Here is a 72,089-nt window from a genome sequence, read left to right as displayed (position 1 = left end):
GTGCTCACCACTCGCTCAGAGAACACAGTTTTCAGAAGAAAAAAGGGAATTGCTGGCTATTATCTGCGTTCTTTGCTGGCTCCAGCGCGGCGGATCCGATGGTCATTCGTTCGGTTGTCATTTTCATAAATGTGGGCTTTCTCACACGAATTCTATGGTCCGTCTCCCGTTTCTTTTGCCTTTTCACCCCCAGAACCAGTGCTTTGAAGATGAGGCCGTCCACTGAATGAACACTATGGCTGTGAGCAGAAGCCAGCTCCCAAACCGAACCCCCCCCCCCCCTTCTTCTGTGGAGTCTCTGAGCACCCGGGAGGCCGAGGGCATCATTAATAATGTCTGGAAGGGGCTCAGAGGGGACGGGCACTGACTGCGCACAACGTGGCGGCCTCTTCCTCAAGCAGCATCCTCTTCCTCGCTTTCCCGTGAAACGTCAGGCACCGCCTCCAGCTAGGCTCTCCCACGCTCCACGCCTCGAGAAGCAGGAAGCGAAGGTTGGGGGGACACGCCCTCTCCCGGCCCTCATCGGATTTGCCCCCCAACCTTCCGCCCCTCGCCGCGAGCGTCTTCCGCTTCGCCGTTTAAAAAAGATAACCGCCGGCGTCTTTGGCAGCGACAACAAATTTGACCGCTCAACTTCCACGCTCAATTTAGCAACGCCAGTCCGCCGAGCCCTCCCATCCATCACCGGCTCCTGCTCGTGCCCCTCTCCTCATAAAGGTGTCCTTTAAGCAAACCCATGGAAATGACAAGGCTGGGAAAGAAAAGCTGCAATCGAGGCTACAAACCATTAATTTCCCACGAGTTTGCCAGCACCGCGCTCCGAGGAGTGGATTGACCTTTCGGTTTTTTGCAAGGTAACCAGAGCGGGGGAGGGGGGGGGCTTAGGGAGGGTGGGCAGACAAATGAGATGGGGAGGTGGGCAGTGTGTGGGGAGGAAGAGAGAGGAAAAAAAGGAAAAGCCGTTCTCTTAGAAACCAGGGAGTCCTGCAAAAAAAAAAAAAAAAAATGCTTATACCTGAAACAGGTCTGCAAGTCACATGGCAGCCTTCCCTCCTAAACTTGTGGGGGGTGGAACTGGGGAATTTGACGGCCTAGGCTTGTGCATGCTTGTACTGAAATACGGTTTTCTTCTTCTAAAGAAGACCTGAAGGTCTTATTTACTACATTCACTGCTATACAATAAACAAATTATAGACCAGCTGTGCTGATTCGAAAGATATTTGTACGGTAAGTGTTAAACTACTGGCGACATTCAGTCTGCTCCGATACTGTGAAACGTAATTTTTCATTGCTGAATAAACTGCATAAATTACGATATGTTTTATGCACCTTTCCGCCTCGAAAGCGTAGTTTCAGTTGTGACGGTTGCTTAGTGTTAATATAAATCCTAATGATCGAGGTTTATGTCTGGTATAGATATGCACTTCCTGTTACACCGTAAAAGGACCTATTTGTGGCAGTATGTCTTTAGTTGGGTAAATGTCACGTTGCAGAAATAATCTTTTTGCTCATTACTGCACTGCATTTTATCTGATGAAACTTTAAAGGGAGATGACAGGTTATTTAGTGAGAGACATCAATCACAAAGGAAGAAAACAAGGTCTTCAGGAAACGCGGAGATAAATAATGGATTGCTAATCTAAGCGCGCCTAGCAACCGGATGGCCATGCCCCCCCCCCCTCCCCACAAAGCCCCCCACCCCCAGGTAAGACTCCACAGAAAGAAAAAAAAAACACTTTGTAACGACCATCTTCTTGCATTTAAAGTGTTCATTAAGCCTCAAGATTAAGGTGTGCACTTTATGTACAAGAAAATAATAACAATACCTTTTCGATATTATCTCTAAACGTGAAAGCTGGAGGGACAACAATGTCCACTCGATTGATATTCAAGCACACTTTAATAATTTCAGGCCCGTAAATGGCCTCACCACTGGCTAAAATGTAAATCACCTTGTTGCTTAGGCAAGAAACACGGTTTCCGAAAGACCAATGGCAAATCCATCCTGTAGTTGCCGCTATAGCAAGTTAGTTGCTTCCGGGATACTCATTTCGACTGACAAATTGAATAGTAGTAGCAGATAATGTATTTGTTTTTCTTTGATTCTTTGTGTATAGTAGTTCCACAGTGCCCGTAGTCCATGGTACACTTCAGCAACAGGATGGGATGCTAACAAAACCAGACTCAGACATGGCTTCGGGCTCCGTTTCAATTTGTGAGTTTCAGGGTGAAATGCACAGGAGTACAGGCGTCACCACGGCTACCAGATGTTCAGACTCACCCCCCCTCCTCCCCCCTCCCCCGGTGATTGGAGGAGGGGGTCCTCACTAAGACCCAGGCGGAGAAAGCAACCCATGAGTGGGAGGCTAACTGCATAAAAAAAATAAAAGCTCCTGAAACGCATGGTAATGAGGCCATCGACTACACGGAGAGCCTGCTTAATTGGGTCTGTGGGCATCGAGCGCCCCCGCCCCCCCCCCCCCACCCTCGCCTGCCCCTGATCGATGTGGCAGTGTACTGCCATGGGCAGCTGTGTAGCCCCAGGCCAGTGCACGCGGTGACCCTTTCATGTGAGAGCTCCCAGTGCGTGGAGGCAAAGGCGGGCGGGGTTGGGGTTGGGGTTGGGGCGGGGGGGGGGTCAAGCGGCCCGGGCCACATCCTCCTGCCTCGCCGCCGTCATTTGGCGCGTTTACGGCCCGTCTGGGTCGACCGGCCTAACCCCCCCCCTCCCCCTCGCCGCGGTTCGCCGGGTCCGAGTCGATACGGCGCCCCCGGGCCGGTCACCAACGCTGAATTCATAACGCCGTTGCCCGGGGAAACGAAAGCTGCTTCCGTTTCGGTTCGTCCGTCGCGACCGAACGCGGTCGGAATCCGAAGTGGTTGGTGCCGCGGGCGTCAGCCACCGACGCGACCGCGCGGCTGAGTTTTGGTGAACACGACACAGCGCTCGGTCGACGAGATAAAAAGGTCAGCAGAAGCGGGAAGGGAACGGGACGGACTGAGCCGTGCTTGTTCCAGGTCTGCTGAGTCGTGCGTCTCTGGGTCGCCGGGATGTCGCTGAACTCCGCTCAACGTTTTCGTAGCATTTTCTGCTCGGAGCGCTTGCTCTGAAATTCAAATGAGTGACGAAGCAGTTCCAGGATCAAGCCTGATCGCCAGTGAGTCAGCACTAAGTAGTGGCCATCATGCATAGACGGGATGGTGGGGGGGTGGGGGGGGGTAGTGCTGCTGGCTTTTAAACAAAGTCTCTCATCCGTTTTAAAGTAATTATCGTCCAATAAAAATCCAGCTAGTAATGAGAGCCTCAGCCAAAAAAAAAAAAAAAACTCAAAATTGGCATAACACTTGTCATATCATCTTACAAATGGTGCTGCGTCTTCTCAAGACACCTGCAGACCTAACCACCTGTATCGTCTTCCACCGCTGACCGACTAACACAATTTGACCTCTACCCAAAAGGATAAGCTTAGATTTTCTCAATTTTGCTAACTGGGACATTGCCTTGTCAAAGGCCTGTTTTAATTTATTAATATTCCACACCAGGGATTTCACACTCACCTGACCTGAAATGGCTCTACTTTGCATTACTCCCAAAGAAAAGTGTTCCCTTGACACGCATAGACAATCTATAACGGTGGCAATAGAACTATTTTAAATTATGTATTTCTTTCTGTCATTAAGGAGCTCCGGTAAGAAAATCTAATGTACTGCTAGCTATATATTGTCAATATGTACTTATGATTCTTTAAAAAAGTTAAATATTATATTATTATTATATTCATACAATTAGAAAATTCAGTTCACATGTGGATACAAATAAATGCATTCTTATAATGGTCAGTTTTACATCATTTATTTTTAACCATGGTGGTCTTGCTTTTGCCAAATGTCCCTTTGACAAGTCAGTTTGACATGTGACATTGTAAGCAGCCAACAGGAAATGAAGCATGGGACAGTCAGTGTGGCCATATATGGGCATATTTTTCTGAGACTGCCAGAGCTAGACTGACTTGTGTTATCTTATCAACCATTTTGTCTGAGGCCAGACGTTTGCATGAAATCAAGGCATGAAAGTGCCAGACATATCCGAGCATTAGAAGTTCTTAGAACAGAGGACATATCTGAATATCTGCAGATAAATTAAGCTCTGGTTATCTAAAGTATAATCTTTAGTATTTAAGTTTTCATTTCAGGTATCGCACACCAAAGATACACTTTCATCTATAATCCTGTTCTATCTGGCCCAGTTCTGTAAACCCTTTTCTCTTCTTATTAAAATATTTTTTTCAGTGAAATATTTGTACTGAGCATTATTACTTCTACTTTTTACTAATTGTCTGAACTGCAACCATGCATTTGGGAACATGTTATGTCCAGTACTCTAACATAAATGCAAGCCCCACATTCTTACTCTGTAACTCTGAGAAAACTCTAGTTTGACAGTTATTGATACCAATGTAAAATGCTTTAACTGTTTAGAGAGTAGGTTTTTTTTCCCCCCTCAGAATTCTAAGCCAGTGTTCTAGAACCCCATTGCTTTCAGTTACCAGTAGTGATTATTACATCAGCATTAGAATTTTCACTTGAGAATATTCCAATCATGCATTTGTGATCTCACACCTTGTTAAAGGGGTTAAGCTCATTCCCACAGCGTACGGTGGATTCCTGGGTTTCATCACGGCAGCGCTTCTCCCAAGGACACGGCCAAGGACTCGCCGCCTGGACTTTAAAGCGAGAGGCGAGATCCGTGAGCCTCGCTGGTGAATGCTTCACGCGTCACGCCTGCGTGATCGCGCGGAAATAGACCGAGTGAAACAAAAGCAATCAGTGTTTTCCAGATGATGTCACATCCTGTTTCCAGACGACTTTAGCCGGGCGGCAGGTATGGGAGGTGAGACCTCAGGGGGAAACGACTGTCATGTACCTGCGTGACCTACATGAAAAATCACCTGAAGGATGAACCGTGAGCTTCTCTTAGCCTCTGACTGCACGCACCTTTCGACCTTTCCTGATCCTGGTGCAGAATTGGATATTTTAAAGTAAATGGTCGGGGATTAGACTGGACGTAGGAAAGATGATCATCTCAGAACCGCTCTGAAGGGTAACAAGAAAAACACCCTACTGTCAACTGGAATATAAATACATATTTATACTCTTTAAGGCCACAGGGCAATTCTATGCATTTTTTTCTTACCCCCCAGTGTCAATATTTAAAGATTGGTCAACAAGGTGACAACTCCCATATTGTGTCTGAAAAATAATACAGAAACATATTTGAGCAAGAAAGAGAGAGAGAGAGAGAGAGTAGTGCATACTAATCGTTGTTTGTTTATTGCCCACCTGTAGTAGTGCTGTTCAATAATAAACACAGAATCTCCTTGATTCTCCATAAATAGGATGCTAGCCTCCACACGGGTTTTTTGCTTTCATCTCCTCTTGCTGAGCTGCCTACCCACATCCTCGTCTTGATTGTGCTCGCAAATGTACATTAAATAGGCAAGAAACGCATTTAGATTTCATTCTGCTTAAAGCAAGCCGTGGAATCGCAGCGGATTTAAAAGGCATAATGAAATGTGTTTTCTTTCAATGCGCGATGGGTTTTCCACCGGTGTACACAATCACTCTGTTTGATTCCGCTCAAAGATTGAGTCATAAAAACACATGAAAAAACCCGCCTCACGTAGACAGTTTCTTCATTTAAATTAAATTTACGACACAACCGGTAGAATGAACAGTCTGCGTCCACAGTGGGAGGCCGTTTCTCTGCTGCTTGGTGAAATTCCAAGAGCCGAGAAGTGATTAATGGATTTCAGCTGTACTGTATCAACAGAGTGGCGCACAGTAGGAAGGGAAAAAAAAAAAAAAAAAAACATAACGTTTGCTGGGGTAAAAAAAAGTACTTAAAAAAACATTACATAATATTTGCATTCAGATGTGCTGTATGTACTGACTCAATTTAAAGGCAGCAGCCCGTGTGATTCTCAGAGCCTGACTATGTAAGAAATTCAGGGCGTAGACCTCGCGGCACCCCGTCACCGCCCTCGAAATGATCGGGAGCGAGCCGGACGCGGAGAGAGGTGTCCTGAAATGAGCTGGCGCGCATTCAATGGCGAATCTGCCGCAGACACAGAGGATGATTCATTGTGTGTCCTCTCCGTCGTACCGCTCCACAGGTGCCGCTGACCCACTTTCGCCGCCCGGATCCCCCGGACCGTTTCCCTCCAGGTATAAATTAGAGGCTCGCTGTAGCGCGCTCCTATACATAAAACATACAAGTTCAGCATATTTTTTTTTTTATTTTTTTTTGTGTGTGGTCAGAAGCGTAGGGATACGTTGTAGCGATTGGGCGTAGGGATACGTTGGAGCGATTGGTTTCCGCCGGTAGGTGAGTTTAAGGGCCTTTGTGATGACTCAGCGTATCAACGCTGCACCTGCTGTGACAAAGCAGATCTCCGTTTCTGGACCATTAGCCGAGTAGTCATGCGTGTTTTTGATTGATGCGGCCACGTCGTCATTATGTAAGATGTCCAGGGCCTGTTCCCCAATTGTAATGCCAGTGCTTCGAAAGGCTCCCCCCGCCCCCCACCCAGTCCCCCTCCCCCCATGCCAAGCTAGCTGGCTAGCTAGAATCTCTGTTTTGGTTGAATTCAATTCTGTAAAGTCAGAGCATCAGATAATGCATACAGATTACAGGCTGATTAGCAGTCGACAACCACTTTTATAACCTCCTACATACAGCTGAGAATGCCCAGCTCCATCTGTGGTTTTCCTGGATGAATCAAACAAGTGTAATATGAGCACACACACACACACACACACACACACAGATGCACACGCACAGTCACAAATGCACAAACACGCACACACACACCAGCACATAAACAAACACACACAAAAACATTGACACCTGCACATACACACACACAAACATTGACACCTGCTCATACACACCAGCACATAAACAAACACGCACAAAAACATTGACACCCGTACACACACACACAAACATTGACACCTGTACACACACACGTACACACACACACACACTGAACGCCGGGGGGGGGGGGTCTGGCGGCAGAGAGTGTGCCAGTGAGCCCATGAGGAGGGCCCCGCTGAGCTCGGGGTAATTAAGTTCCACATTACATTTCTATTGATCCCCGCATCTCTCGCCCAATAAATAATGCAGGGGGGGCCCCGCGCTCTAATTGCTGGTATTCATTAGCCTCTCCCCGCGAAATCCAGTGGGCTCTCGCTGACCTTTCTGGAGGCGTCTCTCCATCTCTCCCTTCTGCCTCCCCCCGCCCAGCTGAACGGATAGCAATTAAAGGGTTGGAAGTGGATTTATGGAGGACGCAGGCTGAGGAAACTGAGGCCTGGTTAGACCCCCCCCCCCGCACACCACCCCACATGCTCTCAATACTAATTGTTACGACCCCACCCCCCCTCCCCTCCAACACCCCATGTCACACGCTGGGTTTCCATGGAGGCTTCGCACCAATTTAGGGGGGGTTTACAAGAGGTTTGCAGGGATGCAGTCTTTGAAAAAATATATATTATGATAATTTGGTATTTCAAGCAACATTTTTATAATCGGAAACGCCAGAAAACACAAAAATACAAATCCAGGACATCTGGCGACCTCTGACCTCAGGGTTAAATGGATCCAGCACCCCCGTCGCAGAGGACGGTAGTTAAGAGCGCAGATCCATCCGCATGCCTGCTCTGCATGCGCACCTCGGCCCGCCGGATGACGAATGGCTGCGTTTGGAACGCGGCGCGATTCGCGACACACGTCTGGTTGGAATGCAGAAACGTGACAATGCAGCGAACATTCCGACCGAGCTGCGGCTCGTGCATCATTCCCCGCTCGGTCACTGACAACCGGGGGGGGGGGTTCTGCTGGCTGGAGGGGCCCCAAAACGTCTCCATTATCGCACCCCACGGACACGCTGCCTCATCAGTCTGCATTTTTTTTTTTTTTTTTGACTCTGATCTGGATTTGTGCAGATGGAGCAGATGTTTCATAATCCCCCCCAAAAAAAAGAACCACCCCGTAGCAGACATGTTTTTTAAAACCCTGTAAATAATGCGTGTCTGTAAAACGTTTATTTGGACGCCATTATTAGCAGTGAGAATGGCTAAATCTGAACTTCATGAGAATGTCAACAATGTTGCTGTCATGACAGTTTTTGAAACGTGCGTCACTGTTCTAGCCTCTAGGTTATTTCTTGTAAGGCATGCTGTCTGTTACCAAAAAATAAGAAAATAATTTCAGTGATGTCTCATTTTAAGGGTTTGCCAGTTCACGTCTTTTTGATATACAGCTATGGCGCTGTGTGCAGTCTGCCAGCATGAAAGCCGATTTCCCAGTGTTATAAAATATAATTGCTAAAACTGGAGAAAAATTCAAGGAACATCGAAACTGGCTGTGAAACGTTTTTTTTGGTTGTTTATTGCAGCTTCGATTTGTGCAAAGAATTTGCATTGCAAAGAAGGTGTGATGTACTCAGACAAGAGGCCTTTATACTGTAATAGCATAGCGCAATTGCATTATAATTAGAACAACGTGCTAGCTGTTAACGTACTTACATATTTTGCTATCAGTCATAATGCTACTGCTAAGCCTAAGATCGGCTGAGCCCAACAATTAATGCTATGTACCCTTGCACAACTTCAGTTTAAGTGTGTCCTTGACAAAATATTCTTTGTTGTTTACATTAACCTCACTTAGACCTTATGACTAAAACCCAGACCATTAAAAAAACAAAACAAACAAAAAACAAAAGATGCTTACGGTAAGCGGGACCTCTCAGATAAGCAGCTGTGATCACAATTTCCTGTGTAATAGTTTTCAAAATGACCTCACTTCCTGTACCTTAGCATGATACTGACAAGCGTTCTTTTCCTCTGTTGTTTTTAACTTTGTGTTCAATCAGCAAGACCTGTGGTGCCCCATGCCCATGCCCATACCTCATGTCAACATGACAGATGAACATTCTGTGAGGTCAAGTTATGACAACCAACATTCATTAGTTCATAAAACTATTTTTTTTGTTTTTCTATCAATGAAATGTAAGTTTTCTGAACAAAGCAATTAATTAATTTTAATTGGCATAATGATTAAGGCAAAAAAAAAGTCAAGCTCAAAACTCAATTTAGTGAAGTATATTGCCTTGAAATGTTTTGTATTTGAACATTTTTTTTTTTTTTTTTTACATTGTAAAGGTACACTGCTTAGGTTCCCACAGTCCTAGAAGCAGGCTACGCTTTCTTCCTTTCTTCCAAGGTGTTCAGAGAAGTTCTTCACATAATTAAATATTCTCTTTATACTTGTGTGCGTGTGTGTGTGTGTGTGTGTGAGAATGGCACTATTTGGAAGTCCTATGATGCAAATCAGCTTAAGATTCAAAAATTCATATTCACATAGCTTTGCAGCCCCTGCTAAGAAGCTTTGAGTTCTTTTACCACACAGAGTCGGAAAAGAAAATTAATAGTTGCGCAACCAAACAGGAAGGATTACATCCCCCAATCCTGAAATGAAGCTCCGCCTGAGAGCTTGCCATACCCTCTCTCCCTATTCCGGAAGCTTCCGCAGGTTTTTGGGGGTGCTGGCCTAGCCCTAGGAACGTACGCCAAAGACTGTATAGCGTTTCCATTCTAACACAATGACGCGATAAAACTACTCCTCCTATAAACTACTACTGTGTATATCACCCAATGGAAAACGCAACAGTTTTTCCAGATCAAGGGATTCCCTCGGTCATCCAAACGGCCGGTGTTTTTAATAACTCGACAGAATGGTGGCTATAGTAAAAAAAAAAAAAAAATCTTCACAGGAACTTAATTGCAGTTGCGGCGCAACCGTGTTTTCTCGGTTGCGTTTTGAGCGAAATGACGCTAACTGACGCACTAACTGTAGACCGTGTTTTTAGGTGTCGTTCCCTACGCCCGGCTGCGAAGGGCGACGGGGCGCCGTGCGTTTTAAGCTGATTACGGACAGCGCTCGGTTCAGTCTGTCGGAAAGCATCTGCTGCTCCGTCCCTCGTTCCCCGTCCCAGCCCGTCCCAGAGGTTTAGCGAGCGTTGAGATTATTTGGAGCTCCCAGCCCCGTGAAGCAGCTTGACTTGCCGTGCCGTCCCGTCCCATCCCGCCCCCCTTTGGGGTTTAGGGGGGGGGACCGGGGGGCGCCGGGACTGCCTCCGATGACTCACCGCGTAATGATCCCACAGGCGACTCGGAGCGGATGCTCTCCAGGCGCTGGGATTTTTCACTCCGCTTGTTGGTAAACACTACAATTAAAGCTGGCTTGCGACTCCGCTCTAAAACACACATGCAACCGAAACGATGAATTACTGGGCCTCACACAAAATATGCCGGTTAAAGCGTAATTCAATTATGTGACAGTTTACTTGACTTTAATGACCATAGACACTTCAGAAGGTGTGAGTCACTGAGTTACTCCTGCTGTGCTTACCCGGCTGTGGGGTATCAAATCCTGTTTAGCGTTATTCTTCACATAACAGGGGGCAGGGGGGGACATAAGCTTTGAACATTTACATTAACAAGCATGACCTGAGTAACGGATATTTTTTTTTGGGGGGGGGTTGTGTGTGGCGGGGGGTGGGGGGGGTTGTGTTGGGGGTGAACATAAGCTTTCAACATTCACATTAACAAGCATGACCTGAGTGACAGATTTTTTTTTTTTTTTTTTTGGGGTGGGGGGGGGGAGGCAGAGGCTTTTAACATTCACATTAACAAACAGGACCTTAGTGAGAGGTTTTTTTGTGGGGGGGGGGTGGAACATTAGCTTTTAACATTCACATTAACAAGCTCAATACTATACATCATTTGACAGGCAAATAGAATTTCTTTGAGTTAGTGCACTGGGGGTGAGGGGGTGACATTTTTTACTTGAGCCTGAATTGCTTCTGCACTGACTTCTGTAAGTTTACTGTAAAGAACCAAAACCTCCATTTGAGGTAAACCTTATACTGCCGAGCTAACGACAATGCTTCTCTGAAAATAATGCATGTGCTGCAGTATATTCCTGAAGACTTATGTCATTTGACTGTGCTATTTATTTCAGCAACAACACTTCAGCCTAAAAAATATCACAAGAATAAGGTGCAGCATGACAGCCAGTACTGTACAGAAACAGAATGCAGGATTGGAATGATACTATCTTTAAAATCTGGAGTGTCCAATCTCATCTGAAAACGGTTGGTGAGGGTTTGTTTTAGCTTCACAAACCTGAAGACACTTGATTCTACTTATTGATGTCTTGATTGAAGACAACGATTAGTTAATCATTTGAATCAGGTGTCGTAGAGTTGGGTTAAAACAAAAACCCGCACGGGCCCTTGTCGGATAAGTTTGGACACCCGTGTTTTAAACCGACACGTAGTTGATATGACACTGACACGTAGTTGTTGTACACAAAACGTGTAGTGAATAAGCCTAATTTACAGCCGTTTTTCCTTCAAATGCATCACAAGTCCCACAATTCTGACACAGCAGTCGGTACGAAGGCACTGTGGAGAATATCCAACAGCACCTTTCTGGAGAGACTCAACGTTGAGTTCAATCTGGAAGATGGGGTGAACCCACCGACAGAAAGGTGGCTTTCAAGAGATTAAAATGACTTAAAGAATATAAAACTAACCCACTCCCCTTTCGAGCTCAGATATAATCGGCTTTAATTCCAGCAGAGGGCCGTTAGGAACCCAAATAATCTGAAACGAGGGGCACTTAATGAAGAGATGGGACGGAGTGTGGCACAGTGGGTAAGGAACTGCGCTTGTAACCGAAAGGTCGCAGGTTCGAATCCCGGGTAAGGACACTGCCGTTGTACCCTTGAGCAAGGTACTTAACCTGCATTGCTTCAGTATATATCCAGCTGTATAAATGGATACAATGTAAAGTGCTATGTAAAAAGTTGTGTAAGTCGCTCTGGAAAAGAGCGTCTGCTAAATGCCTGTAATGTAATGTAATGAGATGTGCTCAGAGATCAAGCGCTTGCTCTTAGCAACGTGCCTTTCCCCCTCGTCCTTTCTGTGAAGTCACTGCAGATGAAAGAGGTCTTTCTGAGAGGTGGGTCACAAACGGAAGTCTTGCTTCACCACCTCATTGCTAATCTTTGGTCCTTCCCAGAATTCTTTATTATAGAACCAAAATCATTCAAGTTGTTGCTAATGTATACGGCTGGAGTCTTTTTCTTGTCATGATACTATGTCATAACTAAGATTTCTGTGAAGGTATAGGTATTGCATAGCTTGGTCAAATGAAAGAAGCATCTGCAAGAGAACAGTTAGAAAACCTCATAGGTATTCGTGCACCACCCGTAGCTGACCCGCCTTCCGGGCCAGGTGCAGCTCCTCCAGCATCCCAGCTGAGGATTACTGTTCTTGACTTTTGTGCTCAAACAAAACCGAAACGAAACCCATGAACACGCTCCTGGTGTGAGCTCCCGGTCTCGGCCCTGAACTGTGGAGAGCAGCACACCTTTAAGCACCTGGGCTGATTAGCTAACGCAGCCCAGGTGCGTGTGCTCTCTCCACCAGCCGGTGCAGCCGAGACCAATGCGCCTCTCCGGCGGACTATGTATCTACACATAGGCCAGAAAAGCAGGCACTGAGACTTTACTTAGTCATAGGACATTTACATCTAAATTATTTGGACCCTTTAGAAAAAAATTGGCACAAACTTTACTAGCATACTGCCCAGACTTAGTTACAAAAAGATCACCCCTATTTATCCAGATAGCTGATTATAAATAGGCCCACAATTAGACACACCTGGAAACATTCCAATCAATCAGTTACCTGCAAGACACAATGCACACTTAATCCAACAATCAGTTCAAGAATATGGGGATTAAAGCTTATTCTACATACATTTTTAAATGAGAAATACTGGAGAAAACAAAAATGCACGTCATGTCTCTGCAGTGAAGGATATTCCTTCACATACAGTCAAAGACCGAAAATGGCTGTGTTACAGTATGCAGCAAAAAAAAAAAAAAAACCTCCAAATGGACACAATGACATGGCAGTAATACAAACTTATAACTCTCATAGCTATTTCAGCATCTTTCAAAATAAATTCAATTATATATAAATGAATAAATGTCTGCTACACACGATGTTCCTTCCCGTTTCAATTGCAGATTTTAGCTTGAGCCTTGATGGTTAGGGAAATGCCGAGCCTCACAAACTTCACGCTGGTCTGACATTTCTCTGATATTTCCCTGACATTTCCCCCGAAGAAACGTGAACATACATCAACTGTAGCTCCGGCTAACGGCTACCAGGGGAATCGAGCTCTTCATGGAGTTTACATGCCAATTTTTCTGCTTGAGCGATGAGCGAGACGAAATGCTGGACCTCACCGCCCCCCTGCATTTCCTGGTTATTTTCCTCGGATACGCATTTATGCATCTGCCCACTGAACGAAAACATTGGTCTTTTTGCATACGCATTATCTGTTATGAATTTGATTTTCGCCATTAGAAGTGCAGACTTTTTTCACAAATCCTAAAGCTGTCATTTTAAAGGTGTGAGTATTACAAATAAGACATGGGTAAACATTTTAGTCATACAGTATATCCAGTTGTACCTTGTTACAGTTGGTATATTAAAGTGTTGATTAAACTTTTTTTTTCTGCAAAGATCCCTACATTACAGATTGGCTGGTATGTAAATGTGACCTTTCGCTGTACTCTTTGCAGTTATGAAATCATGAATGCATTTATTTTACATTCAATGTTCCCTCATGTCTTTTGAAGTCCATCCAATTATGCACTTTAGAGTACGCTGCAGCTTAGAGTATACTTCATTTTAGAGTATACTGGATTTTAGAGTATGCTGCAGGTAAAATGAGTACTCTCCACACTGGCTATGACGTATGGATTTTCAGAATAGCAGGGGTGTGCAAAACGGCAGCTATTGTGACGTTTTTGGGGACATCCAATATGCCAGTTGTATGAAAACCATGATCCTGGGTCTAAAATCGCTGTGTCTTCCTTGCCCCCCCCCCCTGGGCAGTATGTTCTCCTTCTTCTTGCTAATCTCCTGGTGTTTTCTTTTCTGCTTTTCCTATCCCCAGCTTCATTTTCTACACTGTGAATTTCAAATAATGTGCTTTATTGCGCAAATACTATAAAACAAATCCCCAATGTAGTGTATAGGTTCCAAAGCAAGACAGACTTAATGAGGTTTCAAGCCTGGCTGGGATTCAGTCAAACATTTGTCCATAACTTTGACAAACAATTAAAAGTGAGATTTATTTTTTTCCCTCACAAACACAGTTTGGTGAGGTGGGAAATCCTTAATTTTAGCTTGTGAAGAAAAAATGTAATGCTTGCGTTTACCTGTAAGTCAAACCCCATGACCAAAAACATTAGTTAGATGCAAAGCCTACTGAATATACAGTATACAAGGAAAGATCCCAGCGTCTCAGCTACAAATTTCTCTTTTCACGGTGCCTAGTTCCCGTCAGTTTAAGGGTGGTGTTTCATTGACAATTTAATATGGCTCACATACTGCTCCCAAGTGTATGTTTTAAAAGCCAGATCAAATAGCAAACCATGCAGTTCATGTTGGCCAGGAAACTATATTTTATTTCAAGCTTCATTCCCACTGCCTGCTGAAGGCCACAAAAATGTCACACGTTGTAATCCAGCACTCGCAAAAGACATGGGGACTGATGAAGACTTTACCGTATATGGCCTGTGACAGAAGTGGCCATCAAAAGCAAATGGGGATTATAAAAAGATTGCCGTCTTGTTACCTGTACGTCTTGCATCTGGGTTGCGAGAGATCTAATCCAGGGTTGTGCAGAATTGATAATCGTTGTGTGAATTGTTGTGTTTTGGAAAACATAGCTACTATTTTTTAGCCTATATACGTTATATTTACGACAGAAGGTAGTGCAGTGTGTGTGTGTTTAATAAAAGTGGCCTATTTTGTCGTGTCATGCAGCTGAACCCTCCTCCCCATCAGTGTCATATCCTGCTGCAGTTTTGTAAAGAGGCCATCCGGTTGTAGATTGAAGCTCATTTTACAATAATTTAAAGCCCATTTTGTGCATTAAAGATGTAGAGAGAGAAACTGCCTAAGGGAGCCTTGCGTCCTCCATATTTAAATGATCAATTTGCCCCTCGTTTGAACACACAAAGCCTTCCGCGGGGAGAGCTGGGAGAATGCACTCTCATCACAAACAGACACTAACTATGGGCTGTAAAGCAATCCATAAACAGTCTTTTTTTAAAAGGGCAGGGGCTACGTTCAGCCTTTCCTTGATGGCTTCCCTGAACGTGCAGAAACCTCGCCGTTTGACGAGGGCTTGAATTTCCCTTTTTCATAACTGAAGTCTCATCTGCATCCGGAGAAGTCAGACCCACTTACCAGGAACACAGGGCGTGTGAAATTCCAGCGCTGGTGTTTTTCTCCACCCGCGGGCCTGTGCTTTAACTGAACAAATTAATATTAATATTTTCCAGTGCTCACAAGAAAATGCCTCAAAATGTCAGACATAAAGCAGGTGCATAGGGGCTGACTGCCTGTTTAGAAAACATGCAACTTCAACATCGAGTGTGTAAGTCTTTAAAGTTTGAATAGGGTCCTAAATGCATTTGAATATAAATATGTGCATATAAATAATAGGGTTAGAAGGTTAAAAAAAAACTGAAGGTTAAAATAAAATGGAGGTACATCTGATCAGGACTGGACAGGATGGAAAGGTCTTTATCTGGCATATGGCATTGTGTCCTTCTACCACCCACAACAGTATCAAAGAATCAGGTCAACAGTGGGATTATCCTGGATGTCACCGACATACTCAATATTCAGGGATTTGCAGAGAGTAGCTTGCGATGAATCACGAGGTCACACCGTGAAACAATCCCATTCCGGAAGCAGAGTCGACTTTTCAATCATGAATGAAACGGGGAGAGTCCCTTCCTTTATTTATCCTGTGTTGCAGGTATGCCAGTAAACCTGCTTAGGCATACAGCTAAAAATTTGCGGAGAAACGGATAAACATTCCTGAAAAGGGAGGTACGACGTACGACCCGCTATTGACAGACACTGGTTCACGAGCAGAGAGGATCATGGGAACACGGGTGTTCCATTTCCATTCGGGAGGTTGCAAGTACCGCTCTGAATTCACCCCCCCCCCCCACCCCCCCAAGGCCTCTGTCCACAACTCCAAGTGACAACCTTATGCTTGATCCGCTCTGTGCTCAGTCAAGCAGTCTTGCATGAAAGGAGTCAAGGTTGAGCGGTAGAGGATACAAAGACACGGCAAAAAAAAAAAAAATCCCCGGCTTCTTAAAGGGAGAGGAGCGCCGACCTTGAAAACGATATTCCGAGGAATGCCGGGAGCTCTCCTGGCCTGCGTTCCGTTGATCTCCGAGGCGTGCGTGCGTACACGTGTGCGTGTACATGCTTTCCCACAATTCCCGGTTTGACATTCCACACGCATCGCACGCCTGCCGGATATTCACCAGCGTTTCTTTAATTTATGAATTCAGACCGGTCCATGCGACGGCATTGAAAAATCTAATTAAACGGCCGAAATGAAACGGGAGGGAAAGAGTAGGAATCAGTGTAATTACGGCTTAATGTGAACAAGTCCACATTGTCTTGATTCCAGTAAGTTAATGAGGTCTGGATGGAGTCGGCAAACAATTCCATCACATTTATCGTCTTTTCGGGCGACAGCGGCAAATTAGCTGTCACCACATCTTCATGCCAGTCCAGAAGAACGGACATTTGTCTCCTTTTATTGAAAGATCAGCGCCACCCCTCTCTATCTTGTCTCTGACCAATGTTGTACAGTTTAACATTGACACTGCATTATATACTGAGTGCAATTCAGTGGATGCTAATTGCATTGGTTTTGAGAGCATTTCCAAAAAAGAAAAAGAAAAAAGCCTCAAATGTTTCAAATGGACTCAACAAACTGACAGCTGGCTCATGCAACTGCTTGTGATTTAATGGTAGTTCCTGCTAATATCATTTCATTGGCTGTCCACTCTTTCAAATGCTCACCATTGGTTGAAACAGTCAAACCAGTGTGCCCTACAAAGTTGCTCTGCCATCTTTCAGTCAAAAGAATCTGTCCCTTTATTTAGTGCCATCAACATATATTTAACTTTTTAAAAGAATTGGAGAGGATGTCTGATATGTACTGTACATTTAGCCTTTTAGCCAGTCTCATTGTGCTGAAGTATTGTCCTATTATTTTGTTTTCTGTAATGTTGCTTTTTATGCATATAAAGCACATATTGGTGAAGACAAACCTCAGCACAGCAGACGTGTCCCATTCAGAATGAATCACATGATTGAGTTTCCATTTGTGTCATTCTCAGCCTTCACTTTCATTGGCCGAAATTTAGAACAAATAAAAAATTAAAAAAAACTCCTGAATGTCAGAAAATGAAATTGTATTGCATACACACAGATAAGGTCTTCAGACTGGTCGACTCTCTGATTAATTGATAACTGATTAAACGATTTGGCCATACGTTGCAGGAGAAATGAATAGAAACGCGATGATCCAGAACTAAAGGGAATGGTTGTTCTGCACGGCTGCTTGGAATGGCCAAGGGCTTTCAATGAAATGGTATACATGGTTGAGCTAAGGGGGTCTGATGGGGAACTTATAGTTCAACGATGCAAGAAAAGACCTTTCAATGTAAAGTCTGGAGTCTGTCAGCTCTCATTCCGCACTATCTATGCAATTTTAAATGCTGAAATTGGCTGTCAAAGCTGTTAAAACGATACTGAGGACTAACCTCTTGTGCCATCCTCTAAGGCTGATGGACTACACTATTTGTGCCTGAGAGTATGATAGTGTCAATCCAATTCATGTTATATGTTCCGTTGTTTACTCAAGCAAGACTGGTGAAGTTCCTTCTAGCTACAGGAAACCGTGTATCTGTTTCACACGGTAGCTCCCTTTAGCTGACTTATTAAAGGATTACCATGCCTGAACTATTGCTTTACAGGATTACCATGCATGAACCTTTAGTTTAAAAAAAAAAAAAAAAAGTAACGACTCTACTTTTGGAGAGTCCACTGAAAAAGACCAAGCAGGAGTCAGGATTTATGTCTGTAGTTACCCATGTGGTGAATGCAATTGTGTCTTCGAAGAGAGGTTCAATTCTAGTGCAGGGAGAGTGACACTTCATGACACTCGGTGGAGCTACCACATGCTATCAGTGATCCACTCAAGACCTTTCTCTACACTTCACAACGACATGCTTGGTCCAAACAGTTGAGCCATTGACAGCATGTAATAGTGGCACAGTTGATAGCACAGCTACTCTACTATAGTCACAACAGTGTTTATATGAATTTAAAAATGGGATGAATTTCACAATATTGGTGTTGATTCAACATGGAAAATGTTGCAGCTTGTCTTCTTTTTTCATATTTTGGGATTTACGTTTTGATCTTTATTAATGCCAAGCAAATCCCTTCTCTTCAACTAGGATTTGGACTGGCAATTTCATCTTCTGAGAAGCTGTTAGGTAGAGATTTTGTTTGCTAATTTCTCAGACAAGGACGCCACAGGGTAAAAGAAAGCAGGTAGGAAAAAGAAGACTTGACGACAGACAATATCAAACTAAGAAACATATAAAATTTACCTTGAAAAGTAATATGACGCTTAGACGTATATGTGTATTGAGACACACACTAAATGTGCAGTATGCTAAATCAGTAGCTATGTTAGTTTTAGAATTTACAAGATCATGAACTGCAATGGGCATATTGGATGGTTTAAAATATTATGAAGAATCATATCGACTGAAAAGAAATGTGAATATCACATTCAGCTGAATTTCACCAATAGTTTGGAATCCATGTCCCGATGAAGGGTATTTCTGCTCAAATGCTTTTGCTTGTGTTTATTTATTTATTTTATTTTTTCTTCATCAAATGAGAAGCATCCTTTTTGTAAAGAGCACCTTGTGGCCTGCACTTGGAGCGATGTTTTGGCGGATATGAAAATGCCGTTGAGCACTCCAGAGTATTTTACCTTTTGCTTCAAATACTCTGGGATCGTTTTCTAAGAGAGGTGCTGATATTCAAAGATCCCATCAGACGTGGCGTAATACAAAACCACTCACATCCATGATAATTTACCTCTCTTCCCCCCCAGACGGCCAACTACGACTTAAAATCGAGAGAGAAAATGAACAATTTTGGCAGGACAGCTCTGAGGCATATTTCACTCGCCATTACTGGCCGTAACACAACTTTGTTTTTTGGTGCAAGCCTTCTCATTTACATGGCGAGAGCTATGCCTGCTGCTACTCTTATAACTGCAGCCATTAAACACACGGATTACTGTACCCATCCATCAAGCAAATGGTATGAATAATTAGACTCCGCTAAGTGTGCATCTGCTGAACTTGAGATATATAGTTTTTTTGTTGTCTCATGACAGATGGAGGATGCTGGAGGAGGGTCTGTGTTCAATACAGATTTGATCTGAGCAGTAAACAAAAATCAACCAGCTCACCACTTCCACGGTCAGAGCTAGGTTAAGGAGGACTTTATTACAAAGGCCACAGCCCTTACTGACCTTACCTTTCTATACTTACAATGATACTCATTTGTATCGTTTGGCTAGTAGAAGAAGAGTAGTCATATTTGCTGCATATTTGCCTACATCCGAGGTATTGACCATAGTACGTCATATTTTCCTGGAGATATTCTGAAAAAAGCATTCGCGGCTGGCTAAGATCAGGATTACAACAGGGATATTGAACCGCAACAGACTGGATGGTTTTTAACGAGAAGTAAAGCAACTAATCTAGGCCGTGATATTATTAGACAGAAATATTCGTTGGCCACAAGGTTACAGGTTTCGCCTGCGCTGTCCATGGTGCTGATGTGTGCGTTCGGGAAAATTCCCCAAAATAATCATAAAGAAATAAATAAGTTATTATAAAGCTGCCTCGGCTGATCTCCTACAATCGCTGCTCCTTGAATACTAAATCTGAAGCCTTATCCAAGACTATTTCAAGACAGTTCATCAATTAAATCAGTGATCTGCCTGATTTGATCAAAGAGAATTAGGGTTATCGTTAGCTCAACGCTTTTCCATACATTATGCCCCTGATTTCTGCATTAGCCTGTTCAGACTCGCATTCATGAAAAAGTTCTGAAAGCTTGCCAAAATTTTATAGGTCCAAAGCACACTTAATATTAAGTTGGGTTCTGCAAGTCACACAAATACCTCGTGTTCAGCTATATTTTGATTCGTCTTAATGATATACACAAATACGCATAATTTCTGGAAAGTTCCCACACCCAGTAGGCTAATACTAAATATTTAACCATACGAAAGACTAATATGCTGGGACATACAGTGCAGTATATTTCAATTTGTGCTACAGATCTACGTTTGAAGACGATAAGCGGCGTAACCTTCCTTTCGTGACATGTGCGAGTATCCGCTGGGTGGCGTATCTTCCTTACAAATAACCATGTACTGCAAATTCAATGCCCCCTGGGTTGTCCTAAATGTACCTACAGATTATAGTTGCGGATCTAATTCGTCTTTCTAGCACGGGTCGATTATGTAGGGACGCTTTTATCATTTTTGGATGACACGTGATTACTGCATATCGAAATTACGGTCCATCATTTTTTTCCAGGAAATGGTTTCGTTGTATTGTAAATACTACAGAAGACATCACAGAAACCAAATGTCCTGGTTGTTTTATGAGGTGTGACAGCAATCAATGCATTCGTTTTTATCCCCTTCTTTTTAAAGAAATATTGATAGAAATACATATATACCAAACAAATATCTTCCAAGGTTATAACCACGTAGGCTATCACAAATAACAATCGTTTACCACAGTAATGTGGGTTTCATAACCGATACGACAACTTAGGCGACTTATTTGAGTTGATCTGTGTGCGCAAAATAGACACTGGCAACGCCTGGAGAAACGGATTTCATCTGACCACCTGCCCGTTCTGATTTACGACGACATATTTTAAGTGCCGCCTCTTGCCCGAGTTTATTCTTTGCCCGTTTGTCTCGGCCACCCCCTCACTTACATATTATCTTCTCGTGATTTATTTATTTATTTATTAACGATTGTTTATTTATTTATTTATTTACGTGTGAAAAGCCGATTCCGAACTGATTCCCCTCGCGTAAAACCGCACGATGCCATAAAACATTAATCAGTGTTCAGTCCCTGATCCAGACCCATGAAACATTCATCTTGGCTTTTTTTCCCCCCTCCGCACTCACAAGCACCCCTCACTCCCCCGCCCTTTCTTCTTTTGCAATCCCATGCAAAAGCCTATAGCGCGCCGCGTTGCAGCCAATCTCCATCCACGTACACGGGCTACACGCACATTGGGATATTTGCCTTTAGAATTCAGACCGGGGACAGCGGGATCTATGCTTCAGCACCCGTGGATTGCTTCGGTGTTTTTCCCCCTACCCTGCGTTCCTCCAAGGCGGCGTTACTCGTTGGATTGCTGCAGTTGTGTATTTTCTGTTTGTGAGTCCCTTCTTTTTTGGGGGACTATTCCCCTTGTCTGAGCGGGGTCTTCTGTCTGGATGTTAATTGCAGTTGTTGTACCCCTCGGACTCCCCAAATGACTGAGAGCAGCTTCCAAAGGAGACTTGGCTCTCCGGTCCGCTTCCATAAGAAAACCTTTGGCTAAAGTTTTCATGTAAAGGGTGGTCAGCGATTAACGGTACCCTGGATTTGCGATTACTTCTGCTTTAAATTGCGCCTTGCTACGGTAACAGACAACGATCAGCTTGTCTACGCGATCGGGGTGCCTTTTGCTGGATTTATTCAAATAAACATGAAGACTACTGTTGTCGAAGGTAGGTGCACCTTTGAAAAGTTCCGAAATGTGCAATCAAGAATGTGCGTGAGTAATTATTTTTTAAATAATCAGGGGACATACGCAGTAATCTACGTATGTGGACATGATAGGGAGATTTGAGCATACAGAAAAAAATAATACGACAAAATAAATATTTATTTTTTTGTATCAAAGAACCAGCTATGCTTACTGGTAATATCGTTTTTTTTAATTGAGCGCGTTCAAAATGGACCTGTCAAAGGATACGTGACATATTATCTGCAAAGGAAATAGAAACATAATTAAATATTTTAATTAAGTTGTTTATATATATATCACTATTATATGTTGCCTCTGCACTTTATTAATCTAACATTATGTTTACAGTTAAGCTTGTCTCATTATTAACACATCAAATGCGGACATTGACTTTATATAAGCCCAAACCACGGGATTTGTTTCCACATCCTTATTGTGTAACTAGGATATATAACAGCTGGTCGCTTGGTGTGTGTGCACACCAGAACACGCGTCAAGAAAAACAGGAGAGACGGTATTCGTATACGTTGATGAATTGTCGCTATGTATAATGTTCATATTCGGGTGAGAGCGTTTGAAGGGCACCGTTTGTAATGCTTGCGTCGCTTACGACACTTTGCCTACCCGATGGAACCTATTATTAACCTTTCACGGGTGCCCATTGGACGGCTGGACGCATTTTCGAGGTTTACCTGTTTGGTGCTGCTCTCTGAGTACGTGTCGCCAGTATGTACTTCATAGCTTCTCCCGGACAGTACGGCTTGGTGCCTTATACTCGTTACGCTTATCGTGAGAGTGAAACCTGGTGTGTTGTCAGGTACCGTGGAGAGAGAACGTTACACACTGCGTACCTGACTTTGAGGACACGGGTACAGGGCTGACGGGACAAAAAAAAAAAAAATCTAAGGTGTAGAGGCTAGCGCACTTGAGATTTAAGAGCTGGGCGGGGTCTTGACGCTCCCGGCTGATTCAAGTAGGCTTGAGGTGGCAAATATGAACGCGTTGCACAAAGTTACTGTATTTGGTGTCCGACGAAAGCAATTTTGCTTAATCGCAGTCGCAGAACCTTACCACCCAATGGCTGCCACATGGACTAGCATCAGCTTCTCAGTTTCATCTAATGTCCTTACAGAAAAGTTCCACGACTATATTGTACGAATGATATATTGATTTCCTCTAAGAAGCTGAGTGCAGTCTTTTTAACAGAAGAGAGCTAGGCTACGGTCTTGTGCCTGCCAATAAAATCATTGAGGAGAGTACACACACGTAGCCTGATGATTGGGAATATTGTTTTATAGAATGTTGTCATTCCCGATTTTAAAAAAATCACAAAAAATCTAAATTCATAAACTCATAATAGGTGTAGATTGTGACAATGGCTTCAGTGCCGGAATTGGCTTTAATAATGTACGTAAAATCATTCTGCCAAGAAACATTCCCAAAATATGCAGGCAAGTGCCTACATTGTCTTATAATACCGCTCATATAATACACTTTGGTGTTAAACGACGGCCCTGTACGTGTTAAATCAAATGCCACCCTTGAGATTCACGGGTATCGATGCCGTTGTTGAACCCCCAAATACCCCCCCCCGCGCCAGCATCCCGACTATCGTATTCAAACGGAGCAGAGATACAGGTTATGCATTGGATGCCTCCGATCCAATCCAGCTGCACCAAATCAGCTCGCAGATGTCACTGGGCATGATTTCAAACGAATGCAAGGAATCAAAGATATGGTGCGTTTACAAAAATCAGCATTTTTATAAGTGCACTACATTTTTGACAGGAACATGATATGATATATATATAATCTAATCACGTGTAAACAGTTCCATAATTGCTACATTTAAGCTAACACCACAAGTCTAATAATAGTAATAATAATAATTATTATTATGAAGAGGAAGGCGGAAAGGAGGATGAAAAATATAAAATGCTTTTAGATCATTGTGTACAAATATGTTTATGTAATATTGAAACAATCTGTGCATATGTTGCTTTGGTGTCACAACTGCAATTACATAATAAGATAATCACGAATCCAGGTACGCCTATTGTGTATGGCTTTTTCTGCTGGGAGACTGTGGTGTCTTACACTGTTATGCTCTCCCGAGCCCTTAACCATAATGGCAAGGATGCAAATTGATTGGGTCACGCTGTGCACTTAAGCTGTCAGTGTTGGAGAGACTGCATTCTTAGATTTGTCATTCAGCCGACAGATTTATCAGACGCCCCTCATAAAAAATCCATATCTGTCGATTCTGGGTGGCGTTTGCTTTTACGTACGGGCTGCCAAGCTTTAGGCTAATGGGGAAAACGCACGCATGCGTACGTGCACGCGCACGTACGCACGCACACACGCGTGTGCGTGCGCGTGCCACTCTCCCCACCTGGGGATATCGTGACCACGAGGCTTCAATTAAATCGATCCTGTTAATGAGGGATCGCACGCACACACGCCTCCCTCCACCCCCTGCGCCCTCTCACACGCACACGCACCCACACACACACGCACGCACGCACGCACACGCTAGCTTCTCTTCCACAGCCCTACGGATCGAGAGATCTGGGTTTGGAGAGCCAGGCGTGGTGTCAGAGACGTTTGACGAGGGCTGAGACAAGGCTCCTGAACTAAGACCTGATCACGCAGGGATGTGATGCGTCTGCTAGCGCGCGCCGCGCTCCTTAATTATCCTCCATCGGTATTCTGAAGCTGGAACGCATTTGCATACAAAGGACGAGATCAAATGAAGCGTAGCGTGCTGCTGCTAATCACGGATGACAGACTGTATGGAAACATTTGGTAAAACGTAGCCTAGTTTCAATAGGAGCCTCTTCTGGTGATTTATCAGTTTATTTGACTGGTGGTGCATGTGTGCCTAATGTACAGTATGTATATGTATGTGTGTGTCAGTGTGTGTGTGTGTGTGTGAGAGACAGACACAGCCAGTCAGAGACAGAAATGCGAGAGAGATAGAGGAAGAGAGAGAGAGGGATGCTGGTGGAGGTGAGCGTGGGAAGAGAGAGAGGGATGGTGGTGGGGGTGAGTGTAGAAAGAGAGAGAGAGGGATGGAGCTGGGGGTGAGTGTAGAATGAGAGAGAGAGGGGTGGTGGTGGGGATGAGTACAGAAAGAGAGAGAGAGAGATGGAGCTGGGGTGAGTGTAGAAAGAGAGAAAGAGGGATGGTGCTGGAGTAGTGAGTGTAGAAAGAGAGAGAGAGGGATGGAGGTGGGGTGAGTGTAGAAGAAGAGAGAGATGGAGCTGGGGTGAGTGTAGAATGAGAGAGAGAGGGATGGTGTGTGGGGTGGGTACAGAAAGAGAGAGAGAGGGATGGTGCTGGAGGGGTGAGTGCAGAAAGAGAGAGAGAGGGATGGTGTGTGGGGTGGGTACAGAAAGAGAGAGAGAGGGATGGTGCTGGAGGGGTGAGTGTAGAAAGAGAGAGAGAGGGATGGTGCTGGAGGGTGAGTACAGAAGAGAGAGAAGGATGGTGGGGGTGGTAGAAAGAGAGAGAGAGGATGGTGCGGGAGGGGTGAGTACAGAAAGAGAGAGAGAGGGATGGTGTGTGGGGTGGGTACAGAAAGAGAGAAAGAGGGATGGTGCTGGAGGGGTGAGTGTAGAATGAGAGAGAGAGGGATGGTGTGTGGGGTGAGTACAGAAAGAGAGAGAGAGGGATGGTGCTGGAGGGGTGAGTGTAGAAAGAGAGAGAGAGGGATGGTGTGTGGGGTGAGTACAGAAAGAGAGAGAGAGGGATGGTGCTGGAGGGGTGAGTGTATTATCAGCCACGGTTTGTCAGCGAAACCTCTCCACTGCTGTTCCGCAGCCAGCTCCACTCAGGCAAAAAGGAGACACATTAATCACACATCTAACACGTTGTGAGGACCGAAAAGGGGCTACACACACACCCCCCCCCCTCCCCCCGCTCTCCAGCCGAGTAACGCTCCGCCCAACGACACCCCCCCCTCCCGCGCGCGAGCGGACACGGCTGAACCCGAATCTGCCAAAATCCGCGAGGGAAAGCAGGCAGACCTCTGCATAACCACCGCCTCCCGTTCCTTAGTTAAAAACGAAAACAACAAGGGGAGGAGGAGGAGGAGTAGGGGGGGCTCTGCTCTGCCTGGGTCATTGCGAGGTCTGCATGCTCGTGGAAAAACAGCGTATCCATCAAGTGCCAGGGCGTCCACACCGAGGCACGAAGAGCCACTTTCAATTATACCAGGTGCTTTCTGCTCTGCTAAATAATTAACAGGCCCGGGTCTACAGAGAGCCACTGAGTAGACACATCAAACGACTCATACCTCAGAAGGAGGGGAGAGAGGGAGAGAGGGAGAGAGAGAGAGAGAGAGAGAGAGAGAGAGAGAGAGAGAGAGAGAGAGAGAGAGAGAGAGAGAGAGAGAGAGAGAGAGAGAGAGAGAGAGAGAGAGAGAGAGAGGGAGAGATAGAAAGAGAAAGAGAAATACAGAGAAAGAGAGAAAAATAAAGGGAGGGATTGAGAGTGAGAGAGAAAGAGAGAGTGAAGGAATGGATGTGAGAGACAGACAAGCAGGGGGAGCCATAAGAAAGGGAGAGAGAGACAGACAGAGCGATAGAAAGAGAAATACAGAAAAAGAGGAAAAAAATAAAGGGAGGGATGGAAAAAGCAGATGGAAGAAAGAAGTGGCGCTGAGAGAGAGAGAGATATATAGAGACAGCGCAAGTCTTCTGCATCGTTCCCACCAGCCCCTGAAGGATCGATATTTTGATGATAGAGGTGCCGGGCGAACTCTTTAGACAGCACCTCCGGTTGAACCTGCTCTGATAAGATGCTGGATATAAACAGGAGGAGCCCCCGATTAGCATCTGACCGGAGCAACTGCCGCAGAGCTGCTTCCGTGAGCCCGTAGAAGAGAAAAGAGCACAAAAACACTGTGAGCGCACAGAGTATCTGTGTGCTTTATCGACACACGCTGGGCCTTTCTGCTAATTCCCGTGGATCCAGAAAAGCCCCCCGGTTTGGCTGAGCTCACGTTGCTGCGTTGTAACTGAAAGTGAGCGAGAGAGACGGTAAACGAGTGAACGCGAGAAGAGGAAATAGCATTTTGCCTGCGTTACTAAATAAATAAATAAATAAATAAAAAGCCGGGAGATAAAAAGGAAAATGGAACACATGCAGATTTGCGGTTTAATCCTTTTCTGTGAAATATAATTTGAGTGTGGAATTTCGGGGGGCCAATGCGGTGCGAGCGGAATGCTTAAATTAAATTCCATGACGAAACAGGCCATGGGGGGGGGTGGGGGGGGGGGGGGGGGAGAGGAAAGAACGAGGGAAAAAAAGCACTATTTCCTCTGACAGGGTCAGTTTCCTTCAAGGCTCAGACTTAAAAAAGAAATATAATAATAGTACAAAAAGAGAACATTTATTCACATCTAAAAAGAATAAATAAATAAAAAAACGCAATCCTATCCTTGACCATGCTAAGAGCCGCTAAGCAGCAGTATGACTGGGTGCTTAGCGGGAAGGATCAAAGCTCCCCGCGTGCTTGCCTGGGCCTTGTTATGGGGCTGGGATGCGGGCGCTTGACAGATGCTGTGAAACCGCCACCGATGTCCGCTCCCAGCGGAGTTCACCGCGGGGCTTAGCGGTAAATCTGCCCGGCGCGGAGTTTCCCATTGAGATTTACTTGGGCGTAACGCTACGCTAAGGCCGGCATGTTGCTCTCTTCTCTCACCCCCAGCCCCCGTGCGCCTAGATTACTACCGGGCCTCGCCAACGCTAATGCTAAGGGCACGGCATGCTCTTGCTCCCTTCTTCCCTCTCACTCCCCCACCCACCCATCGACCCCCCCCCGGTGCGTCCCCATTGAGATTTACTTTACCGGGGGCGCTAACGCTAACGCTAAGGGCACGTGCTCTGCCCTGTCCCTCTCATGCCCCACACCCGACCCCCCCCCATCCGGTGTCCCATTGAGATTTACTTACCGGCGCCTATGCTAATGCTATGCACGGCGTGCTCTGCCCCTCCCCCCCACCCATCCACCCCACCACCCAACCCCCACCCCGCCCTCCTCTCCGGGTGCATAAATCTTTCAGGCAGTGCCCGAGACGGCCCGTCTCTCACTCGGTTGGATGTCCGTTTGTTACGCCCGGCTGAATTGGATTAAGGATAATTGTCGAAGGGTTAAATGCGTGGCCCGTCCTCGCACCCGCGCGTGCTCCGGGGGCCCCCCTCTCAGGCCCCGCGTACACCTTCCCATGAAATTTTAATCGTTTAATCTTCGGGAGACCTGAGAGGAGGGGGGGCGGGTGGGGTGGGGTGGGGTGGGGTGGGGGGTGGGGGGGGACAGGGGCGAACGGGCCCATTTGTTAAACTGATTATAGCACAGTGGAGGAGCTGACTGATGGGCTAGTAAATTGTTAATTAGACAGAGGAGAACGGGCCCTCTAATTAGGCAGATCACTGAAGCCTTTGTCGGGGCTCTCTGCCCATTGTCTCCACCCCCACCCCCACCCCCACCGCTCTGTAAGACTCCGGAGTCTCAGAGTGGGTTTCAAAGGCAAGGCAGGGTAAAAGTCAGCAGGATCTTCCATTGATTTGTGTTCCGAAGCCTCTCCCGTGCGGCCCGCGGCCCCGGGAGCTGACGCCGAGGAATTTCCGCCTCTTTGAGCTCGACGCTCGCGTGCCCGCGAAACGTTAGCTTCTGCGCGCTCTCTGCCTTGCACAGCTGGCACGACGCTCCCTGCGACTGCAGTCAGTGGTCAGCGTCCCCCTGCACCTGTTAGAGTTTGCTTACGTCCTTTCCTTGGTGGTGGTGGTGGTGGGGCTTCTGAGAGTCCCCTTGCCTAGATGGTACTATAGGAGTGCATGTGTTGGAAGTAACCTGAATATGTGATGGATGTGGGTTTTTAAATGGAGGGGTTGGGGGGGGGGTGTGTTCATTTTTGCCTGACTTGAGGCCTGGTTAAGGCTCCATCTTGTAGAAATGCTAATATCTTTAATGATAAATTCATGCCTAGATCCAGTGCGGCACGTTGAGTCCTCGATGAGTTTAATTCTTCTTGTAAACAGAAATCTAAATGTAATTACTTTATCGCATTCCGACCAGAATAATTTGTTTCTTTCGAGAGGGAATCGATTGGCAGAATGCTGCGTAATGCTTAACAAAGGGCCCAATTGGAGCTTTATTTGATTTCAACACGCCCGGCAATGTGTAACTGTGAACTGCCCTCTCCCTTCAGCAGCGAAGCGAATGCTGGGCAGGCCTTTTCCATTGAGAACGGTTAGCCTGAAGTAGCCTTTCCGTGAGAGCTTTCTTTTTTTTTTTTCCTTTTGCTGTTAAGTTCTTCGGTTTCACGCCCCAGCTCAAACTTGTCAGAGAGACTGAGATCTCTCCATAAAAAAGAGTTCCTGTATTTTAATTACATGGCGGTCTGGATTTGTTGAGTAAAGAAAAAAAAAAAGAGGGGTGGGGGGAGAGGGGGGAAGAAACTTCCCACACCACCGGCCAGTCTGCAGTTTCTGAAAGCAGTGTTTCCCAGAAGTGCCTGCCAATGGTCTCAAGAGAGAGAGATAAAAAAATAAATAAAAATCCGTGTATATGAGCTGCTTGTCGAGAGAAAAAGGCTTATTAGTCTTGTATGGCTTTGTAAGCCAAGCTCAGCTAAAGTGTACCGGGAGAAATGTATAGCCTGCAAAGGAAATGGCATTTGCACTTGGCACTCCAGCCCTTTGGAGAAATTGATGCCTTGCCGGAGTGAGACTGCTCTCTGAAAGCTGTAAACATGAATATATGGATGACAGTATCTTTGCTATATAATTTCCCGAACCCACTGACGCGCGATTACCCACCGCAATAACATTCCTAAGCATTGCCGACTGCGTCCAATGAAATCATCCTTCAGACGCGTCTTGATAAATGGGCCGAGTTGGGAGTTTTTCCCTCCGATGCACAAAAGGTAATTCCTAGCTTAATGTGCAGCCATCGCCCCCCAAACAGGATGCAGAGTGGAGGGGGTTGGGGGCGAGGGTGCAGTTTGAGGACATGCATTCCCCCCCCCCTCAGTCCAATTAAGGAACAAGGGGCAACCCCCACCCGAAAAAAATCAAATAAATAAATACAAACTGCAAATAAAATCTATTTAAGCAAAGATAGCTTTGGAGATCGAGCGTCACTGGGAGACGTGGCCGACAATGCTTATCGACGAATTCTAACCAATTGGCACTCTGCAGCCTTCACCGCCCCCTTCCCAAATGAGTGAACCGAACGCGTTCCTCGCAATTCGTCCCAGAGGCCGCGGAGCAGGTGACCGGTCGGATCGCACGCACCATCAAGTCCCTCGTAAAAATACGCGGCGACTCACCAGCGATCCACGATCAAAATCTGTACCCTCGGGAACACCCTGGCGTGATCTGAACGATCGCTCGGTGGCGTAAGAGCGACCGTGCTGCAAACGCGGCCCATAACGGAGATACGGAACGCGTGAGACACGCCGCCGATTAGCTCTGCGTCCGAGGCACGCACGGGAAACGAATAAATAAACAGACGCGTGACTGAATTATCACTCGGAGAAACTTCGCTTCCGTTCCGCTGTCTGTGATTGGCCTTCGCTGGCTGTGATTGGCCTTCGCTGGCTGTGATTGGCCTTCGCTGTCTGTGATAGGGCTTCGCTGTCTGTGATTGGCCTTCGCTCTCTGTGATAGGACTTCGCTGTCTGTGATTGGCCATCGCTGTCTGTGATAGGGCTTCGCTGTCTGTGATTGGCCATGGCTGTCTGTAATAGGCCTTCCCTGTCTGTGGTAGGCCTTTGCTGTCTGCGATAGCCCTCTGCTGCTATGCATTTGTTTTCCAGGCATTCTGTGAGTTTTTTTTTTTGTTTCTTGTGTAGACAGATAGCAGGCGGGGAGAGAGGAAGAATGACAGATTGCACGCTGGTTATTCGTTTGCTCTGTACGTAAGCCGCAGAACAGTTATGTAAACCCGAAAGGTGTAAAAAAACACAAGAAGCATTTGTCAAATCGAATGAAACATTAGCAGGACTGAGACCGTAATCTCATGAAGTCTCTGCTCGTCGGCTGGCTCAGGGTAGATCTAATCATCACGTTGAACATCACCCCTCTGGCTGGTTCCAACCGATTTTGGGGTGCGGCTAGCACCGGAAAGCAGGAAAAGGGTGATAGAACTTAAAGGGGGATAGAGCGGAAGTAGTCATATAGCCTGCCACAAGACTGATGTTCATGCTTTATGCATGCAAGGAACAGGTCACAATCTTGTCAAGTATACACTTTCCATTATATTTTCCCCCTACGAACAACTGGCCAGGGTAGGAAGAAAAAAATAAAACAAAATAAAACATACACTCCAAAGCTCTTCAACCTAGGGTCAGGTTTCTGTTGGCCGCGTGCTAACCTCTTGAGCACAATATCAAAACAGAACCTCGATCAGCGCTCCTACTCAATAAGACCATACACAAGTGCAGATAGGCTCCATATGTGGAATGCATTAAAGATCAGAAGGAATAGGCTCATATGAAAATGTAAAAAAAAAAAAAAAAAAGTAAAAAATCTATAAATAGTCCCTCTTGTGTCTTCCGAGAGAGCGCCACAGATTCTATCTCCCTCAGGTTGGCGTTCCGAATTATCCCGCTCGCTCCTGCAAGCGTTGATTATCTCGTGCGGATGTCAGAGCCTACGAAATTAAATGTGACCACTGCAGCAGCGCCAGAATCTCCATTATAATGATATCTTTAATCTGAAGGCCTCGAGGGGAGGGGAGGGGTGGGCGGAGGTGTGTGTGGGGGGGGGGGGGGGGGAGATTTAACGGAAGGGAAGGAGCAGGGGTGAATACGGATTCGTTCATTACACCTGGCGTTAGCGTGGAAGTGCCGCTTCTCTGCGGCAGATAAACATTTGGCCCCGTGACACTCGTAATCTCTTCCATACATTCCGCTCTAATCCTCTTACCAATGTGACCTCCGCAACGGGCCACTTTCAGAAACATTCGTTATTACGTGTCTGCTTCATGCTGCTTCTTTGCTACATATTGTCGTTTTTCGTTTTTTTTGTTTGTTTGTTGGTGTCATTGTTTGTTTCATGCCTCCAGACGATAATTTAGGGAGAGCTTCCTTTTGTCTGTATCCATCTCCAGGTTCATATCGCCGCTTGCTAATTCACCAGGCCCTGCTGTGTTATCCTCCTCCACAGAGCTGAATTTCCATGCCTGGTTTTTTTTTGTTGTTTTTTTTTCTGAGAGAGAAACCACCGCTCAGTCGACACCTCATCTCCTGGCAGTGTTTTTCGCAGACATTTCCGGTCTGACATAATCAAGACTCTCCGATGACTTCATTTCTTCTCGCCCGTTCATTGCCGGCGACCAAGCCTGGATTGGATTCCATTACGTGGAGATTGCATTCATGTTTTTTTTCGGAGGAAATGTTTCCGAACGATGCCTAATAAAACGAGGCAGCTGTAGCCTATCAGCAGCTGCTAATTCATACTTGCTTAGATCTATGCAAAATCTAGACGGGACAAACTTCTCTGACTGATCACCTACGAGTTATCAGGCGTGGCAAAACTTCGACTAGAGGTTCGCACGAGCCTGATTTTTTTTTTTAGCCCACTTCTCTTGCCGTACCCACTGGCACCAGGCCGCCGAGACTCTGCCACAAGCCCTCCTGCAAACCCGCGTGCATATGGGCACACATAGACAAATCAAACTGGAGATATGCGCGTAGAATGTGGATGACATTCGGTTAAACAATGGGTGCGTATGGCTGTGTGAAGGTAGCGTGACTGATGTTGTGATTTACCGTAGGTAACGTGATAGTTATGGCCGAGTGTTTGTCGTGGAAGGTGCAGGTGTCACGGTTTCCATAATTTCTGCCAATTTTTTTTAGGAAGTTTCGTGACTTTCCCCGTTCTCAGTGCTTTTCGAGATTTATCGGAAGTTTTGGAAGTGTCGGCCGTAACCATATTGCCGAACGCCGGGAGAAACGAACTGTGATAACGGACATTCTGAGAAGTTTGTCCTGCGCGTGGATCTTGCGTAGGCCGGCGTGAACTTGCTACTGCGCTAAGTTACAAGACTGAAACCTTGCGATGTAGCTTCCAACATGGTGTCAAAACAAACTTTAAAGAAATAAACACAGACACGCGGTAACCCTGTTTTTATTATTTTAGTAATTCAATTTGAACATGCTCTGTTTCTGACGTTCTGTTAAAAGCAAAAAAATGCATACTCTTTCTTTCCGTGATGGACTGAAGTGGATAAATCCACCAGCCTATCAACGCATTTCACTATGTATTTGGTCCTAGCATCAACTGCTCGCTGATATTTTTCAAAACTTCAAGCACTTGTTACTGCTGAAGTTGCACAAGTTATTTCAATCATTTCCCACTGCTGTGTGTGAGATCTATTAATTAATTTGACAAATTATAATTTATTTTAGAAACACTCTAAATATTTCTGTGGCTTTTTTTTTCAGTTTTCTGAGATTTTCAACTACTTTGCCGTGATTGCCGTGAAGTCTTTAACCAATATTTTCCATGATGAACACCCAACCTTAGTGACAGTATAATAACTACAAATAATATTTCCTTGATTAATTAAACATTTTGGGCCATTCATATATCATGGCCACGTAACATCCACAGGTTCAAACGTGCCTGCCTGCAGCTATTAATACCCCGCTCACGCCACCATGGGCCTACCTAACTTCAGCCTGGCGCTATCGAGCTCCTCTTACCCACGTCCCACCATCGTCTGGTGTACAGGCTGTTTTTGAATGCAGGCTCTGGACAGTTATGCCACGGTTGATTGACAGGTTGTGCCTTCTTACCTCTCCGTTTGTTCCTGTGGCTAACTCGGGAGCTTTAGCGTATCTGTTTCTGTGGCTAACTTGAGGACTTCAGCTTATTTATTTCTGTGATTAACTTGGAGACTTCAGCGCATCTGTTCCTGCGGCTCACTCAAGCTCTTCAGCATATTTGTTTCTGTGTCTACCTCAAGAACCTTAGCATATCTGTTTCTGTGATGAACTCTTGGACTTCAGCATGTCTGTTTCTGTGGCTAAAACAAGGGACTTTAGCCTATCTGTTTCTGTGGCTAACTCAGGGACTTCAGCGTCTTTATTTCTGTGACTAACTTAGTTTAGCGTATTGGGTTTCTCCTGCGTCCCTGTGAAGTGACTGGCGTACGTGCCTTCACAAGGCAGCGCGCAGACAAGGTGCGCTCGACGCCCTCGCGAAACTGGAGCCAGGCGCGCGTCTCCTCTCGGCCTCGCAGTGAGCCGCACCAGCTGCACCTCCACATGCCCGGCCCCACGGGCCTGCCCGCCAAACATCACCAACGCCGACCAGGCTGCGCGCTTCCTGTTCTGTTTTTGTGCAGGAGGCCGTGAATGACTCTCAAAATCCTCTCAAGAAAAGACAGGGACTGACACGTGGGGAACACCTGGCCAGGGCGTCACCACTGACAGCAATAATAGGCTCATATTAATTAAATAATAATAATAATAATAATAATAATAATAATGACACTATTGGAGTAAAAAATGCTCAATCAGAGTTCATTCAACATTGATAGTGTTGCTTTGTAGCTCTCGCTGGCTTATGAAGGGCCTCTTGGCTATGAGAGCAAACTGGGCGTTTCCCCCACCCCCTCCCAAATCACAGTTGGCGTTTTGTGTCACCGCACAAGAATACAAATGTATTCAATCTGCTGCTGCCAGTGTGGCCAGTTATCTCTGAACGGCCGATCCATTACCCATGTTCAGCGGAGCGGAGCACCCTACACGCGCAGTAATGGCTGCCCCGTGTCACGCAATCACCATGTTAACATGGTTCCCCCCGCCCCCACCCCCCACGCCCTCGTTCTCCGTGTGCGCGACTGACCACCCGCACACCGGTCAACAGGGCTGCGTCACCCGAACTGCGGCTCCGTCCTGCTCACTTCACTTCATTTCAAACGCATCGAAGACGACACGTGAAGCCACAGATACGGTCGAAACGTCCAAAACGCATTTCTTGCCATTCCAGGCGTGAAACTGGGCACAGCGCTCGTTTAGAGATAGAGATTCCCTCCCGTCAAGACCGCCGACGATAACGAAGCAATTTCGGCCGCCGCGCTTATCACAGAAATATCATATGCCTGTTTAATTAATCTGCGCAAACCCATGCTACGACACAGAAATATTGCATGGCGCTCAAAAAAGAGGCAATTACAGGTTTTTCCAAACCCCTCAGCAAGATCCATTAGCTTTAAACGCAGACTCCCCTGGAATGGGCAGAGGAATGTCGGTGGATATTACCGCTATGAAAATCCATTAGCGGCACTACCCGCCAAGAGAGGGGAACTTTTTCAGCTCAGCTGGGACGAGGCTCGCGGTTCAGAAGGTTCATAAAACTTAAAAATAAACGCCAGCACCAGGAGAAAGCCGCTGCTTTCTGAGCCGAGCCCGCGGTTTCAGAGAAAGCGGCTAACGGCAGATAGCACGTGGCACCGAGCGGTTTCGTTGTTTACGAGGGCGGTCGACTTCATTTGCGACCAATTAGAGCAATTACGGGAAAACCTTGAGCCAATAACGCTTTGCGCAAATTAACCCTCGTGCGCCGCGGCTCGTTTTGACCCGTTGGTCAGGACGAGAGTAATTACTTCATCATTAAAACCCCGGTGCTCTGTGCCTGGACGGCTCCTCGGTGAGGAACACGCGAAATTAGCGCGGCGGCTACTTCGGGCTTAACGAGATGTTGTTTGAGGCTGTTCTCTTATCCTCCTGTTGTTCAGGGTTGGGAGCCGCAGCCAGCATTTGGACTTTATGGAGGATTGGGCCATTAAAGCCAAGGGGGCATTTGGGTTACAGGCCCAGATAAAGCACTGGTTCTGCGGTGCAGCGAAGTTCCTAAGGTTAGCAGGCCTAGTTAGCGCATGTCGCCATAGCGATTACCCAGCCCCCAACAGCAGCCATCGCCAATCAAAGGCAGTCTGCTGCTCTGGACATAAAAAAAAATAAAAACCCATCGTCGCAGAAGACGACCCCGCAGTTCCTCAAATTACGCAGATCGCAAGACAAGATAAGCCGATTTGGAGCGATGGATGTGAGGGTTTGAGCGATCCCCCCCCCCCCCCCGGTCCAGTGGGAACCTTCACAGCGGGACAATCTGGGCTCTGCCGGCGATGAAAGGAGGAGAGAGGGAAGGAGAGATGTGAAGGAGATGGTGAGACCGCAGGGGAGATAGAGAGAGAGAGGGAGAGACAGTGGGGTAGGGCTCAGGAACACAGTGTAAGTGGATGTCAGCGGCACAGGAGAAGATGGGCCGCAATTTGATTAATCGCACAGATACCGCGGCTCTCCAATTCTGTGATTCAGCTGCAGCCTCCGGCTAAAAAGCCAACCTTGTACTGCAGCCCTTAATGACAAAGGCTTAACTTAACCATTGGCTCCAGCCTTGCAGCAAAAAAATAAATAAATAAATAAATAACATCTATATATATAGTAGTCCATTCTGGCTATTTTTACAACAGGGTAAAGTGAACATAAATGATTTACAGCTTGACTAATGCAAGTAGTGTGTTGCGTTCTAATAAAAATGAACTGAAATACTCGTCATTATCTCTGAGCAGACCCCTCTATAACAAATTGCAGATCTTATTTTTAAAGAAGTGATCTTGGTCGTGGGGCAGCACGGTGGCGCGGTGCGTAGCACTGTTGCCTTATAGCAACAAGGTCCTGGGTGTGTGTGTGTGAATGGTGTGTGTGCCCTACGATAGATCGGTGGCCTGTCCAGGGTGTAATCCTGCCTCTCGCCCAATGCATGCTGGGATAGGCTCCAGCACCCCCTGCGACCCTGACCAGGATAAGCGGGTATGGATGATGGATGGATGGATGATCTCGGTCACCCGCGTAGAGCTGGACAAAAGCAGAAAAACATAAGGAAGGAGTGTATAAACAAGCATGGGCAAGCATGGGGAGCAAACAGAGGGAGGAGCCCCCTAACCATGAAACTGCACAAATACGAACGCCATGCAGCGTTCAATACCAGCAGCCGGGAACACAACGCCAATTTGACTGAGCCTTCAAAGAGGCACTGACGCTGCACAGAAGGCCTCTTATCTTCTCTGCAACTTTAAGAGGAATGCACGGCTCTTATTAAAATTCAGCGAAATGAAGCGGGCTAAAAATAGCAGGATCACCAAAAGCTGCAAGCAAAAAAAAGAAAGAAAAACTGGGTGAGGACAGGCAGTGTGTGTGTGTGCGTGCATGCGTGTGTGTGTGTGTGTGTGCGCGTGTGTGTGGGAGTGAGATTAGGAGAGAGTGCGGGGGGTAGAGGGAGGCGTGTGTGCATGCGATCCCTCATTAACAGGATGGATTTAATTGATGCCTCGTGGTCACGATATCCCCAGGTGGGAAGGGAGCCATCTGGGCATGCTCAGACTGGCGCTCGGCGGGCTTGAGAAAATGGCGGTAGGAAGCGGCGGAGGCGGGCTGCGCCGACGAGAGCCGAGCCGCCCGGGCGGCGGGCGTGGCCAACCCGCCATTGGCCGATCGCTGCGGCAAGGCCGCGCGTTGGCAGCCTTCAGCGGCGGGGACGGCGGCCAAGGGAACGAGGAGACCGCCGGCGGAGACGGGGGGACAGAAGCCTCCGGAACGCGGGCGCCCGGATACGGGCGTCACGCGAGCGGCTCCTTCCTGCCCCCCCGCTCTGCTTCGGCGGCGGGATGGAAAACAGACGCCTTCTCGGCAGATCTGAGTCCCACCGTCACCCCTCCCTCCCTCCCTCCCTCCCTCCCTCACCCCCTTCACCCCCTCACCTTCCCCTATGGTGCCTCCATCTGTGTTTTATAGCCATCGTGGCGTTTCTCTGAGGGGAGAAAAGAGAGAAAGAGAGAGAGAGAAAGAGAGAGAGAGCGAGAGAGAGAGAGAGAGGGAGAGAGAGTTCTCGCTGTTCTCTTGCTTTAATGTGTCCAAGCAGCTTTCACCATAACAGAATAAAGCTGTAGGAAAAATCTGATATGAACACCCCTCCATCCCTACCCCTACCAACCAACACCCCTAAAAAACAACAACAACAGAAACACATTGCTAATAGATTCAAAGTAAAAGGGACATTTAAATGGACTCAAGAAGCAGGATGGTAATAAGATGGTTCAACCGAAAATTGCCCGACTTAAAAAAAAAAGAGAGAAAAGAAAACTCAAAAAGAAAAAAAAAATCACAGTCTGAAGAAGTTCTTAAGTGGAAGGTGCGCTGAATATTGATGCTCCCCAGAGCATTCCGTTGCACTTTTCATTTCATGTTTGTTTTTTGTTTTTGTTATGTCTTTAAAAAAAAAATTTTTTTTTTTACATGGCATATTTCACCATAGACTTTTAAAGTTTATTTATTTATGGAGTGGAGCACTGTATCACCGTGGTTCCATGCCTGGTGTGGTGGGAGAAAGGAATGACTTGCAGCTGGTTGATCTGTTAGAGGCTAGTCTTTGGCAGCAGTGCTGCAATTCCTGAGGTTCCGTGTGTTGCAATAGACGTGGGATGTATGATTTCTTATTTCTGAGCCTCCAGTCACTGTTCATTGCCAGCGTTTTTTTCCCCCTCCATCCACAGACCCATGCAGAGCTGTCCCATTGGGTCAAGTTTGTAATCAAAATTACACCAGTCCTTTTTTAGACTCGGGTGGGATGGTGGTGCAGTAGATCACCCTGTCACCTCACGGCAGGTTGGTCCCCAGGGCCAGGGCCTTTCTGCGTGGAGTTCGCATGCTCTCCCCGTGTCCGCGTGGGTTTCGTCCGGGTACGCTAGTTTCCTCTCGCAGTCCAAAGACATGCAAGTTAGGCTAACTGGAGGCATAAAATCGCCCATCGGTGTGAGTATGTGTGTGAACGGTGTGTGGGCCCTGCGGTGGACTGGCGACCTGTCCTGGCGATTCTGATTCTTCCCTCTCGCCCAAATACATTCCCCCCCAAAAAACCCAAGTTCATCCATGGTACCTGACCTTAACTACCGCATCCCAAGGACAGGCACATGAAGAGAAACAACCCGCCACAGAACGGTAAACCTGAAAGAGGCTTTTTTCTGACAGATATTTTGGGTGGCATCTCTCATCTCATCTCTTTGTTTACCCACCACCCCCCGTGCAGACTCGAATTTCCTCAGCAAACAAGTTTGAGGTAAACATTGGCAGTGAGGGGGAACAACAAACAGAACATGGATAGAGTGATAAATTAGATTCATTACAGACATTTTTTTTTTGGGGGGGGGGGTATAGACACCCCTGACGATTTATTTCGGTCCTCTGTACTTGAGTCACTGGTCTTTATCTCAAGAACCATACATTTTGCTATACTGAAACCAACACTACAAAGGGACATGTGATAGCAATAAAATGAATGATGTATTTGAAAATATTTTCACTGCAACGTGATTTTTGTCATCCACACTTGCATTACGATAGTGAGCAGTGTGCCAGAGAGAGACTGTGTGTTTGTGTGTGTGTGTGTGAGAGGTAGAGTGAGCAGTGAGATGCAGAGAGAGAGAGAGAAAGAGAGAGAGAGAGAGAGACTGTAGCGATGAATGAAAGACAAGCAACAAGCAGCGGAGGCAGAGAACACGCCCGGAAAAAGAGATAATGGCCTCGCACTCGTTCTTCGTGATGAACAAGCTTGTTCAATTTCAGATGGGCTCACCCCTCAGCACCTGCCTTCCTCTCGCATAATTGGGTCTGCGGTGGTCGTGTTGCTTCTGTGCGCAAAACATCAAATCGTTCTAATTGAGGAGAGGCTACATTAAATTAGCTTGTGGTTTCAGCAAAAAAAAGATAGACCGCCAAGTTTATTTTTTTCACCTATTACCGAAGTGACTGAATGGTTAAGGGTGAAGCTGTTGACCCTACCACATCCTTCCAAAATCAATTTTAACCCTTTGAAGAGTAGAGGTTTTTTTTGGAATTATTTTCAAATTTCAAATTTCTTAGAACTCCATTGCTTTCAGTCAACAGTAGAGATTGCTACATCAGCAATAAAATGTTAAGAAAAATAAGTTTGCGATCTCACACCTTAAAGGGTTAAAGTGCATCCTGTTTATCCTACGGAATAGTAAGGAACAGGTTTGGGAACATAGAGGCATGAAGGAACATTATGTTTCTGTACGTGTCAAACATCACTGCCATCGCTGGGAAGGCAGTGTGGTATAATGGCTAAGGATAAGGGCTTGTGACTTCAAAGTCTTGGGTCATCTGGGGCTCTGTTATACTCCTGAGCAAGGTACTTAACCTGCATTGCTTCGATGAATACTACACAGCATAAGTAGGCTGTATGTAAAAATGTAATCTGTGTCAGTTTCACTGGATAAGCATCTACTAAATGCTAAAAGGTTGTGTACGTGTAACACTACAAAGATACTTTCTGGTTAAATGATATCTTCTGACTTCAGGCTGCTATTACACCAAGAAGGTGATTTGTCACCCAACAGCCATTAAAAGCACCTGAGTGTTTGTACCTGTGGTTAGTATCGCAGCATTGTGTGTTGCCAGGCCAGGGTTGCAGCAAAGCATGATGGGAGTCCTGCTATGCTAAGATGCTTACACAAAGCGCCTTGTAGAAAAGTCAAGCACGCTATGGATGTCCCCTAGTTTTAATAAATCAAGATTCTTTTTTTCCATCCCCCCCACCCACATACCCCAAAATACCTCCATGAACTCAATATTTTAAGGCAGAGAAATAATTGATTGTCATTTCTGCAATGCAGCCTGATTCTCTGGCACGAGTGGGGAGATCAAAAACTGGGGGGGAAAAAAAGGAAAAGAATAATAAACACCCCCCCCTCCCTCCCTCCCTCCCTGTGAGGCAGAAGGGGCCGTTACAAACACTGACGTCTCTGTTTTGTTCGGCCTGACAAGTCCAGCTGGATGCAAATGGGATCCTGGGTGTGTTATGGAACGTTAGGATTCCGGGACGGGCAACCTTTTCTTTCTCCCCCTCCCTCCACCGCCGAGCCTCGAAAGCAAAACCCCCCCCCCGATTAGCCAAAACGGGACAGACGGTGCCGAAAGACTCGCCCGGATCGGGCTCCAGACGGATCGGGCGCTTTCTGAGCCCCCCCCACCCCCCCTCTCCCCATTTTGGCTCGTCCTCTGCCGCCGCGTGTTCGCGCACAGGAAGCCAGCGCTGGCGACGGAGCAGGAAGCGCGGCGCAGCTGAGGACGGGCCGCGACTCGCCCGCGTTCGCGCGCTCCGCCCTGCCGAGGGACCAGGAGACTGCGCTTCCTGTGCCTTGCCGCTCCTCTGAAAGACTAAACACAGACTATAATATGCATATACTTATACAGCCTCAATAAAACACTGCACATGTGCACTCCGATTCATCAAAAGAGCTTGGAATGCAAGAAGGCAGTTAGAAAGCATGCCAACGCGACTATACTGCGCCTGTAAATCACGTTTCCAGCCACCGTATGCTGCGGTAGGCCACCGACACTGCTTTGTTAATGCCTTATGAAATTATTAAGTACGTACGATCGGTGCGCGAAACATTTACAGGCACCGATTTAAAGACAAAATAGTTCTACCTAAGAAGTGTGCGCGGTTCCTAGTGCGTCCTTCCATAAAAACGATTTTAAAAACATTTATGAACCGGCCTACCGTACCGTACAATTTCAGACGGACTGTACTTTGAGAGCCAGCAGTTCAGGGTACATTTCCAAATACATACTTTTACCTTTTTTTATTTTTCTTAGACTTATATAACACAGATGCCTGGAGGCAAATATGATGCTGCATTGTGCTGATTTATTAAGCGGGCCTTCTTTCTATCTTTAATCTTTCTAATATTTTGCCATAAAAAAAGTGTAAAATAAAGATCAAAAGAAGTGAGTCACACATCGCAGATAAATAAATAAATGTACACACGAGCGATTCAGTAAGTCCGCCCACACAGCATATACCCAAAGGGAGATTTCCACCGAGGCTTAGTAAGGTTCAAGGGATCAGGGGCTGCTTGAAAAGAAGCTCCGTCGGGCTGAAGCTGGAGCCGAACCGTCGGATAGGGAACCCGCGACCTCCCCCGAAACGCAGCGAACCTTTCATGTGTACACCCCCCCCCGCCCCCCCCCCCCCCCCCGTCCGCCTCTGACGGAGTTATCAAACCGCTGCCAATCTCCGGCCGAGCCTCACAAGCCTCAATCTGCAACACGATCAGCTTCTCTGGCGGCGGCAGGAGAGCAGCCTCGGAGCATGTAATCACCTCAAAAAAACCGCCCCACCCCCCCCCCCATCCCACCTCCCCAGGCAGGCCCATCGAAGGCACAGCTCATCCCGACAGCTTTTGGCCCCGCCCACTTTTCCCACCTGCCCCGTCTCCGCACGTCACCCGCGGCTGCAACCCAATCACAAAACCCAACACCCCCCCCCCCCCACCCCCTCCCCAACTGGGCCCCCAAGGGGCGATAGTGTAAGTTGGACTGTGGGTTTCGTAGGCCACAGATAGCGCTGAGACACCATAGCTTCCTCTGTCCCCCCATTTTTCCACGACGATTTTTCTCCGCTGGTTTTTCATCGTTGGTGCCTATTAGTGGAGGATGAGGAAGAGGCACCCCGTGCTCTTACTCCAAATTCTTTTTTTATCGATCGAGCCGAACTGAAACCAGCCTTCCACCGCAAAGGGCACCTTTGCCGGGTGTAATATTTCACACTGAACGTTTTTTTTTTTCACCCGGTGAAAATAATATATGGATCCTGCTAAATGACCAGTAAAAGTCATTAGAGTGATTTAAGCCTCATTATGTCGTTTGCACACACACGGGCCGCAGTTAGCACTATTGGGGCTATGGTTTATCCCAGGTTCGATATTGAGGGGAAATGCGATATTTAAGTACAATTTCACTTATTTGTTTCAAATGAAAAAGCACATAAACCTGAAAAAGAACCAGTATAAAACATTCCCCGTGTTCTTTGTCTCAGCTCAATTCCAAGTAGAAATTGTAACCTTCGCAATATTTGAAGAAAAAAAATAAAAAATCCTATTATTTTCCACTTGTCCTTCACTCTCTTTTCTCAATGGCAGCGGAATCGATAATGACCTGGTCCACGTCGCGTGATTGGCTGCTTCCACAGCAAAGGGGCAGATGCTGCTTCTGCGTGTTACAGTACGGCTTGGTCCGCGTCCAGACCTCGTGGGTGGGGGGGCTGGGCACGGGGGGGGGGGGGGGATGACCTTCACTTTGAGCCCCGTCTAAGCAGCCGTTTCCGAAGTGGCCGCCGACGCCCGCCGCTGCCAGGCTCACACGTTCCTGCACAAACGGGGCTGCTGGGAAGGGCAGTGGAGGGCCAGGGACCTCACAAGCTAATGGCGTCCGGGGCGCTATTATAAATTTTGCGATGCGTCTGGAACTCCCCTCTCCCTCCTCCTTTCCTCCCCCCCCCCCCCCCCCAAAATGGCATCATTATCATCGCCGCTGCCAACGCCCCCCTCTATTCTCTCTTTGAGATGTGGGCAGATGAGCAATTTGTTCCGCAGAGCCAAGTTGACTAAATGACGGGTTTAAATATCAGACTGGCTTTTTTTCACGCTGGTATTGTTTTTCCCTGCCTTATTAAATCATAATTGCCCGAGGAGAAAAGGCTCAGCTGTCCGCGCGTTAGGGAAGACACGCGCCCCCCCCCTCCACCCCCCCCCCCCCCGACTCAGCTGCAGTTCACCGCCGTTCAGTCTCACGGCCTTCCGGACGGGTCTTGTCAACGGAAAGCACGTCGCGCCCGAACGTCTGCGCGTGAAGATACCGGCAAACGGGAAGACCGTCGCCTCGGAGGTTATCCGAATATCGATATCGGCGCTTGGAGATCTGCCCCCTCGTCCCGAGGGCTGGGACCCGCTCTGACAGGGAAGTCGGCTCCTCTCTGAGATAGCGGGCGCAGCGAGCGCCTCTCCTTTTCGCGTGGGCGTCCGGAGTGGCACAACACTGGGCCGGGTGGCGAGAGAGAGAGAGAGAGAGAGAGAGAGAGAGAGAACGAGAGATTTAGAGACAACAATGTGCAGAACAGCCCTGAGGCGAAAATAAAAAAATAAAAATAAAAACACTGGGAAAATATCAACAAACAAAAATATAAATCTGTGCAGGAAACACAAGGCATAACAATGGCACAATTGCAATAAAAACACTGAGGCGAGGTGGGGGGAAGGGGGATGGGGGGGGACTTCAATCAGGCTGCCATTAGGCCTGGACAGTGGCCAGGTGACCATGTGGTGTTTGTCTCCTTTGAGTAAAACTGACTCCAGCCAGGGAAGCTGCTCCTCTGCATATGGGCCTGAGCCTTGTGTGTAGCTGAGAGCGTTTGTGGAGCTTTTACCATCCTCCTCGTTGTACTCGTGTTTTTAGGCAGCCCCTCTCTGATGATTGAAACGCCGTGCATTAAGCATTAGGAACAGGCGAGACCAGGGTTAGAAGCTAACAGTGTTCGAAGGTGTCTGCTGTCCGTGGTCCTGAAAGTGCAGCTGCTTCACTGTAGGCATATGCTCTCTGTCTGTGGTGCTGACAGTTAGTAGGTCCCAGCTCCTGGGATAAATATCAGCTGAGAACTCCGCCCCCCTCCCTCCCTCCCTCCCTCCCTCCCTCCCCTGGCCAGCCAATGGCAGTGCTCTTGTTCACCGGTCAGCCAATTGGCATGAGGGAATTCACCTGCCAGAGCTCAAGACAAAAGGTCATTACTCACTGGAACGATGAAGAAAGGGGCCGGGGGCCCAAAGGAAAGACGTTTCCGTCTGACTCTGACCAAGCAAGCAAGCAAGCAAGCCGCCGGGCTCCTGGGGCCCCGGGCATCCGCCATCCGGACGCCAGCGCTCACACAGCAATGACACCGCCCCCGCCAAAAATACTCGCCCCCCCCGTCTCTTCCGCAATACATTTGCTGGCAGGTAATGGGGGATGAAGAGAGAGAGATTGAAACCGTGCACTTTTAAAAGGGCGTGGTTGATGAAGACTGATGTTCCCGGGGCAGTTCGGCTGCCAAATACGTTCCGGAGTTATTGATGACTTACGTGTTGCCAGCTGGTCAAAAAATACAGGCCATCCTTTCTCAAAATAGTGACTAAGAGTAGCTGGTAGGACTTATTTTGTATTATGCGTTTGCTGACCGCAGTGCTAAGATCACAGCAGCAACCAAGATGCCTTGACCTATGTATATTCAATGCTTCCTTTATGTGCTACTGTTTTTTTTTTAGCGATTTTCAATAGAAATGAAAAATAAATGATTTTTAAAAAAAAAACAGTCTGCAGTCTCACAACTATTGGATAGAAAAGGGAAGAAAAAAAACTTCCATTCAATAAACCTGCCATCTTGTGTTATTTTTATCCCGTCATAAAAAGAAAAAAAGAAGAAGGAAAAAAAGCGGTTTAAGTCTTAAGTCACATGCAAGAGCATTAAAGCTAAGTCAGTACCTTCAATGCCAACCTCCATGATAAACAGTCAAAAGCAATTTACACGTGAAGCTCACGGCACACCACGAGGCAGCAAAGTCTGCAGTCACCATGTAAATCAGGCAAAGAGGAAAATCAGCACCGCCTGCATTATGCAGTCCTACTGTATGCCCGAATCGCAACGCTCTCACTGACCATAGTGGGATAAGACTGTAATATGTGTAATGGGCCTTTTGCAATGAAGGAATGCTTCATGGTGGATGGTGTGTGTGTGTGTGTGTGTGTGTGTGAGAGAGAGAGAGAGAGAGAGAGTGTGTGTGTCTGTGGGTGCATGCGTGTGTGTGTTTATGATTGTGCATGGGTGTGTGTGTGTGTGTGTGCGCGTGCTTACGTGTGGTTTTTAAAGAGAATGCTCCTGGCTGGGGGATGCTCTGGTGAATGCTAAGTGTGGATTCAGTGGGGAAAGAGACAGAGAGAGAGAGAGGAAGGGAGAGAGAGAGAGAGGGGGAGGGAGGGAGAGAGAGAGGGAGGGGAGAGAGAGGGAGGGAGGGAGAGAGAGAAAGGGAGAGAGAGAGAGAGAGAGAGAGAGAGAGAGGGAGAGAGAGAGGGAGAGAGAGAGTGAATAAGAGGGGGAGAGAGAGAGAGGAGGGGACAGAGGAGAGAGAGAGAGCGAGGAGAAGGAGAGAGAGAGAGAGGGAGGGGGGAGAGGGAGAGAGGGAGGGGGACAGAGGGAGAGAGAGAGAGAGCGAGGGAAAAAGGGAGAGAGAGAGGTGCCTGCTGATTCCTCAGCCTGCGATCCTTGCTTGCAGACTCGGTAATGAGCTCAGGACTTCCCTGCTGTAAGGCTGGGCTCTGCACTTCTTACATAAACATGCGGAGCCCGGCCGTGCCAGCACTCCCTGCCCAGGAGGCTCGCTTCTCATGCGCTCCCTGTCAGACATCTTGTTGACGTGCGCTGGTGGTGGTGGGGGTGGTGATGGGGGTGGGGGGGGGGGGGGGGGATTTTGATGATGAAAGCCCGGCAGAAAAACATCTATATCTCTGTTTTTTTTTTACCCCCCTCTTTCTGGAGGTGTGGTGTCAGATTGTTTTTGGCAGAATTTCATGAAAGTTTCATGTGCTGACAAACTCCATTTTTTTTTTTTTTTTTTTTTGAGGCGTTCTCTACTGCGGTGCCATGACGGTTCCTTGTTCCCCGTACTCCTGCCTGCATGTTGCCCAACTGGAATACAGATTCGGTGCTGTCGTGCATTCGAAAATCTGAAGGAACTCGTGGCTGAATAGCAGCCAGGAAGACGTACATGACACCGCAGATGTCGTTGTGAGTACACTAAAATCACGTGCAGAGAAAAATAAGATCCAAGGTCACAGCCATCAGAAATGGCCACGCGTACTGTAGATAGAAGTAGCACGAGCATTGCAGAAAGACAATCACAAGAAGAGAAAGAAACCTTTAAAGAGTGAAAGAAGGCTTCGCGACAGCTGTCCCTGCCTCCTTTTCACACGGGTCTAAATGGCAGGCTTCTTCAAAAAAAGCATGATTGTGTTCTCTCAGCAGTCCTGTGATTGTGGGCATGCAGTTCGATAAGCACTGAAATAGGGCTTCACGGGTGTGGACAAAGACAACCGTGGAAATAATACGAATGAATGAAGCATTCGAACCCCCTTCCAGTGCTGCTTCGGTGTTATTTTCAAGAGATACCCGCGGAAGACTAGGAGGGGGGGGGGGGGGTCGTTTGTCAGTCAGGCGCCAAGAGAGACTGGCATGAACACCAGGGGGCAGGCTTGTGCCGTTTTCCAAAGGAGACACTGCGGCACGGGGGAAGACAGCCGGGAAGAGGCGGGAAGAGCTCGTCCCTCATCCGACGCGGACGCTTCGCGGAATGGAATGCGTGCACGAGTCTGCGTGTGCACGTGCACGTGCGCGTGTGCGCGCTCACGCGTTTTTTTTTAGCGGTCGCGTGCTAGGTGCCAGCCTCTCCCGCGCTAAGCCGGGTCTATAAATAATGCCGGGCGGCTACTTAGCATTCTGACTGAGGGAAGGAAGTCGCGCGTGTGAGGACTTTATTCTGGGGGCCCTGCGTTTAAAAAATGCATGGGGAGCCTGCCGGTCCTCGCCACACCCCTCGCTCCCCCCGCCCCCGCCGTGCGCGACTTTCCGTCATTTGCATCACGCTCCCCCAGCTGGCGACTCAGCCAGAGCCCCGATCGCATCGCTAGGCGCCGGCTCTTTCATCTCCCCTCTCCGGGCCCATCGTTCGGCGATCCGCCGGCGAACCGGAAGTCGGAATCGAAACGATACGCCGCCGCTCGCTCGCCCCCCCCCCCTCCCCAACCCCCCCCCCCGGGGGCAGGTAGAGCGGGTTACTGCTGCATACCGAGAGAGGAGATTCATTATCTTAACCGAGTATCTCTGAGAAAAGCAGGCCCTGTTTCAAATGGCTTTGGTTCCAGACAGTAGAGACTGAACTAGCACAGAATTAACCATAAATAAATATGCTCTGCCTGCATAGCAGTAGGAGTTTGCTTATCGATCATCATCTCGATTCTCTTCAGCTCACAGACGCTGGACCCTAAGTCTGTGCTCCGGTAGGAACGCACTCTTAAAGGTTACTTCATGACTGCAGCCATTTTGTCCGCTATTTTCGGTTGAATCTTAGAGAATTCTCACAAAGAACACCTTAAGGCAATGCCGTCAGAGACACGTCTAGCATATTCAGCACATAATAAAGAAAGCTTGGTTTGCCGTAGCGATTCTCTTGTGTCGAGACACAGGGCCGGACATCTCTGAAAGATGAACGCACTGCGGAGAGCCTCGACCTGCAGCCTCCGTAAAGTTCCAGATGAGTTCCAGCTGAGTTCCGGTTGAGTTCCGGTTGAGTTCCGGTTGAGTTCCAGATGAGTTCCGGTTGAGTTCCCCGCGGCTCTCGTTCGTTGCGGCTCGGCGCCGGCCCCGAGAAAGTTCCGCCGCGACGGAAAAGGTGTGAGGATGTCGGTGAGTCACGCGGCGGATCCTAATGAGGGCGGGGGGGGGGGGGCTGCTCGGCAGAATTCAGGAAGTCCTCCGTCGGCCGCCGCTCTTCTGTTGATCGGGAGGGACAGCTCGGTTTCCTTTACCCCTCTCGCCTGCAGAAAAAATAAAACGAAGACGAAAACGCACCTGAACGGCGTCGGTCGCTGAAGTCTGACTAAAGGAATCGTGGGGAATCGATACTTCTTTGCGGGATTACCGAGCGAAGAGGTCGTTGAGGTAATCAGCGACGCCTTCTGTGAACCTCAAGGAGATTTGGAGAAAACGTACTGGCCTGCTTCGCGGGGCTCATGCCATTTGTAATGTGTTTGAGATGATGCAGTATTTTAACCAATGTCACATTAGCGGCTCTTGGCAGGTGGCTGTCCTGACAGGGAGATGCAGGTGCAGCACGTCGCTGAGGTTTTGGCCGAGGGTGAACTGGGAGCGGAGCGAAAAAGCCAGCGATCGCCTGTGCTTGCTCGAGCGTGGGGGCCGGTCAGCATGGCGGATAAGACCAGCAGCGCTACATCTTCCCGGCTCCCACTCAGGCTCTGGCCGGGGGGGGGTGGGGGGAGAGGAGCCGGCAGAGTCTTCAGTCTCGATCGGTGGCGGTCACGGTCCGCGCACCTCTAATGCGCCAAAGAGAGCGGCGAACGAGAGCGGGCCGGGGACGTGCGTCACCGCGACTTACCGGCGCTAAGCGGTCTGCAGATGAAAGGCGCTATGAACGCTAATCGCCGCCGTGCGCTTCGCGCGCCCCGTTAGCGGCTAACGGGCTTACGGCAGGTGCTGACGCACGCCTCCAGGAAGCGCGGAGAGAGGCTGAAACTGGGCCAGACGCAGAGAAGGGAGGGGGAAGGGGACGGGGGGGGCTCGTTTTTGTGAATGACCGATGGCGGTATTCTCGTTTACCGGCAGAGGGGCTTGTTCGGTCTCGTTTATTTTCCCCGCAGTCGCGCCCCGGTTGCGCCCCCCCCCTCCAGCAGGCGGGATGCACGAGAGTTGCGGGATCGCGCGCGTGCCTCGCTTTGGCAGGACGCGCCGGCGGGCCCCTCCCACCTCTCCCCTCGCTTTACGGGTGAGGCCCGCCGGTCCCGGAGGCGGATGGGCGAGTGGGCGGCCAGGCCGGGTTCGCAGCGGGGACGAAGCAGGCGGTAAATAATGCAGCGCCTTTTTCTCTTTCTCTTTTTCTCTCTCTCTCTCTCTCTCTCTCTCTCTCTCCCGCTGAAGGGGCACGCTCCGCGCCTGAGCCTCCGTCTGGAACGCGGCTCGTTAAAAGCGCGGTGCTGTTCATACTTCTGCATCGTTACAGAGTCCGCGCCCGACACGCCCTTTTCCCACACCACCCCCACCTCCACCCCCCATCTCCAGCCACCCTGATGGGTGGGGCAGCCATTAGTGTGAAAAGCCTGTCCCGGGTGCCAGGTCGTTCCCAAAAAAGCATACTCCAGAAATAATAGCATCCTGTGTGCTATCTGTGCTGAATCTTTTTAATCGTGTTAGACTGGTTGTTAAAGGAGATCTTGCAGTCAGAACATAAGGTTTCGACTCAAGTGTCGCTCTGCTGCTCTGGTGCTTCTGTGGCGGGAGGGTTTTTTTTTCCGGAACTGCGCACACCGCGGCTGGGACGGTGGGCCCCTGTACACCCTCGCCGCGGGGTCATCCTCGCCACCTCGCCTCGCCTCGCCTCGTAACCACGGCGACGTCGGCCGCGGACATCCGAAGGGGGCGGCAGATGGCTCTGACGTCCGCGCTCCTCCGCTCCCGCGCTGGAACGAGATCAGGCGCCCGGCTGATTGGATTCGCAGTTTCGCCGGCTTTGAGCCGGGCCGTCCGTCACAAACCACGCCGCGGATATCGTAACGGTTCCGTCGATTCCCTCCCTCCCTCTCTCTCATTTGCCTCCTTTCTCTCTCCGCTCGGACAGCAGGATCTGCATCGTAAGCCAAGGACGGAGGGATTGACTCAGGGACAGTGCGTAAGACCAGGCAGGTTCAGTTAAAAAATAGCTACATCACTGAAAGCCCCTTTTCCACTGCAAAGACCCATCAAATCAGAGCAAGGCAGCCCAAACGTATTCCTGGAGATCTACCATCCTGTTGGATTTTATTTCAACCCTAATTTGGCACACCTGATTCTACTAATTAGCAGCTCAATGAGATCTCTAGCTGTTGAATGAGATGTGCTTTGTTAGGGTTGGAATGAAAACCTACAAGATGGTAGATCTCCAGGAACAGGGCTGGGCAGCCCTGCTCTAGCTGTTTACTGAGGTGAGCTTTGTTAGGGTTGGAATGAAAACCTACAGGATGGTAAATCTCCAGGAACAGAGTTGGGCAGCCCTGCTCTAGCTGTTGACTGAGGTGAGCTTTGTCAGGGCTGGAATGAAAACATACAAGATGGTAGATCTCCAGGCTGTTGTTTACCACTTACTTAGAGGCCCAAATGTCCTTGATAAAAAAAATCTGAACTTAAATGAGGATAGAACCCCTTAGTCTGCTGAACAACCAGGGGAGCAACAAATACGTTCCTCATCTGAACCAGAGATACATCAGTGTCACCAGAAAATACAGACATATTTGCTCAACTATAAATTATACTGGGAAATTGAGAGAGGAAAAAAAAAAACATAACAAGTCAGCTATATTCCCCCTTGAAGTTTTTAACAAGGATTGCGAGGCGTGACTGTACTGAAACCGTAGTGCTGTGGCGCACAGTGCCATCAAATGGAATTTACAATGACTGCTGGTATTATCAGTTAACACTGTGGTATTTCATGGCAAAAACAGAGAAATAAAAATAACAAAACCCTTGACGGGTGCAGTAAGTCTTAGAGAAGGAGCTGCACTGTGCTGATTTTACAGGTTTTTTTTTTTTTCCTTTTTCTTTTTCCAGATAAAAACAAAAACAGAAACAAAAAAATAATAAAAGCAAGGGGTGATGGGTCGGTGTAGTTCTCCATGGGTGTGTTGCAAGGCCCAAATACACATCTGAGCGGGAGGGCCCTGCTTTATTTTCGGGTCAATTCGCCTCAACAAAAGGAGATATATCTTTGGAGAGCTGCTCGGGATTAGCGGAAAGTGCTTAGCCTCATCTCCGCACTGGATGACATTCAGACAATCAGCAGACGCTCTTATCCAGAGTAATGTACACAGATTACATTTTCACACACAATCCACTCATACAGACCAGGTATTCCATTTACAATAGGTTTACAATATTCCGGGCCCTATATCAGTTATTCATCACACCCGGGGATACTGCCAGAGAACGGCTTGTGTGACTCATAACCATCGACGACATACTTGAACATTTCGGTTTATGCATCGGAAAATTACTGTGCGTGTAAACAAAGTCACTATAAGTCACATTCCGGCTGTATGAGTCAAAATTTTTATTAAAAAAAAAAAAGGAGAAGTGTGGGAGAAACCATCCAGGCAATACACTCCGGATATTTGTGGGCTTGTTTCCCTCGGTGTGGGACCGCTGCAGTTTTTGAAACAGGTGGCTACGCACGTCTAGCACCAACAGTGTTACCGAAAGACCAGAGGTCTGCTGGGAGAAATCTGAATCTCTTAGATTTGACATGGGCCAAGGATTTCCTCACTGTCAACACCCCAGCTTCACGACGACCGTTCCAGATGTGAGATTACATACTACAGCGGCCTGACTCGCTAAGACCTTTAGCACGTGCAGAAGCCAACAACGTGACCAATGATTGGTCACGGCGTTCGTTTCGAACCAATCGTCGGTTGTCTTATTTGCGGGTGGTCGTCTTGTCGGGCCAATCGCTTTCCTGTTACCGTGCGGTAAGCGAAGGGGGGCTGCCAATCAGAGTCGTGTCGTTCGGCGAGTCCACGCTGGCCACACAGATGCAGCCAGTCGCTTTAAAATGTCTCAACCCTCGCCCCTTTTTCGTAGCTTAATCCATGGCTGTCCTCTGGCACGCTAGTGTCATAACGTGTGAAGGCAGGCTCAGGGCTAAATGATGAATCGCCTGTTATTCGTAAACCGCCATGAGCCCAGCGATATCCCCCCGCTCCCACCCCAACACACGGTACAGCAGAAAGTACCAATCAGTTAGTTTGTCCGTTTCAGGGTCGCGATTGGTTCAAACGGAACGCGTGTGGCATTCTCTTACATGCGAGCACATTCCATCCCGGCCGTCGAATCCAGAGGCCATTAGACTGGATCATTTTTCAGCCCTTTCAGCTGGGAAGCCGACTGCATTGCAGGCTTTTCAAAAATTAATAACCAGTTCTAGCCAGCTGCTCGGCCTAGCAGGGGAACAGAGCCGTTCTTTCAAGGTGGCGTCTACTTTCGTTTTATGAAAAAAAAAAAGAATGTGCGTCTTTCCTTTTTTACTTTTACCTTTTTTTCTTATTGTTTTATTTTTTTCTTTTGGATATCCGCTGCTTGTGTTGTTTTCGCAGGCTTTCAAGCAGCGCGGGTTCGCCTTGTTTGACTGGGCGGCGCTCGGCGCGTTCGTGAAGACGCCAGCGTCTCTCTCGCGCGCGCTGGAGAGGGAACAATAAAGCCGAGATGTTTTTTATGAGTCTTCTCTCGATGGCGCAGATCGTGACTGGCTACCGTTAGCAGTGGCTGCGCTACGTTTACACAGCGCTGCTCGATAGCGCAGTTGCAGTATCAGGACAAATACTAATCGCAATGCTGGGAGTCAGTTATCACTCTAAAGAGATACAGCCATGCTCATGCACAAACGCAAAAGTACACTTATTTCCGACATTTGCATAATGTGCTATAGCTGTATGTGTTTTTGTGCCGGTGTGAGTGAGACACGGACAGATGGAGAAGATTTGTTTCCTAAAATAGCAGTTTCCCTCTTATTTAACTACAAAAATGGTCAATGCATTATAAACACATTTGAATAAGCCCACATGTTGCACTGAAGGGATTTGCAGCAACCTGCAAACCATAAATTTGCTTAGTTTAAATGTGTGTGGTACAAGTTCATGGTGTGTGTGTGCTTGTGTCTGTATGTATGTGGTATGTATGTGTGTGTGTGTGTGTGTGTGTGTGTACTACGAAAGCAACGCTGTGATGGTGGTTTAACCCTTTGAAGAGTAGGTATTTTAGAATGTTTTCAGTTGCCTAGGACTCCATTGCTTTCAATTACCAGTAACGGAGGTCACATCAGCATTGGGATGTTCCGTTTAAGAACATTCTAATCACACAGTTGTGTTCTCATGGCTCAAAGGGTTAATGCAAACTCTTTATCTCTCTTGCCATGGACCCTCAGTTCCAGCCATTACGGTGGCTAGTTCCACTTCCTTCTGTCAGCTGGCGGGCAGTCATCGTTACCAAGGTCGAAAAAAAGCAGGCATCGCTCAACTATAACAGCTACAGAGCAAAGGATTTCTCAACATAGGACTAAATAATAGCAGCCTTCACACACATATTCAAGGTTACTCAAGGTTGGAAACAAGTTGTCGCCGGACAGAAACCCTCATTGACATATTTGCTGCTCTTTGTTAGATGCAGCATGGCTTGTTTTGCACAGATCTCCTGAGCTTGATATGGTAGGGACGTATCAGTGGCTCAGTATTTTTCATTCCTGCCAGCGTAACAAAGAGTGGAAACTGGAATTAAGTGTGCCTCAACAAGTAGGGGTGTACTGGTTTGAACCCATGAGCCCATCCAAGTATCAGAGATATGGCTGCATCGACTCCAAAATGGCAAATCAGTCTAAGTTAAGAGGGAAAATCTATATGGTCGTCAAAAACTGATACATTTGCATTAATTAGCACGAAGCCAGTGCCGTGTGCCAGTGTGTTATGCTGAAGAATAATGCATAATGTCCTCAGATGACAGCAACAAGAGGGAGAGAGCTAACAAATAGCACTTTTAGCTAACGACAGCTATCTTTAACGGCTCTCACCAAAAACAAGAAACAGCTTTATCTTGCGATGACTTCTTGTTCGAGAGCAATCAGAATGTACTGAACAACATCTGCATCCAGCCAACAAGTCGCTGCAGAATAATTATCCTACCCACTTGTGTCATTATGTTGTATCACTGACTTGAACTAGCCATCTGTGTTCGAATTAAACTTTTAGGATTTGAAAAAAGAGGGGGGAGAAAAAGAAAGAAATTTAAAAAAATGTGCATCTAACCAGTTACATTCTGCTACTCACTCTGGCGCAATCAAGCAGAAAGCTTACTGGCACTGCAAAGCAAAATGGTGGAAAATTCAACCAACTGATCACACTCTGGAGCCACAAAAACACAAAAATGCACTCCAAATGTAATTAGAAGATCATTTATTAATGGGATGAATATGTTGACGGTTTACTTATTACGGGAATAATATGTTGATGGCAGCGGACACACAGAACATAATGGGGAAAATGTATAAAAGGTAAGCCCTAAATGGTTGATAATGGTCATAATTCGATGATGGATCATGAGGCAGTGATGTCGAGCATGAATAGGCCATTGCATATTTTAGCAGGAACATTAGCAAAAAAGCAACTTGCCACAAGCTAACGTTAGCCAATTTGAACGTGAAGCTGTTTGACTGTTTGATTGCAGACAAAACTTCTGAATCAGCATTTCACTAAACTTTGTTTATTCTAAACACACCGAAGCTTGCTAGCTAGCAATAATAAACAAAAGTATACCAGTTCAGCTTAGGTTTGTATGTAGCCGTCTTAGTAAGGTGTATATTAACTGCGTTTTTATTAAATTGATTGTAATGTCCTGGTTTTTGTTTTTGTTTAGGCTTGCTTTCTTGTTTCATGTCAACGCCCTACTAGTAGCTAGAAAAATAGACCAACCCACATATGATGTGCACTGCCACAAAAAAGAAAAAGTTACAAAAAATAAATAAAATCTTTCTGACCAGCTGCCTGAATATATCGGACAGAAATCAAATGTTCCATGCGCTAAAGAAACTTAAATCCATGGTTCGGAAAAACGTTGACTTTTACAAAAAGGTAGGTAGTCTTGACAAGAGGTGAGCAGAGCAAGCGTGAAATATTCTGGCAGTACCACCAATTTAACAGCATATTTGCAATGTCAGCATGGAGTGAAATACTGCCTTTGATTTATATATGGTAAAAAAATTTAGTTTTTTATTCGCTGTGGAGCTGGTTCACAGTGTGCTACATCTCATAAAAAAATAAACAGTGACTTCATTGAAAGATTAACATTTTGACTTTGATTTCATGACCTAAACTAAATAATTTATTGGAATCCGAAATCATCTCAGAGGGAAAGATTCACACCTCTACTGACTAGCCAAACAAAGCATCGTCTACCAATACGACTACATGCCGTCATTGTCAGAAAAATGTAGATTATAGCAAAGGCTACTCGCCACTCACTGCTACCTTAGCCACATCAGAAAACGACAATTTAAGAGATGACCTACCAAACAAACAGGCACACAAACAAACAAACAAAAAACAAACAAATAAATCAAGTTCAAGATGCTTGTAAGTTAACAGTACTATCCATAAAACAACAAACTGCTAAGGTGCAATGTAAAAACAAGGAACAACTAAAAACCATTGATTAACTTGCATTTCTGATCAAGTAGGCCAATTTTCTTCGAGTACAGTATGGTGCTCGAGCAGTCCTTGACTCCTGAGTACTCGGGCCCTTGAGTACTTGAGTACACGTGCTTGTCCCTAAATGACTCTCACGATCAGACCCATAGTTGCGCAAGCTTTCACTGTTTCCCCCCAGTCTGAGCCTAGTCAAACTGCACAGGACACCGGCAGGCTACTCCACAGATGCAGAGGCAAAAAAAAGCTCTGCAGCTACGTGTGTATAAAACCACAGGGGCAGGAGCCTCCTACCCGGGTGCTAAGCAGCGCACGCCGTGCTAGTTTTGGCTGTTACTCAGCACTTCATTGACCAATTAAAGCCCTTAACTCAATGAGCCCAATTTCCTGAGTCGGAAATTAGCCCGTGATTTCGAGGTGAAAATTAAATCCGGCAGACCCTACGATCCTCCAGGGCCAAAGGGGGTTCAACCCCCTCCCGATAAAATTGCCGACACGGCTCTTTTTCGACCGCCCCCCCTTATCGCCCGCCCGTTTAATTGGCTGAGTGATGCCCGCCCTCTCTCCCTTGGTTCACGGGGGGCGAGCGTTGTCATTTAGCGCCAGCCAGGTGGACGCAACAGATCGGCAATAACCGAGGCGAGCTTCCCCCCCCAATCACTGTAAGGTACACTGAGATCATTATATCATATGCGCCGTGTGAATGCAGCTCATTACCGTTATTAACCCCCTAGCTTGGAGGATGGCACACCTGTCCTTCAATGTTAGTGAGATCTTTCCTGTGTTTTAGTAATTGCTTGTGAGGGGGGAAAGCCTGTTTCAAATCCCAATTCTACATATAGTGGACACTTCCTAAATAGCTAAACTATGCGTTCCGCTGATTTGCTCAACGCGTTTGTTGTTTAGCGAGGCCTTTTGGGTAATGTCACCCCTGAATAGCGGTGCATGGCGTAGCGTCCTGCAGAGGAAAACGTAAACCGTCCAGCATGGATGAGGGGTCTCGCCGTGGGCGGAGTACGGCGCTGGCAGAACAAACGCCGAAACAACCCCCCGCCGTCCTCGTTACGCAACATGGCGGTTAACGCGTATTTACCGCGAAAATGCGCGCGGGACCCCAAGCGTCCGCTTACCGCCACGCGTTTGGCGGCCCCGTCGCGCGGAAGAAGAGCGCGACGCCTCGCTCCGGGAAATAGCATCGTCATTTCATATTCAAAAAGAGAAAAATAAACGAATGGTCGGTCCACAGGCCCTGTGATGAGTCATTAAGCACCATTTCCTTTCATTTCAAGGTAATGCCTTCTTCTTTTTTCTTTTTTTTTTTGGTGCCTGAAGGCTAGCAACCTCGAAAATTTCCAATTTGCTTTTATTGCCGATAAATGGGGCAAATAAAAATGAGGCGCTAATTTGATTTTAGGGGTGGGGTGGGGGAGGGGGGGGGTGAGAGATTGAATCTCTTTTTCAAGCGTGAGGCGATGATAGCTTCGTCCGCGATTGCGATTAATTGGAGGCCTCCACCACGGGCAGGGGAAATGCTTACGAGTTTTCGAGTGTCCCTGGCTGACCGATGGCCCTCCTCGCATCTGGCTACCCGTACCTCCGGGACGTCCTTAGCGGCAACAAAATTTAATTAGATGGATTGCAGAAGGCAAAGGGAGATGCAGAGGATGTTGTTGTTTGTTCAGATCGGTGAAGGACCTCCGGGCCAGAGCCTGGATGTCCAGAGACACAGTGCAGGACAGCTGCACTTGAAGATTTCCTCAGAGCTTTTCTGCTAATGCAGTCGGGTTCGCACAATGATTATATTTGTACAGGAAAGGATACGCTCATCCACTCTTTGTCCTCAGTACTTGTGCTGTTTGTTCATCACTTTTTTCTTTTTTTAGCACAAGCTGTGCTCAAATTTTATACATTTTCTGTGACGGTGTTCTGACAACTGCCTATGGCCCTGACAGCCATGTTCCAGGTGGATTGTTCTGTGGTGGTAATCCCAAACAGTCCAGTACACTGTCAAAATGTACAATCCTCCATGCTTAAAGGTTTCCAATATATATTTTTTAGGCTATTTTATATTCCACAAGGTCTACCGAACATTTTCATTTTTAAAGGGAAAAAAAAGTGTCTCTCCCTTTGAGCTGAACAGGCCATTTTAGGTGTGTGTTGATTGCTTTTCACATGCTCCACTTGATTGGTTGCCACCATCAGTGCAAAGTAATAACTGTTGTAGCTGCTCATAGTTGTCGTTGAAAAGATTTGTTTAAATGCCCCAACAAAATTATTATTCTCTAAATCAAACATGATTTTGTTACATTTGTTATTATGTCACTGATTGATTCGTCCATGAATTTCAACAGTTGTACGTGCGGCAATTTGTTCAAGAATGCCCACCAAACAGCAAAATATAAGTTTCAGGGAATGTTTATGCAAATAGTTGATCAAAGAAGATTGGCTGCTTTGATCGAAATTCAGAAATACGTCAGATCCGGAGCCAAATCTAACTTGCTTGTTTTGTCTGGTGATTTTTTTGGGGGGGGGATGTCAGGTTTCACAGCTTAATTGGGACACGTTAGACAAAGCAAGCGACCAAACATTTAATAAAACTTAAAACAAATAAAGGAGGCCTTTCAAGGCGTGATTCGTTTGCCGCAATTCCTCCCACTCCTCCTAAAAATAGTCAAGGCTTCATTCCTGATGTGACATCGTAGGCCATTGGAGCGAGTCCAAATCCTTCCCCCTCTACTGAAAAGCATGGTTTCATCCTGCCCCCATTGCCCATTGCACACACACCCCCCCCCAAACCCCCCCACCCCCTGCCAGTTACGCGAGCTGCCAGCTCGTCCAATCGGAAGGCTGAGACGCTCCCGTGCGCTCTTCGTGTAAATTCTCCTCCTCTTCTTCCCTTGTTCATGAGCGCGTTGCCGGCGGAGACGCCGAGCCTGGCGGGGGACGGACGGACGGACGGATCGCCGTACCTCCTCAGCTCGCCCGCTAATCGCCGTCCTCGTCTGCGTGCGAGGCGTCGGCCCGGCCCGGCCTGACGAGCGAGCGAGCCTTCATCCGACCCCTTGGAGGCTCAGGCCCTTCCGAAACGTCTCCTTCCCCGCTTACCCGCCCGTCTCCTTTTTAATTGGCTGCTTAATTAACTATCCGTCTTCGCCGGTTTGGAGCCTTCAACCCGACGGCGAACGACAAAGGTCCGGCTCGCGAGCGGCGTTATTCATCGGGCGTCCGCCGTCTCTCCGCCTCGTGGCTGTTCGTGAAAGCGAAACACGCGTTGGAGTGCGCCGCGCCGCGCCCACCCGCCGCGCGCTACACAAAGACAACTCCGAAATCTGACAATCCACGTAAACGAATATTCATAACCGTGTACCGGAGGCTGTAGACCAGGAAGTTAAATCCACGAGGGTGTTGCCGACAAGAACGGATGCTGCTGTTTACAGGTGCGATCGCCCCCCGCCCCCCACGGAGTGGGGCGGAGCAGGTGGGCGGAATGCCACTCCAGATTTACGCATAGCGTCTGGGCTTGAGGCTTCAGGCGAGCAAAAGCACACTGGACAGGGGGGAAGAAAAAAACCAAATAAACTACCTCTGCCGCTACTTCCGCCAGAGCAAAAGGTCGCCCTGTCCCGTGCCCACGGGGACCCAGCCGACGGCTAGCCACGTGTTTGGCGTAGCAGCGGTATGGGTGTAGCACCGGGGCCTGGCGGTGGGGGGGGTGGGGTATCCTTTCCAATCACTGACTTTTTTCAGGATTTGCCAGCATTGAAAAACACAGGCTCACTAAACAATGGAGAGCCCCCCGCCCCCAAATATGAGGAGCGAACTCTCGCCTGATTGGTCGGCTGTGACGGGGCCCCGGTCAACGGACCCGGGAGCCTTCGTACGCGTGACGGCTGGAGAAAGGGATGATGGGATGGCCCCTGCCAACCCCCCCCCCCCACCCCACCCCCGCTGCCAGGAGCGTATGCAAATGAGCGTGGTGACGGGGCTGTCACGAGCCACAGAGCAAAGCTCCAGGCCTCTGCTTTTTCCCGCCAATTACCCACGAAAGCCCGTTTGCCTTCTCCTCTTTGTTTTGTTCTCCCCAAATAATTCCCCTGGCCAGTTAAGAGGTCTTCCTGAATTTGTCTTCTTTTTTTTTCTCTTCTCCCAACGGTTCGTTGGTTCCGTAGGCTTTTCTTTTCCCTCTTATCATGGCAGCAAGTGTGTTTTTTTTTTTTTTTTTCTTTTTTTTAAACGAGCAGCAAGCTTGTGTCAACTGTGTTTTGTTTTAATTCCACCCCTGTTCATTGTGACGGAAAGATCTTTTTCAAAATCTGTTTGGTCGGGGCATCTTGGTTTATTTAATCAATCCAAATCCTTCAGACAGTCGATTTACCTTTTCAGTTGACTACACAACAAAAAAGACCTGCAGCAAAATGACTATTTCTTCATTTATTTTGAAAACAAATTAGCATAGTGACAGAACGTATTCCTGCTTGTGATATGTCGTGGTGCTTTGGATATGTTTTGAATCCAGCAGGAATTAACACTTCTAATGGACTTAATTTTAGAAGTACGATAATGAGATGCATTTAACTGCTGTAGCTTCATCCTAAGAGTCTAGGTCAGGGTTTAATATGGTTAGAGACTGTGCAATATACGGAATCAGAGCATCAGACTATGTGAACTGATCTGTCTCACCAGCTGGTAAAAAATTAAACAAAATAAATGAAGTATTCACTTAAGTGGGCCAATTTTTGATTTGCTAAAATTAGCGCTGTGCAAGTTGCACACAGTTATTATGGGAAATATTATGCAATTTACTGTAAGCACCAGTGCTAATGATATTCCACAAACAGTCATCAGCAGTGCAGTGTTTTTTTAAAGGAAGAAAGAAAGATTTCCCATTATGTAGAACTAAGTATGATGAGAGATTAAACACCAATATTGTAAAAAAAATAAAATAAAAAGAAAGAATTTTAGTAAATAAACTGGTACATAATCTCATAATATAAAGTTCAAACCACAGCTCTGTTAGATAATTTTCTGCCTCACCTACCTCTCCATTGTGTATTCCTGTAAATTAAATTTTCCAAGGTTGTCTTTGCAAACGTTCCATAAATGCATTTCGAGAGTATTTTAATGTAGTTCACCACTTATATGAATATTTACATGAATATGTAAACAAGAAGAGAAATGAATGTTTCTATTACAAAGGGCACATTGCACAAAATATAGAGATAATCATGTCTCCACAGGTCCACACTAAGCAATAATGTTATCCTGGACGTTTATTTGTGTTTTGTTTATTTTTTCTTAACTTATCCCAGCATGCATTGGGCGAGAGGCAGGAATACATCCTGGACAGGCCGCCAGCCTATCGCAGGGCACACACACCATTCCCTCAGCATTCACTCACACACTCATGGGGCAATCTAGAGCCTCCAATTAGCCTAACCTTCATGTCTTTGGACTGTGGGAGAAAACCGTGGTAACTAATTCACTAAATAAGACAAAAAACCTTGCCAATGTGATGAGACAGTCTGACTCATTTCAAGATTCGCCAGTTGGGGAAAGAAAATAACACTTCAAAAGCAAACAGTAACTGCAAACAAGATAATATTTTCTACTAGAGATAGAGAGGGGAAAAAAAGATGTTAAGTCTCATAACAAGACTAAAACACCTCTTTTTTTTTGCAGTGCATTTTTATTTTTGAAATTTGTAAGAGAAGGCAATGTGCACACCAGCAGACTGTGCAAATGAATATGAATATTATGACAGGAAAGGCTGGAGTTGACAAAAAAAATGACGATGACGAGGAGGAGAACAATGGGCAAGGGTGCCGCCCCTGCGGAGGGTAAGACGAACCTTGAGAACAAGCCTGTGGGTACGCGGTGTGAAGGGAGACACAGAAGAAGAAGAAGAAGAAGAAGAAGGGGGAAAAAAGAACAATAGATGGAGAAGTTATAGAGAGTATTGTGTGGCGGCTGTTCGTTTTTCTCAGGCAGGTGAAAGAATTTTGCCGGGAAGCAGAAACAGCGGAAATTCTGACAGATTTTTCGTGGCAGACTTTTCAGTGCTGTGAAGAAAGAGCGAGAGAGAGAGAAAGAGAGAGAAAGAAAATGTGTGGGAAGTGTTGCGGGCATTCTGTCAAGCTGTAAGAAATCTCAGTTTAACAAGCGTCAGGAACGAGATGCTGGGAGGACTAGAAGTGGGCGGGGGCAGGGTGGGGGGTGGGGGGTGGAGTCAGATAACCCCCCACGGCTGGTACAGACACACATTAAACATTTTAAATTTGGCTCCATACAGCAAGCCGGGAAGAATGTGCACCACGAAATGTGGTCCTTGCAGGTGTTTGGAGTGAATTATTCCTCTCTTAAGCTGCACAAGGAATAAATGCATTAAAAATATCGAACCAACCCACACGGCTCCCCCCCACTCCCACCCCCACCCCCCCGAAAGTAGTCTTGCTAGGGCACTGATGCATGCGTACTCCATTTCATGTGGTCACTGCTGACAAGGTATAAACTACAGTACCTTCAGAAATATTCTTGATTGTACGAATTTATGACAATTTTTAACAATATTTTCCCAGTAATGTTGCGCCGCATTCTCGTCAAAAGAACACAGTTTCCTCTGACCTTGAGGCGTGGGTCTCCTTCGCGCACTTAAGTAAAGAAAAATTAAAAAAAATGGCTCGAGTCATCTCCGTGAATTATCCTGGCTGAGCCAATTTACGCCATTTCTTTTTCTTTTTTCTTTTTTGTCGACAGCCACTCATTGCCTGAAGACGCCTGAAGAAGGGAATTTTTGCTGAGCGATGAAAAGTTTCATGCAAATGGCGAAGGCTAAGGCTGCATATGGCCTAAGGAAATGCATGGCTCAGCACTGCAGAATGTTTAGATGCAAAACGTGGAACCTCGGAGACTGAGGTGTTATCCATGCACTGTTAGGATGAGTGAAGGCCAGCTCAGATGCAGCTTGGCACCTTAACATGCTACATCTTGACCTTTGTTGTGTGTGTGTGTGTTTGTGTGTGTGTGTGTGTGTGTATGTGCGTGCCTGTGTGCCTGTGTGCATGTGTATATATACCTATCATCATATAATTTCCCCCTCCGCTATATACTGTATATATATGTATATATATATATGTGTGTGTGTGCGGGTGTGTGCCTATTATGTACATATAATGTATCTAATATAGAATTTCCCCCCCAGACACTGCTATATATTTAAACTAATATAATGACTCGGTTCTATAATAATGGTTCATTTGCAAGTAAAAGGTGTGAGAGCGTTGCTGCCGTACCGCTCTGCTTTGGGGACGGTGGCGCGATCAGCAGTCTGTTTTTCGGGGCGCGCTCATTGGCTGCGATCGTCAGGGAGAACGCCGCGCTTTCCCTGGCGTGCGAGGGGCCCCTCGGGGACGCTCCGCGGTCGCCGTGGCAGCCGCGCAAAGAGAGAGAGAGAGAGAGAGAGCCGCGTGGGCGTCCGCCTCGCGTCACCCGCCGCGCGCGAGAAGCTAACCGAGGTGCGCCCGTGTGTGCGGTGCGCCAACCAGGAGCCTCACACCCCCCCCCCCCTCCCTTTCCCAAACCCCACACTCCAGCCGGACCTCCTCAACGTCCCACCGAAGCATGAAAGCCTTGCACTTACCGCGTGCGGCAGGCTAAAATGTCGATCCCCGACCGTGCTCAAATGCGATTAGCCACATTTGTGCTATTAGCACGGGCTAATTCTGCAGAAGGAACCCAACCATGTTTAATTAATCAGCACTTCACGGAAGGTGGAATGGTGGGGGGAGGTGGGAAGTAGGAGGTGTGGGGTGGGGGGGGGGTGCGGGGGTGGCGCATATTGGTGGTGAGGAGGCACATGTCCCTGAGCTGATTTGATTTCCACTGGTAGCTTTGTCTTTAAAGGCAGAAAGCATCATTAAAATGGAAGTGACTGGGGGAAAAAAAATCATTTAAATCTCACTCAGGAAAAGTGCTGCAGTATTGTTTCAGGAGGGGGGTGGGGGGGGATCTTGCATAAGGGAATGTAGTTTTGATGGTGGGTGTTTTTGACCCTCTTTTGCTCTTCCCCTTGTTGGCTGGCACCTGTGTCTGCTAAATTACATTGAAAAGGGCAACAATCCAGACAATGCTTCTTCAGTGAATAGTCAAGAATAGCCTTTGTTAACAGAACTATGCTTTTTCTTCTGCACTAAAGACCTTGGAAGATCAATTATACTTGCAAAATAAAATTGGTGTCACAAGGCAAAGTCCTTAGAGGCTGAAATATTCTCCATATTCTCTGTGATACTAGCTAGAGGAAAAAAAAAAAGAACAGTATGCTCAGCTGTTGTCAAAGCATGCGTGGCATAGAGCCGTCCATTTTTCTCTGTTGAGAAGAAATGTTGAAAACGTGTTCATTATGCAATGTGTGACGGTGATTGTGAGGTCACTCAAACTATGTGGGAGGAGTCAACAGGTTGAAGTAATGATGGAGGATGTGACCCGGCTAACCCCGCCCATTTTTTCCCCCCCTCTCTCTTCCAGGAAGCAGGCTCCTCTTCCTGGTTCTTTGGCTGACCCTGGTGCCTCAGGCTGCCGGCTGCCCGGCCATGTGCATCTGCTACAGCGAGCCCCGGCCCACGGTGGCCTGCCAGCAGCAGGGACTGTTCTCCATCCCCACGGAGATCCCCACGCGGAGCCAGCGGATATTCCTCCAGAGCAACAAGCTGACGGTGGTGAGGTCCACCAGCTTCAGCTCCTGCCACAACCTCACCGTGCTCTGGCTCTACTCCAACAACATCAGCCACATCGAGGCCGGGGCCTTCTTCGGCCTGGAGAGGCTGGAGCAGCTGGACATCGGGGACAACAACAACCTGCGGATCATAAGCCCCACCGCCTTCCGCGGGCTCTCCAAACTGCACACCCTGCACCTGCACAGGTGCGGGCTGTCCGAGCTCCCCGTGGGGGTGTTCCGGGGGCTCTTCTCCCTGCAGTACCTGTACCTCCAGGACAATAACCTCCTCACCCTGCACGACGACACTTTCCTCGACCAGGCCAACCTGACCTATCTCTTTCTCCACAACAACAAGATCAAGATGGTGTCGGACAATATGCTCCGGGGCTTGGTCAACTTGGACCGCTTGCTGCTTCACCAGAACAGGGTGACCTTTGTCCAGCAGAGGGCGTTCCACGACCTGGGAAAGCTGACCACCCTGTTCCTCTTCTACAACAACCTGACCGTACTGACGGGGGAAACCATGGACCCTCTGGTGTCCTTGCAGTACCTCCGTCTGAACGGGAACCAGTGGATATGCGACTGCAGGGCTAGAACTCTCTGGGAGTGGTTCAAACGCTTCAAAGGGTCCAGCTCGGAGCTGGAGTGCTATGTTCCGGCCGGCCTGGCCGGAAAGGACTTGGTGAGGTTAAAGAGCACAGACCTGGAGGGGTGTATCGATCCTCCTCAGGTCCAGACCAGCATCTTCAGCACCAAAACGCGTACCGGAAAGTTCCATTCCACCGAGAGCCCGCTGCACGGCGGCACTCCCAGGTGCTGCCTGCCGGACACTGACAAATCCTCCATCATTTCCAGCAAGGGCCTCCCGGACGCCTCGTCTTACAACAGCCGGCAGATCACCAACAACCCGCTGAAGGAGAAGGAGAACATCTCCAAGACCAAGTTCCTCGAGGGGGACCCTTCCGCCAAGAATGGCACCCACAACAAGCAGAGCCTGAACGACGGCCCCGTGGACACCTTCTCCAGCAACCTGGACCAGTCCTTGGGCAAGCTAAAGCCGGAACTGATGGACGGCCTGGAGCCGTCCACGGCCCCGTCCCGGAAGAAAAAAAAGTGTTCCAAAAAATGTCTCAAAAACAAGGGATCTACCCCTCGGGCTCTGCGGCTTCTCCTCTGGTCCTTGTTCTGGGTATTGTTGGCCATCTGTTAGGACAGGAAATCCTGAGAGGGAATCTCTCGGATTCTTTTGCCGACGACTATGTCGGAGAACCCATTGTAACCTCCACAAATGCCCAGATATAGAAGGGAAGAGACCATAAGAGGGTTGATCCTAAGAGAAAGAAAGAAAGAAAGAAAGAAAGAGAGAAAGAAAAAAAACTTAAAGAAGAGGAAAATTTAACAAATGGATGCCTTTATATAAATACATCAGATCTAATGTATATAAAAAAAATTGGTGCCCAAATCATTTGTTCTATGTACTGTTACTGTGTCTAAGCTGCACTTCTGAGAGTTCCCCTTTCCCTACCCTCTCAAAGCTTATGCTGCAAAGACAGTGACCAGATAATGATCTGCTGATGACAGTGATGCTAGGGCGGGGCTGATGACCGGGGAATCAGAACGCCAAACGCACACACACGCTCATCAAACCAAGAATGTTTTGGGGTCCTTCTACCACAAAAAAAAAAAACCCGAAGATGTGGCGTATTTTTTTTTCCCCCCTCATTTTTATTTTTATTTTTTATTTTTCAAAAAGTGATGCATTTGTTTGATGCTGTTATTTGTTTTTTATGTTTATAAGTATTACAGTAAAGAAGGTGTTTATCTCCCCCTCGATTTGAGTTGTTTTCATCACCATGGTTACGGGTAGCATTTGCTAAAGAATGCTGTCTATTCCTTCACTGAGATTGCGGTTAAATTATAAATATGGATTTTATTTTACTTGTGTACAAGTATAAATATATTATAAATAAAGTCTTCTTTTCTTAGATCTAGTTGATGATGGGTTGCTTTATTTAAGGTACAGGGGGGAAACCTGGGCAGTAGGACTTAAGAGTTAGTTGGCAAACATCTGCGTATAATTTGGAACTGCTCTTCTACAGCAATTCCATTAAACCAAGCTTGCTTTCAGTCAGGTTTATGAATTCACATCTTCCCAGCTAATCAAAATGTCATTACATTACAACTACTTAGCAAATGCTCTTATCCAGAGTGATTTCTGTCCAGTGGAGAACATTGGTGTTTGTCTTCTGAAGTACAGTCCTGAAGGACCCGTGTGTATGCTCATTTTTATTCGAGCTGCAACTGCAATCCCAGAATTTTAACAAGCTGTTCATTTTTCTTAATTATGCTTTTCATGTTTCGAGGGATTTTTTACCCTCTTAAGCCACATTATGTCAGAAATAGCTACGCATGCCATGAAAAATAAAAGTCCCACATTTATATTGCACTGCAGTGCAAACGATTACATAAAAAGAGGTTTAAAAAAAATGAACTCAAAAACTGAAGTGAATTAACAAGCTCCTAATTGGTCGACGTGTGGGCTCAAGGCCACTGCAACGAACCATTTGGTAGATAATGAAGAAAGAAAAAAGCTAATGATAACCAGCCACACATGTATTGTGTTTAACTAAAGTTTAAAGAAAAAAATTATAATGAATATAATGAAAGAAATGTCCCACAGGACCAAATTGAGAACGACTGGTTCGAAGGAATACAAAATACACCAAGCCCATTTACACAGAAAGCCCATTTCTAATCAATAACAGGCCACCATCGCATTGATAAAGTGTCCACATTGGCAACGAGGGAAAACGATAGCAAGGAGAATGTTTGCATTGAGATTTAACACTATGACTGGAGATTTTTTAAAAAATGTTGTCATGCAATTTCCTGCAAATAATTGGGGTATTATATTTCAAAAAAAAAAAATGGCATTGCGCCTGTCGAGTAATGTTTCAATGGTGCTACAGTTAATTTGCATGAGTCACTATAAGTACTGTTGAAGTTTTGTTGGAGTAGGCATGTACTGATTACACTTAAAGCCATTAATTTAAAGTATCTACTATGTCTTTTGAAGGTCTGCCCATTCACGTCACTTTATACAAAAAGCCAGTCTTGATTGAGCTTGATTGAGGTATGTATCATTAAACCGTTATTGTGGAGTTAACTGAAGTCACACAACCTACGCCAGCATTGACTTCCTGAAATACACACCTGGATATTACAGAAAAGTCAGGGAAGTTGATTATGTGGTCAAATCGAACAAATTTTTATTTGTGTCAGTTTGCTCACCAAAAATGGACTCTGAACCACTGTCGTGCTGCGACAAATATGTTTTATGTTAACATAACGATAACATGCAGGCTAATATTGTATCATAATGACATGATTATAGCATGACCAAGCTAACTTCTCTTGCAGGATCATGGTTAACTAAATTAAGTTACGTCATGGCTTATCATGGAGTGTCAATGTCAATCAGCAGGACACATACTGATTAAAAATGCACCGTACATCACTTATTTCTGCCCTCCTACTGTATAATATTGATCATGTCAAAAGCTGTCGATTAACACAGTACCCTACATTATTAAGTCAATAAAATTGCGGCAATTCAAGTAAACATATAGAGTAAATGACATGACAAGGCCATCAAGAAAAGCCATACGAATGCTTAAAGCGATCATTCACTTTCTGGAAATGTTATTTCTGTAAATGTCTTATTGCATGTTTCCATTTGGCTCAGACAGTTTATGTGTGCTATGAGGGTTATTTCAGATGGTTACAGAAGTTTCTCAAGACCTGCTGGTCTTAATAATGGTCAATATACAGTAGAGGGTTTACAGAAAGGAAATACACTTCAAGTAATCCTGCTCCGTGAAATACCCCCAATGTGTTGGAGGTACTCAGAGTTTGAATTTTCAAACTGGCTATTCAGGCTCAGAGGTAATAATCCATCAATCTGTTGTAATCAAGATCAGATGGTCCAAAAACCTGAAACGGAAAACCTGAAACCTGTGCACCACAACATACTGAGAGCTGCTACAGTAGCTTGCCATTGCCCATGAATCTCCAACACAAGACAATCATCCTCAAGAATAACTTAAATTGAACAAATAATGTTGCCCTAAATTGTTAACTGAAAGAAGACAGAAAATCTTTACGTTGCTGTCCAGCCCAATAAAACTGTTTCGGGGTGCAAATAGCATGGCTTTTTCCATCCAAATAAACAAATCTTGGTCATGTATGTATGTTGATATTACTGTTACAACTGATTTCAGACAATGCAATTCATTTCCTCCAATGGTGTATCAGCAGATGGCTAGCTCGCCATGCTACACGCATTGTTTCAGCATGACATTCCCACGCATTGTCAGGTCTGGCTCGCAAGCAAATTCCAGCCCGCCACTTTCAATTACTTCCCGACCCCCCCCCCGTGTCCAGGATACGGGTTTGTGCACATGTCAGACGTTGCGCTGGGGACGCTTCGGCCCACGGCTGGTGTCATGTCAACGCGCCCCGTACCGCCCATGTGTCCGTGTCACTCCCGTGCGTACACTGAGCAGCTCGGAGGGAGGGGGGCGGGGGGTGGGGGTGGGGGGGGGGAAGCTAGCTGTCGAAGTGGCCTTGTAAATAATTCCTCCAGGCTTCGTTCCGTCACGACTTCTAAGACGGGAGGTTTCACTCCGACCCCCCCCCCTTCCTTTCAGAGAGAAGAGGAGCCTCATCAATTCCACTGTCTCCGATGCCCACAGCTGCTTGACAGCGTTCCCCAGAAGCCAAAGCGCCGTCTTTGTTCCACCAGCTTTAGCTCGGAAACATCCTCTTTTTTTTATTTGGCATGAGACAATACATTTCTCCGGCTCTCAATGTGCTCTGCGTTGTTGTCCTCCAACTGTCACGGGCACAAACAATTCATATCATCACCGGCATTCAAACTTCAAACGAATGCATGACCTTATAAGAGGATTAAAATAATAAATAAATAAATAAATAAATAAATCAGGGAAATAATAATGGTGTATGCACTGGTATTTACATCAATGAAGATAAATGACACTTTCATTAAAAATGCATGGGAAAAAAATGAAATGAACCAGAATTGAGCTTTTGGTTTTAATTGCATGGTGATCAGGTTCTTTCCGAGCGGCTTCCAGGCAGCGTGGGGGCCTGAGGGGGATGCATTTACATGAGGTGCCCCAGGCCCCTGACAGGATTCTGCAAAAAAAAAAAAAAAAGACAGAAAGTTGACTTTAATTGCGATGCAGAACACCCCCCCTTCCGCCTGCAGTGAGCCCTGCTGTAATAATTCAGGCGGTATGGATTCCTCGGGAACGCCGCGTCTGTATGCACATCTTTCATCCTCGGCCGTATTGGTCCGTATGGCTGAGCTGGGGAATTCGTAATTTCAGCGTTCCGGTATCTTCCGATCTTCAAAGATTAATGCATTTTATCGTCTGATCCCAAAAGGCATTGCTCATATGTAAACAGTGAGCTCCATGATATTTTGGAACAGATATTTTTCTTTTTTTTTTCTCTTTTTTTAATCAAACCATTTGTGTAACATGAATACACGTGGTTAAAGTGCATATTCTTAATTTTTATACATTGTACATTTTAATACATTTTGGCTTGACCATATAGAAATCACAGCATTTTTTTATTAATTGCCCCCCACCCCCTTTTTTTAAGGCACCATAATGTTTGAGACATATTCATGTTATGCAGATGAAAGCAGTCATGTTTAGTACTTTGTTGCATATCCTTTGAATGCAATGACTGCTTGAAGTCTCTGACCAATAGACATCACCAGGTGCTGAGTATCATCTCTTGTGATGCTCTGCCAGGCTCATATTGCCAAGCCGATATTCTATGGACAGTAGTCACTGACACATCCACGCCTGCCTCCTGAAGAGTGTTTCTCATCTGTCGGACAGGTGCTTGCGGGTTTTCCTTCATTATGGTGAGAATTCTTCTGTCAGCAACTGTAGGGGTCTTCAGCTGTAGAGGTCTTCCTAAGCCCACCAGGCCCTTTTGGCATTACTGAGCTCACAAGTGCTGTTTTTCTTCTTAATGATGTTCCAAATAGTGGATTTCGGTAAGCCTAAGGTTTGGCCTATGTCTCAGTCTGTTTTTTTTCTCTCTTATTTCTGAGTCTCATAATGGCTTCCTTGACTTTCACTTGCACAACTCTGGTCCTCACGTTGACAAATGCCAATAACTCCAAAGGCAATCAAAAGCCTAGCCTGAAGACTAGATGCTAACTCTTTTATGCCTGCACTAAGGAAGCAATTGGGCGCACCAAACTAATCAGATGCAATTTGTCTCAAACAATTTCTGTCATTGAAATGGGGGACTATGCATAAAAAGTGCTGTAATTTCTACATACAAGATAACAATGTGCACTTTAACCACACATGAATAGTTTGATTACAAATCTAAAACTGGGGAGTACAGTGCCAAATTTTAAGAAAAAGGTAATTTCCCCAAGCACTATGGAGATAATGAAACATTATGAACTAAAACAATGAATGAGGTTAAGTGCACAATGTCCGCTTTGATTTGAAGGTTTTAACATCCGTATTAGGTGATCCGTGAATGAATCACAGCCCTTTTAATACATAGTCCCCCCCATTTCGGGCGAACAAAAGTAATTATACAAATGGCTGCTCAGCTGTTTCTTGGCCGGCTGTGTGTCTTTGCATCATTAGTTCATGCACAAGAAAGCTAATAAAAGCTCTGGAGTTGGTACTACTGTAGGTGTGGAAATTGCATTTGGAGTCTGTTGACGTGAGGACCAAATAAATGTCAATGCCAGTAAAGCAGCCCAATGTGAGGCTGAAAAATCAGAATTAATTGATCAGAGACATAGCTACAACATTGGGTGTGTCAAAATCATTTGTGTCATACATTGTTAGGAAGCAGGAATGCATTGGTGAGCTAAGAAACAGCAAATTACCTGGTAGACTACATGGGGACTACTGTAGTTGATGAGTTGAAGAATACTTTCAATTGTAAAGAAAAACCCCCTTTTCAACTTCTAAAAAGATCAGGAACACTCTCCAGGATCTAGGGATCAATGTTTCAAAGACTACCATCAAGAGAAGGCTGCACCAGTATAACACAGCCTTATGGACGGATGGGATGAGTATTAGCCTGTACTAAAGTGAAGGAAAAAGTAAAGTGTGGTGAAAGAAGGGAACCGTTCATGATCCTAAGGAAACCCCCTCATCTGTGAAACTTGGTAGAGGTAGTGTTATGGCTGTCTCACTTCCCCGTTTGACGATGTGACTGCTGATGGCAGCAGCAGGATTAATTCTGAAGTGTGAAGACAGAGCTTCTCTGCTCAGATCCAAGCGAATGCCTCAGAACTCATTGGACAGCGCTTCACCATGCAGTCGGACAATGTCCCTGAACATACTGCTGAAGCAACCAAGGAGTTCTTCAGGGCCAAAAAAAGAAAAAAAAAAGACTGGCTAAGTCAATTACCTGTCCTGAATCCAACTGAACATGTGTTTCAGCAGACAAAGTCCCCCAGAAACAAACAGGAAATGAAGACGGCTGCAGTACCGGCCT

General features: G+C 46.8%; 1 protein-coding gene across 1 annotated transcript; it reads left to right on the top strand.

The window, feature by feature from the left end:
* The first annotated feature begins 21,230 nt into the window (after positions 1-21,230).
* rtn4r (reticulon 4 receptor) lies at positions 21,231-66,501 on the top strand. Its single transcript, XM_064353624.1, has 2 exons — positions 21,231-21,873; positions 64,325-66,501. Exons 1-2 carry the CDS (start codon positions 21,852-21,854, stop codon positions 65,722-65,724), a joined length of 1,422 nt encoding a protein of 473 aa, XP_064209694.1. The 5' UTR covers positions 21,231-21,851; the 3' UTR covers positions 65,725-66,501.
* Positions 66,502-72,089: the final 5,588 nt, after the last annotated feature.

Source organism: Anguilla rostrata, chromosome 10 (genome assembly GCF_018555375.3).
Source record: "Anguilla rostrata isolate EN2019 chromosome 10, ASM1855537v3, whole genome shotgun sequence".
In the NCBI taxonomy this organism is placed as follows: domain Eukaryota; kingdom Metazoa; phylum Chordata; class Actinopteri; order Anguilliformes; family Anguillidae; genus Anguilla; species Anguilla rostrata.
Note: the sequence above shows the minus strand (reverse complement) of the source record. Positions and strands in the feature narration are given on the sequence as shown.

Coding starts and splice junctions, on each gene's coding strand:
- rtn4r (XM_064353624.1), top strand. CDS start 21,852: ATGAAGACTACTGTTGTCGAAG. Junction 21,874..64,324: donor GAAGACTACTGTTGTCGAAG/GTAGGTGCACCT, acceptor TCTCTCTTCCAG/GAAGCAGGCTCCTCTTCCTG.